The sequence below is a fragment of the Prionailurus bengalensis genome, chromosome C1 (assembly GCF_016509475.1).
Source record: "Prionailurus bengalensis isolate Pbe53 chromosome C1, Fcat_Pben_1.1_paternal_pri, whole genome shotgun sequence".
Lineage (NCBI taxonomy): Eukaryota > Metazoa > Chordata > Mammalia > Carnivora > Felidae > Prionailurus > Prionailurus bengalensis.
Genome location: NC_057345.1, coordinates 119937460 through 120008396, shown reverse-complemented (window position 1 = coordinate 120008396; position 70937 = coordinate 119937460). Strand labels below are relative to the sequence as shown.

General features: G+C 50.6%; 1 protein-coding gene and 2 long non-coding RNA genes across 3 annotated transcripts; 2 read left to right on the top strand and 1 right to left on the bottom strand.

The window, feature by feature from the left end:
- Window positions 1–14494: 14494 nt before the first annotated feature.
- LOC122481270 lies at window positions 14495–21253 on the top strand. Its single transcript, XR_006296801.1, has 2 exons — window positions 14495–15843; window positions 18721–21253. It is a non-coding gene; the product is annotated as an uncharacterized LOC122481270 (long non-coding RNA).
- EN1 (engrailed homeobox 1) lies at window positions 21181–31405 on the bottom strand. The gene is given in 3 exon segments (XM_043576594.1): window positions 21181–22305; window positions 25352–26000; window positions 26003–31405. Coding segments are annotated over 3 exon segments (1185 nt in total). The 5' UTR covers window positions 26222–31405; the 3' UTR covers window positions 21181–21988.
- Window positions 25858–39864, top strand: LOC122481271. The gene is made up of 2 exons (XR_006296802.1): window positions 25858–25940; window positions 35950–39864. It is a non-coding gene; the product is annotated as an uncharacterized LOC122481271 (long non-coding RNA).
- Window positions 39865–70937: the final 31073 nt, after the last annotated feature.

The window sequence follows — 70937 nt, the reverse complement described above, 5'->3', positions numbered from 1 at the left end:
CAAGACTCTGCCCACCAGAGCTGGGCTGCCAGTGCCCCAGTAGTCCGGGGCCAGCTCAGGGCTAAGAAGGAGTTAGGAAAAGGGTGGGCTCTAGGTGAAACCGGGTTGGAGCCTCTGCTCCCCGGGGTTTAGTGGCCCCACATGCCCACCCTATCCTCCTGCACCAGGAGTTTGCACCCAGCAGAACCCAAGACTGTATTATTTCCTGGAAAGGTATGGAAAGCAGCCCCACCTGGGCTCCCAATCATCTCGCCATGAATGTCCCTGCTATGGTCTACCTTTTAGGAGCTCTTGCCGACCCCACAAGTTATAATATTAATAATAATGATGACCATTGCTTACGAAGGACCAACGTATGCTAGGTATCTTACAAATGTTATTGGCTTTTAAATATTTATTAAATAACAGTACCATCACTGTCCCATTTTTCTTAATCAAACACACGTATAACTGCCAGCCAGAGCTCCTGGTCAGCATGAAACAGCATCCATGGGCACAACGAACTCCTATTCCTCCAGCCCAAAGCAGGGAAAGGTCAAGTGTGGTCGGCAAGGGCAGCCTTAGCCAGCAGAGTACAGAGGTCCTTCCAGCCCTCGCCTGAAAACATAGGTCCCTCCTCCCCAGGACCCTCCTGTCAAGGACCTCAAGTAGGCGGTGCTGCTCAGCTAATCTGATCAGTTTATCTTGCAAATGATGGGCTCACATCCAGAGATGACAAAGGTCCTAGTTAAGATCACATCGCCGGTGGCAAAAGCTGGCCACAGTATCCTGTGCTGAAAAGAGCAGCCTAGCTTCCCAGGGATGGTGGTCAAGACTGCCAGACAAGTTACCCCACGCTACACTCCACTGGAGGGGTGAAGCCCCGCCTCAGCCCCTCCACGAAGGCAGGCACGCAAGCACGCACGCCCCTCCCCTCCTGGGGCTTTGACTCTGGGCTCCTCCTCCCGCGCACGCGGCGTAGGGTTCCATCATGCGCTGGCTGGTTTAGAGTGCCCACAAATGCAGTTCAAGATATAACAGCCCTACCCAGAAATTTAGGTATAAGGAAATGTCAAATATCAGATCACCTCCCCCCAAACTGTTTGAGGAGTCCTTGCTTTACCAATGCCACGTGCTCACCCCCCCCCCCCCCGCCACAGGGTGTATTCTACGGCCCTCCTCATTAGCCCTCTTCCAGAGTCCTTGCTTGTAGGAGAAAGGGTGGGGCATCCTGAGGTTGCATAAAATATATACATATTACATAAAAAAAATATAGATATAACATATAGACGTAAGAAACGCTTGGAAACAAACAAAAAAAACCATGCTTGCTGAGGATTAGGTCTTCTGTCATCAGCGAGATATTCTCAGAACTTGCTTCATGGCTAATGAATTTTTATACATCCCTGTTAATCTGCACATCTATATATCATGGGGAGGAAAGTCTTAAAAATGCAAGTAAAGAGTTTGCTACAAGACATAGCACTGCCAGGTTCTCCCATTTCATCTTGCCCTTAAAACCAGGCCATTTGATTTGCATCTGAGGAACCTGCCACCCTACCTTGCTTGAAATTCAAACAAATATTCACTACTTCTCCAGCGACCAGAGGAGCAAGGTCTGGGCTGGCTTGGTGTGGCGAGGTGGGGTGCAGGACGGCAGATGTACTGGCTAAGTTGTTTTGAGAACGGAATTCACACCAACGCGCAACTTTCACATCCAAAGCGTGCTTTGTCCCCTTCCAAGAGACACCCAGGGACTCGTAAGTTTCTTCCAAACATGCTGCCGTGCCTAAAACCCCTAAGAACGCTTCAGGAAGTGTGTTGGAAATCCCCCGTGGTAGAGAAGTTTCTTGCTTCAAGGCAGATCTGAATTTGGGAAAGAGTCGAAAGTCCTTTCGAGCCAAGTCTATGAATAGGTGAGTGACCACACTGGGAAATGCCATTTTGAGCAAAGAGTGAGGTTTGGATATAAAATCACAAGACCGCTTTTATGTGTCTGTGACAGGGCATGTGTATTAATATGTGATTTGTAAACTAAGTCATAAAGGTAGTTCTGAAAGAGAGGCTCTTCACAGATCATGAGTAGTTACAGTATTGAGGGAAGAAGGGCGTGTCCCTGCGAAGTCATTGCTTCAAAGAGGTCAACCGTCATTTAGAAATACACACAAAAGTGTATAAACCCAGGCGTGAGATCATCGCCTTGGAACCCACTTGGTGAAAGAAAGCAGAGATCCCATCAGAGCCTGGAGTGGAATCCACTCTGAGGCCAGGCCCTGGGCTGCACACATGTTTGCATGTCCCCTCGGGTGGCAAGGCTGGGAGGGGGCCAGGCAGCCCCCTCCTGCCGGGCCTGCTGGCCTGTCGGCTCTGTTCTGAATGACACAGCTAATTAAGGTGAGTACTACTGCAGCTCTGGGCTAAAATTTCCGGAGCAGGCTAGCCTTCCTTGTGTCTCAGCTTCCAGATGAATCCATATTTCAGGGGTTAACAGCTCATCTGTAAATAAAATAAAATGTCCTCTGGGCTGCAGCCAGGTAGCCCAGTCCTGCCTTTGGCCTGAATGTGATTAGCACGTTGGGGTGGAGGCAGGGAGAGGGCGAGGGGGGTCAGCAGGAGGAGGGAGCCAATACGAGATTTGTAAGACCTCTGAGAAGTCACTTTGGTGATTGATTTCCAAGACGGGTTACACCAAACACACACACACACACACACACACACACACACACACACACGCACTACCTCCCTAGCTCCCAACTTTTGAAATTAAGAGACAAAAACTAACATACTATGTGAACTACTTACAGCTCAAGGCCCCAGAGCAGAAATACTAGGGCAAGGGCACTGGACAAGCTTTGGACTTGGAAGGGAAGGGCGGAAAGAGGGGAGCGTCGGGGTTTGGCCCAGTTTTTTTTGTCAGATCTCAAAGGTGACAGCGAGCAGGACCCAGCAAGCCGGCAGGGACTGCATCTCTAGACGCAGACAGGCTGGGAGGGAGGCGAGGTGAAACCACAGAGACACCTACTTGAAAACAATCCATCAGAGCTGTTCCTCTGACTAAACCTAGCTATTTTGTTTAAGCAACCCGCTATTTGCATACCCTTAACTGTGATTTTATTTTCTAAGCTCATCTTGTGTGTGAAGCCCCGTGTGTCTGCTTCAAGGGAGACAGGAGCCCTAATGAAACTACCCAAACTGCATCAAATCCAGCCTCGGAAAGAAAGAAGCCTTCCTTCTCTGGAGAATGAACTCAGCTGAAAACCTGTAACTGTTACAATAATCGTAAAAATAGGCAACAGTCTCCACCACTTTCCTGTAACCAGGAAGACACAAAGCCGCTTTAAAAATTTAAGGCGACATCACTTAGGTATAACATACGCTTCTGTAGCAAATAACCAGCAGTCATACTGGGTTATGCTTTGTTTAATTTCCCAAAATACTCTCAGTATGTGTCCAGGTGATATTTTTATGTCTATTTTATACGTCTATCTATTTAGCCTCTTTAATAAGCCTGGGATGATGATGCATATGGGTTACATTAAGAGCTTGAAAAGTTTTCTCACATCCAGCAACACAAGAAATGGCTCCCACTATATCTAACTTGTCTGCTTGTCTGCTCCCTTGTGAGCATTCCAGCCACCTTTCCTTTCTTCGCCCCAATTTCAGCATGTGGTGAAGGCATTAGCCAGGGTCACAACACATTATTTCCCGGTTCCAGTTAGGTGAGGAGAACAGTTGACTGTACTTCTAAAAGTGCAGTTGGCTTTGGAAATTAGCGTTCTTCCTTTCTTCCTCTTTTCTTTTCTTTCTTTCTTTCTTTCTTTCTTTCTTTCTTTCTTCCTTTCTTTTCTTTTTTTTCTTCTCTTTCTTTTCTTTTTTCTTTTCTTTCTTTTTTCTTTTCTTTCTTTTTCTTTTCTTTCTTTTTTCTTTTCTTTCTTCTTTCTTTCTTTCTTTCTTTCTCCCCTGCTTCCCTCCCTCCCTTCCTTCCTCCCTCCTCTCTCTCTTTCTCTCTCTTTCCTTCCTTCTTCCTTGCTCTTTCTTTCTCTCTCATTTTCTTTCTTTCTCAAACAGTCCAGATGTAAGAAGCCTCTCACGTCTTAGCCTGTTGTAGTACTCTTAAGAGCCCAAATCTTTAACAATTGTTCTTCTTACACGTTAGCAAAACAAAACAAACAACAACAAAAAAAAGCACACACACACACACACACAACACAACTCAGCATTGCTATTTCTGATATCATCTTCAAAATATTTCTAACAAATCATTCCTCCATTGGGAGTTGCAAACGAAAAGTTACATAGGACAGGGGTTTTTCTAAAAATCGAAATCTGCACAGGAGTTTCCTGCTTCCATGAAAAGGTTTCTAAAATGTGCACAGAAGATGAACTTCCAATAATTGTCTCCACAGCATTAATGGGTATCTTCTGTGGGGAGAAAATCTGTAACCTCATCAAGGAATAGAATCCAAATAAATTTTCATTGTCCCACTGCACAAAGCTAAGCTTAGGCGAATCCTAATTTGTTATTCATTCTTCTTGTTTAATTCATAATTTGATGCTAAACGTGGTGACACAGCAGTGTCTCACAAATTCGATTGCATCTGTCCTCAGATACATTTCTTACAACTACACAAGGTGTGTGTTTTATACTACAAATGGTTTTAAGCTTACAGATGTGCGGCATAAAGGGAGAGTGAGGAAGTTATTTTTTCTACACACAGGGAGCCAATGCTAATTTCCTTCTAAACTCACTTTTTACTTTGTTTATTCTTTTGTACACTTTTGTTTTCCATTCGGGCTAATTGTGCTTCGCCGTACTTCCCGAACCCTTACGTGGGGCAGAAATTCATCCTGACAAACGTTTTGGGTTTAACACGAGTGCCTGCCTCCACTGGGTAAGTGCCGTAGATATAATAAGGCTTTTGCAAAATATTCCACAACCTGATTTTTAATTTACTGCATCATCAGCTACTTTTATGATAATATTTAATCTACTGAAACAAAACCAGCCTTAGGGGGGAAAAGGCAAAGAAACAACAACAGCAAAGAGAAAGAGAGTTTATTTTTAGCACCCCGTCCTCAAGTAAGGTGGTTGGTAGGAACAGAAAGAACTTCACCTAAGGGCACTAATGCTCTCTCTTTTTCCTTTCTCACTGTCTTTCTTCCTTCTTTCCATTTGTTTTTTCCTCTCCTTTTTTTTTTTTCTCCCAACGGCTGAGCTAATCACGTTAAAGGTTATATTTCACTTAATTCAGTTAACAAGTCTCAATAAGCATTAGACTCCAGGAAAGAAACAGTCCACCCCCCCCCCAAGAAAAAATGTATAGCGTGATGAATTGTGTAAATGTGGTCACCCGTGGCCCAGATGTGCAAAACCCTGAAGTAAAAAGGCGTTTAGCGAGTGCGTCACTTCACGAGGTCAAGTTTGGAAAATCTGGCCCAGGTGCCCCCAGTGCCCGGCCACGATGGTGATAATGTCATTATTCGTAAGTCAGGAACATCGGGAAGAGAGATAATAAAATGCCTCAAAATTCAGCGGGCTGCGTTCACCTAGGCACTCAAGACCTTTTATTCCAGGGCCCCTTGGTTTAGACCCAACTCAGATGAGAGAAATCTGGGGTGTCTATTTCCTATGTCTGTGAAAACAGATTTCCCGGGAACGAAACACCCTAGTAGGAGACCGCTGAGCCTCTTACAGTGCAGATGAAAACACTCAGGCAGAAAAAAAAAAAAAAAAAAAAAACCACACACACACACAAAACTGTGCCCTAAAGATGCAAACCATAATGGAAACAGAGCCAAGCCAACGGCCCCCTCCCCGAAAGGAACTGCTTCCCCATCCTAAGGGGAGCCCTCTGCCAAGCCTCCGCATTTATAAGCACTGGCCCGGATCCGGCCACGCAGAGCCAGGAGAACCGGCCCTTCCTGAGTGGGAAGACATTACTGGAAGTTTCTGCCTGCATATTTGGGAGAAACTGGTCCTTTCCAGGAGCGCTGCGCTGGCGGCTCCTGGTTCGGCAGCGTAGGAAATGTCACTGGAGCGTGAGCCGTGGCAACGGCGTGAGCGTGTACATGCCCGCACGTAGCCTTGCCTCCGCGAGCAGCTGTGGCCGCTTCCAAGTGCAAGGCGAGCTCAGGGTGCAAGAGGCCAACAAACCCGCATCCGAGGGGGCTGCCGGTCGTGGACCGCTGTGAGAGCAAGTTCAGGTTCTGGAAGCGTGTTTCCCTGGAAATGGTGGGGAAGTTTCCTTGAAGCTCCGTAATTAGCTTGTGCGAAAGCTCTCTCCGACTCACCTCCCTACCCTGATTCTTACTATCATGAATTTTGCATCATTCTGCGCACAATAATGCACATAAAATTAAATAAACAATTTAATTAATTTAATTAAAATTAAATATTAAACATATTGTGTATAAGGAACCTGCGCCTTTGATTTAATTGGGCAGGAGTACCCAAAGCAGTTTGGGTAACAGCAGAAAATAATTAAAACCAACAAGTACGTTAGCCTCTGGGTACAAGAAATAGTTGGGAGCCTCCTCTTGAGAAAGGTTTATTTAATTAAAATTAAACTAATCTTTGGAAAACATTTGATAAGCATTTCATAATACAAATCATAATCCAAAAAATGAGGCTCAGCCTGGCTCTCCACAATACAGGAAAAATCATGTTAAATAATTTATCTCCGGCGGTAGCTACTTTTCTCCTTGACATACACACACAAACACACAGGCGCGCGCAGTAATTCAATAGACAACATGTTTGCCAGGTTCGAATTCTAGGTAACATTTGATTCTTCCAGAATCTAGACAAACATTAGCAAAGCGCATTCAGCATCATACGTCCATAGCGAGAACTGAGGAGACTTAGTGCTTGCTTTTAAACCGAGTGTGGATTTTCAGAACCAGCCAGCCCCATAGAAACACATTTTCATGAATTTACTTTAAAGGAAAATGCAAATGTTTTGACAAGTCAATATCCTGGTCAGTGCTAATATAGCCCTCAAACACAGAAAGAGCTGGGTCCTCCCCTGCTCGGCGACATCCTCAGATACATTTAATCCATGAGACATGCAGGTTCGTGCCCCTTACCAGGAGAGCAAAACCATTTATATTTCCACTTGTTTCCTCCAGTTGGTGTGCCTAGATCTGTTACTCAGTTGCAGATCATTAGATAAGACTAGACACAGACCACAAAAGAAAGACAGCGACCAGGCCCACGCGCATGCCTCCCCAGTGACTCTTCCCAGGGCCTGACCTGCCGGGACCCCCAGACATCCATAGTCTTTAGCAAACCAAGGCCTACTTTGACACCTATGGCCTGAGCAGGAATATCATTACAATTTGTTTCGTGGTCCAATTTCAAAGTTCCTGAATGCATGCAGTTTGGCTGACAAGTGCCTATGGGCATAACTCTGAGCCTAACTCATGTAAATTCCAATTGTCTACCTCTCACACATCCCGCACCCCTCAAGGAGGAAAAATCAAAGTTAGACCATGCATTTCCTCAAACGCTTTTCACTTCCATTTCAGTATATATCATAACTTAGTCTACCAGAGGAGTTAAGATAGTTTCTTATATTCTAATAATTCATAACGGATAAAGCAATTAGATGCACCTCAAAGCTCTGCGAGGCATATATAACACTGTATTTTGTTCTGTTGTTACAGCAAAAGATTTTCTGTATGTATCCTGACACCAAGTCATAGTCTTCAGTGGTCATATGTCTCCAAAAACTCACTGTGGACTGTAACATGCCCACAGGTGTCATGCACACTGAAGAATACGGATCAAAGCTTAGTCCTGCCTATACCGAGGTTATTTTGTAGTGTCTTTTTTGCTCTGTAAAGAAATCTCCAGCAATGTAAAGCACGCTATTTCATAAGCAGTAATTCATAATGGCAACTAATAATTATTCCTGTAAATATCAAGCATTCCTCAAAAAATTCAGCTAAGCTTTTAACCGCTTCTCTGTTTGGTTCAACTTTTCTTTGATCAGAAGAACAAAGTACCTTCGGAGACTTCCAGTTGGGCCCAGAGACACAGCGATCCAAAGGGTGGACTGCCTACTGCCAGACGTAAATTCAAAAACAAAAACAAAAACAAAACACAACCAAAAAACTTGGAGATCTGGCAGAGCTAAGAAGGATGCAAGCAAAAGATCCTAGAGCGATCTCCAGTTCAATTAACTCTTTCACATAATTATCGGAAAAGGATGTTTAACCCTCTAGAAAACACCCAACTGAGAGCCTGGTGCGGCCCTGACTTCCTCCGGCCAGGACCACAGCTGCAGAGGGCTTCTCCTCTGCCATCCAGGGTTTGTCAATGGTGTCCTTTATTTGCATGTCAATCCTTTTACATGATTAATATGTATTTATTGACCAGGAGGCCTTCCCAACCTAGGACAAAGGGAGACCGGCAGTCCCCTTTTATAGGGCAGCCATAACTTTCCGAGCAGGACGGACAATTGTGCACGGAAATAATTCTCTTCCAGAGAGAAAGCTCCCACCATTCAGACACACGGAGTGATAGAAAGAAAACAGCCCAAATGGAGTGCCCAAAGCTCAAGGGCACCCCCCCCCCCACTCCTTTCCCCATAAAGTCATTGTCGGCATTTCCTACCACTTCAGCTGGGGGGTAAGGACAGGCACTTGGAGGACAAAAATGACCCCCGGCCCAGGAGTCTGGCTGGCTCCTCCCCCTCATGAAGGCCTCTGCCCCGAGTTACCTGTGGGGAGGGACCTGCCTTCTTCAGAACGTGACTCTAGAAACGGAAGGAAACTGCATCCAACCCGTCCCCTGACTTGGTACCTCATGAATCTTTTATCCACTCAAATACACGTCACATTTCCCAGATTGACATGTGCAGTTTTATTTATTAAATGGCAAACTCCATTTTTTAAAAAAAGAGCAGCCTTAGGCCTACCGTGAAAGATGCCCAGAAATCCTCTCCCCCTGTAATCTCTTCACTCCCTCCCACACAGGAAAATAAAGCAACAACAGATTCGACGGACAAACCGTGGCCTAAACTTCCCTTTTCGCTCTGGCATCTGCCTGTTGGAATGCCAGAGATGAGATTCGAAGTATGTTTAGAAAAACAGTGCAGAGACTGTGATGACCCATTTGTCCTGATGCCAAAGATAAGGAGGCAGATCATCCGAGGAGGCTCTTTCCGTCTTGACCACAGTGGCTCTGGAACTGACTCTGTTTGGTCATTGGCATCCCACCTCTGTGCAAATTAAATTCTTGGCCCCACAGAGAGGCTGGCATCACACTATCTAGGGTTCCCAAGGAAAAATACACAGAACCATCTCTTTCTTTTATAAAGGTCTTTAACTGTAGAAATTAATAAGAAGAAAAAAGGAAGTTTTCCTTTAAGGTGTAGCAGTTCAAGTGCAGCCTCTATGTAGGTACCATAACCTCTCGGAGGAAACACACACACACACACACACACACACACACACGGGCCTAGGATTTGAGTTCCAAACCTGAACACCAATGAGACATGAGTCACCTTTCAGTTCAAAGGCCCCCTCTTGACTCCTCCCCCTGGGGTTCAACATCTTCCAACTTTATGAAACGTATTTGCTAGGGATAAATTCACTTGATTTCAAAAGGGAATTAGTTCTGGAGTGCCAGTCCCTCCCCCCGCTCCCACCTCAATCTGTCCCCTTCCTACACCCTGTGAAACTCCAGGAAGTTGGGGGCACGCGGTACACTTTGGGGGAAGCCCGGCCACAGGCCTGCTCTCCATCCACGGTCTGGTCTGGGCAAGGTGAGGAAAGCAGTTTAAAGAGCCACATTGCTGTTTGTTTGGCTTCGACCAACTCCCATTTCACCGTGTCGTTTACGTGTATAGACTGTGCCTAAAAGAATCCCAGAAAGAGCACCAGAATTCCAAGAATGTAAACTTCCAGGACAAGGCCTGCAATGGTGAGCTCACCGCAAGCTGTTACACACAAAATGGCCCCAGTAAGACGTTTCAAATTTCTGCTTACGCTTTGCCCATTCAGAAATGCGGCGCTTCCAATGCAGAAGGTATTTTCCTGAATGTTACCAAAACTAGCCCTGGGGCCATCTCACTCATGCCCCTCCGGCTTCAGCCACTTCCCTTGACAACGAGCACGCAGTGTCACCCTGCAGCCCAGCCCTAAATGCCCAGTTCCAGACCCAAGGCCACACTTGAGATCGCTCTGTGCCAACGCCATCCCCAGAAAGACCCATCCGAAATGCAGGCACACGTAGCAGCGAAAAGCAAATACAAGGACAAGGAGAAGTATCAAGGAAAAGCACACCTAACCTCTAAATTCTGTAAATCCATGGTATATTCCACTCACCTCAACAGATGCTGTGTGGCTGAACTAGGGAAGCAATCTTTTCTTTTCCTGAAGCTACGGACATAACAAACGAAAGCCAGGTGCACCTTAACCTGACTTTTGTTTTTTTATTCTACGGATCATAAGTTCAGCTAAGTTAACCCACCAAAAAAGGTCCCAGAGGCATTGTCTCTGACGTTGCTAAAGTTAAGAGATGGGCTCCAAACACCTATGCCAAACACCTGGGCATAGCCTTCAGGAGCCCATTCGGCTAATCTGAAAATCTGGGCTACACCACACCACGGGCACCTGGACCGTGAGAAATCCTTCCCGCTGGTGCCCACTTTGTTGCACCCCAGACGCTCAGTTTAGGCCAGGCCAAGTGACTGAATAATTGATCAGGACACAGCAGAAGGTTTTCCTTCTGATGTTTGTCACCATTAGCCTCCAACCTCTGTTCACTAAGGAATACCTCGTGTTTTAAGTTTTCAGTTTACTGACCACCACCTCGGGCATTTTCTGGGGCGGTGGGGCGGGGGGGAGGTGGGCAGGGGGGAAACCAAAACAACCCCAAAAGCCCTCTAGATTTGAAAGAAGGTTTGAATACCCCTCAACACCTCAACTCTCTCTTTGGCCCCCTCCTCATCTAATTTTGCAGGCCATTAATCCAGAATGGGCAGGCAGTAGAGCATTTTGGTATTTGCTTTCGCATTGAAGTGACTGAGTAATTAATGAAAGTTGGCAACTGTTCACGCAAGCCGCAAGCCCACTTTCCTCCTTTCCCGACTCAGTGCTGTGCGTTCACATATACTTCAAGTGGCACCCCCCCCCTCCTGCCCCACCTAGGGAGCCCCACTTTCCTTCACTGCATCAGCAGAAGCTCCCAGGCTCTGTGGGGTGACCTGACTCTCAAAATCCATTTCCAACTGCCCCTCTTTGCCACTGAGGACCTCTATCTGTATCATCCTCTATCAAGGGCAGAAAAGGCACCTACATAGGCCTGACCCCCTTGCAAGCTGGAGACAGCTCACTAACTGTATAATAAGGGAAACTACATTGTTTTCAGCCTGGTCCACTGATACCAGAGGGCAAATCTCACTCTCGCACCTCCAAGGGCTATCTTCTTAAAAAATGAAAAAAAAAAAAAAAAAAAACCACAACAAACACAACAAACAACAAAAACAAAAACAAACAAACAAAACCCACAGGCCCCCTCTGAAACAAAAGCCCCGCTTTTGCTTTCCCTGCAACCTGTGAGCCTTGTAAGGTGAGAGGAAGAGGGGCTGGCCCCTCCCGGTTATCCACACCCCCCCCCAAACAATAGGTTTTGTGTTAGAGGGGCTCCCAGTGGGGGATGGCCGGAATGTGGAGACGCCACTGTGTTGGAGTTAATAACACAGTGTCACAAAGGAATTTAAGCCTGAACTTCGGGAAATTCTCCTTGGAGAAGCTTATACTTTTCCCTCTTCAAACTTTCCTGCTCTGTCTCCAAAGAATAAGGACCCTCTGTCACTTTTCTCTGGAGGCCATTATACTTCCTTCCAACTGTCCATTGTGAAATGACCAAAGGATCCCTGATTACGGAGGACACAACCACCAGGTCGCCAGGTGAGGTTTGTATATCAAAGGTTAAAAAGCTCGAGATCCATTTCTAAAATGACCCACCCTTTCCAGAAGGACTTGCCTTCTGGGGCTGTGCATATGTACCAAAATAAAACCGTGGGCAGAGAGCCTTCACGATGGACAGAGCCACTTGACCAAGCATGGAGAAGGTCACAAAGGCTGGTGTAAGGCTGAAATGTGAATGTGAATGGGGCCAGGAAGTGGCCCAAGGGTCTCCCGGTTCTCTCCTGCAGTGCGCCCCCAAATTCCACTGTCAATAGGAAATGACAGGGAAATGCAGTAGCGAGGGTGACCAGCATCTACTGCTCGGGCATAGATTCAATTCCTCACAGGTCTTCAGGGATAACACCCTGGACTCCCCACCCGGCTTCCCCGGGTCCCAAATCTCTCAGCTCTCAAGTCAAGGGGTCGTGGCCAGGTCTCTATCCCACGCAGCCAGCGGGTGACTGCCGCAAGGGGCCCCAGCAAAGCAGCTCTTCCCTTCCCCAGGTAAGCCCACTGCAGGCGCTTTCCCCGACGCGTCTCACAGCCAAGTGAGCTTGTGAACACGGAGACGGCTGAGGATCCGAGACAAGGAGCTCGCTCGCTCGGTTTTTCCCGGGCCGTGTTTGCCATTTGCGGGAATAAATGAAGCATCGGTAATCTCCATAAAAGAGCTTTCACGCTTCATTCTCTGAAACTAAGTTGGGGCTTAGACGGAAAGGAAAAAAGGGACTTTTAATTTAAAGTAATGATCATCAACACTCTGGCTCTGGAGGGTCTCGAGGGGAGAAGGGGGTTCCCCACCCCACCCGGGGAAGCTGGAGGGAGGGCCGAGCCCCGGCCTGCCTGGTCTGGAATTGCTGGGATTGGTGGGCCAAATCCAAACGGGGGCAGCTCTCCTAGGAGGAAGGCAGCGATACCAACAAAGATACCTGGGGTGACTGAGGGGGTGCGGGAGCCTAGGGAGGAAGGGATCCAGCCTCGTCCTCCCTGAGAAAGGCAAATGAGCAGATTCGATGGAGACCTCCGCTTTGCCTTGGGCCACCACTGGGAGCAGCGGTGTCTTCTTCCCTGGCACTTCTCGCAGGAACGTCAGCCGTCAGCCGTGGTGGTGCCTCTCTGGTTACTTTCACTTGGTGGCTGCTTCTGTTTGGGGCCAAAGTTTGCATGCCGGGGTGCCCAGAACACAGTACCTCCTTTCCCGACCCCGGTGCTCCCAGGTCCTGCTGGGTGGGAGGGCCCCAAAAGTTTTATTCCCCTTGGGGAACTTTGTTTACTTTAGCTGAATACAAGTGACCTCCCTTGGGAGACCGTATACTCCAATCTCCCCCCTCCCTCAACACTCCCCCAGCACCCGGGCGCCTCACTTCCTTGCCATTGGCAAACCAACCAGCACTAGACATGAACCGCCACTGAAATCGGCCCTGCGAAGGCATTTTAGACAACAGATAAAGAACGCAAGGCCTGGTGATAGGGGAACTGAGTCCAGCCGTTGTCTCTGGGGTCTACATCCCCAGTCGCCATGGCTTCCGCCTAATGAGGACACAGCACCGGGAAGGAGCCCAAAGTGAGGAGGCCAGAGGTGAAAGCCTGAGCCCCGTAGGCAGCTGGGAGCAGAGGTGGGAAATCGAGCGAAGGATCGGATCGAAGGATGCTTCCCAGCTAGGCCGAGGCCTGTCTCGCGCCCTCATCGCCCGGCCTCGCCCTTCTGGAAGCTCCAGCGAGGCCTGGGCGGACGCCGCCCAGAGAAGACGCAGAGCGAGGGCAATTTGGCGCCGCTGGTTTTAAAGAAATTCCAAGTAAACAGTGAACCCGAGCGGGAAACCACAGCTGTGCATAGGCAAGCGACTTGGCCAAATTATCTCCAGAAAAGGAGAGGGAAGGTGGGCAAATGTCTGAGCCCTGAAGGTGCTCGCTTTGTTGACGGAGGAGGCAGCAGGGGACTGGGCTGCTACTGCAACTTTTTCTCTGCCCAAAAATGGATCCCGCATGGGGGATTTCGGAGGGCGCTCACCTAGTCCGGGAAAATTCAGCTGGTGGCCCTTCTGGGGCCAGGTCCTCCCCAACCACGCACGGAGGAGGCTGCCGCCGAGCCCTCTGACGCCAGGGCCTTCGGGCGGGCCAAGGGCGCGCAGGGCGCTGAGCCGGCGGGTCGAGCCAGCGAGGGCTTGGACTCCCCGTGGTGTGTGTGCGCGCAAGCGCTCCTCGTCTAACCGTTCAGGACAAGTTGAAGCAACATAAATAAAGTCGGATCTCCCAGCCTTGAGGTCCACCCCTCCTCCTTCCTGGTTTGACCCCAGGCCGGGGCCGCTCGGAGCCACGGCGTGTGCAGCCAAGATTGCAAGCCGCTGCGCGTTACTGCCAGGGGAAGGGTGCCGCCCCCGCCCCCCCCCCCCCCCCGCCACCAGCGGCCACGACTCGGGAGCCATCGAGTCAAGGAGGGGCAGGGGTGACCGGAGAACCCTGAGGGGCAGCCTGGCCGCCTCCAAGGTCAGCGCTGGTCCCCTGCGCCGGCCTGGGGAGGGGGGGGCAGGAAGGTCGGGGACGCGCCAGCCTCCCTAGGAGCAGCGGGGAGCAAACTTGGGAGCTGGGCCCCGGGGAGAGGAGAGGCGGAGGGCGGGGAGCCCAAGGAACCCCGGGCACACCCGCAGCGGAGGCCGAGTCCGAGCGGCCGGAGAGATTGGCCGCAGGAGGATGGCCTCCGCAGCAGAAAACGGAAAGCTTGGAGCAGAGGACGTGGAGGCACTCGGGGGCTGGGAAGCCCATAGAAAATGACAGAAAGAAACGCGAACCCGGCCTAGACGCAAATCGAAACTGCACAAAGAACAGTCACTTGGGAGAACCCGGGGGCGGGGGCGGGGGAGAGATGCGGCCTGAGCGCGAGTCCCTGTCGCCTGCTAGGAGGTCTGGCGCGAGGACCGGGCCGGAGTGGCCCTTCTCTTGGCGTCCCCAACGAGCGGAGAGGCACGAGCCACGGCACGAGCTGGGAGGCAGAAATGGGGTTTCGCGGTGCCCGGAGGGATCGCGAGCCCCAGAGGCGTTCCCCGTCTCCAACGCGCCACTCGACAGAGGGTGCTCGGGCGGTCGGGGCCTGCGGCCTGGGTCGCGCTGACCGGAAGTGCATCTGCGAAGTGTCCTCTGGGCAGGGCGCTGGCCGCCGGGCCGGGCTGGGACAAGGACAAAGTCGGAGTCGCTTCCGCCCACCAGCCTGGGCGCAGGTGGGAGAGGAAGGAGGGAAGCAGACCCCGCTGATTGTGGAGGGCGGGGGCCCTCTGGATGGGGAAAAGACGGAACCCCCAGGAACTCCATCTGAGACCCGGGTGGAGTGCCGTGTGAGAGCAGGAATTCAGCCCTGACTTGACTAACTTGAGGGGAAGTACAGGGTCGGGGGTGGGGGCTGAGAGCCACTCCTTCTTGAGAGTCCAAAAGACAGAGACTAGCCCTGAACCCAAGTCTGTGCCTCTCCCTACCATGTGCCAAGCTCTCTGTATGCTGGAGACTTGATACTGAGCCTGTTGCCAAGGCGAGCCAGCCTGGCAGTTTACGATGCATTATTACAGTGTAAGTTTTAATGTGGTTTGGTGTGACTGTGGCAAGACGACCCTGGACCTCACTTTTCTCATCTGTAAAATGGGGAAGTGCGTGCAGCTGAATTAAGTAAATTATGCCAAAGAGCTAGCAGTGTGCGCTGGCAAGTAAATTATGCTTATGTTATTATCCATTTCAAACTTCTGGAAGTGTCTTCTGAATTGCCTTCATCCTGTCCAATGGACAAGTCCCGCCGGTGGAAGTGAAGGGGAGAGGAGGACAGGGTGAGCTCCGCTGAGGTGGTTTCTGGGACTTGCTTTGTCTTCTTCAGCACATACATTACCTTCAGCTTGGACGGCATTGCAACTATTACAGGTTGCTTCTCCCCAGCCCCCTGGAGGCCGCCAAGCAGCAGCAGAGGTTTGTGGTCCAGTTTCCCGTTGTGTGGGCTTTATCAGATGGCAGAACTGTGGGTCTTTCTGCGGAGTTCGTTGGCCTCCGTCAGGGCTCTAGCCCACTCTCGCAGCGCTTGTGGCCAAATTTTAAATATTCGTGGGCCCCTCTCTTCCTGCGACTCCTTCCGTCTTGCCCCCCAGGGGTCTCCCACCCCTCTGCGCTGGCGCCTGCTGGACACGTCTTCAGACCTCTAGAAGGATGAGTGCACCCCTGAGGAAGCTTCCAAACACCCAATGGTGTGCTTGGCGGGGGGGGGGGGGGGGGGGGGAGCAGGGAGGAATCCGCTGGTGGCTGTTAGTCCCCTAAAGCTTTCTTGAGTTTTACCCCCTCCCCCAGCAGAGTCGAGGAGGGGGATGTTGGTGCCCATCACCTCCCTCTACACAACACTCCTACTGCCTCTTCCCACCCCACCACTCCATCCCACATCATTCCCGCTGCCAACAGCCCATTCTAGAGTGAAAGATCCCAGTTCTCGGTTCAGGGTATGATGTGCATACCTATACACCCACAGTAAATCCTGCTTTTTACAGACTCACCTATACCCGGAGTCTTCCATTACTGAGGCTGAAATCTCCCCAAATGTCCCCAAAGCAACCCACTCCCACATCTGTGGAGAGAATTCCAGAGTCCCATCTCCAGAGTGACACCTCAGCGGGGGAAAGGCTGCATTTAGAAGGAAATTCAAGGGGCAAATATGGCCCAGGGCTTATCAAGCTCTCTGAAAAATCTGCTTTTCGAAACCTCCCTGCCTGAGGCCGGCCATTCCCCCAGGAGATGCACCTGGGAAGGTGCAGGGGACATCGTAAGGATGGAGAGAGTTGTACTAAGTGTGCCTTGTGTCTGAGCCCAGAGCCACCCGGACCCAGCAGCCTCCTGGGCAAGAGAAGGGGCCACCCCACCACTCCCCTGGCTGCCCTGACTCTAGTCTTCCTGGCCCCCACCCAACCAACCCACCCACCTCCACCCCAGTTCTTCCTGGGGGCTTCCACGGAAGGGGCAAGCAGGCACGTCCCAGGCTTGGAAACAACGCCCTGTCCCTGTACAGGCTAGACGGGAAGCCCAAGAGCTGGGGCATGCAGATATGTATTGCACACCGCTATGTGTACTCCTGGACCATGCGTGAATGTGTGCCAGAAGCTTCTACACAGGCAACGTCCCTGTGCTTGTGGGGAACACACCTCTATAGCTCAGCCCATTTAACATTTTTTTGGTATATGTGCACATATTTTACACACATGCGCACATATAGGCATAGATGAATGTACGCACCTGCTCTTTTGTGTGCAGAAGCGTGTGCATGCATGCAGAGCGGCTATCTGTACTTCAACACTGCCCTCTCAGTGGCACACGGGGAAGAACACTGGACTCAGGGGAAAGCTGGGGGGGGGGCGGCGAGGGCCGGTTTCCTCTCCCTTGCTTTTGAAAGAGGTACTTACTCTCTCAGGACTTCCCCCCACCCCTCCTCCACGCTCCCCCAACCCCCAACTTCCCCAACCACCCCACCCCTGCCTGTGCAATGCAACCTTTTTATTCAAGAATCCCTGAGGACCCCCTCCAACAACGGGACTTCATTAAAAGACTGGCCTAAAGCATTTGGGGGAGGAGTGGGGGTTGGCAGGGTCCCCAGCCCTGTCCCTCTCCACAAGTTGCCACAGGAGTGTAACCCTCTCACCTGAGTTCAAAGTGAGAGAAGAACAAGTTCGCTGGTGGGGGTGGGGGGAGGAGGACACTCGGCCACCTCCCCATGGAGAGGTGAGGCAAAGCTAAGGGAGGGCTGCTGCCCGCTGCCCTGCCCTGCCCCTCCCACCCCCTGCGCACGTTGGTGCATACCGGAAGGCAGTTTTTATTGCCAGAGGAATGGGTTTTCTCCAACACAAAAAAGAAAATCTAGGCTAAGCCCTGGAGGGACTGAGGAGCACACCTGAGAACCGCAGTGGACACCTGGACACAGGATAAGGAATTTGAACAGGGCCTCTCCAACCGTGGCCTTGGCCTCTGGCCTCCAGGAGTCAGCCAAGCCTCACCCCTGCCCCTGCAACCAGGCTTTTTACTGAGGGCATTGGATGGGGGGGGGGGGGGAGGGTGGCAGCAAGTTGGGATGGGGAGAGACTAGGACACAGTGACCTCCCTGGTGATTAACACCTCTGGAAGTGCTGTCATAGGTCACAGGGTTGTGGGGGCCAGGTAGGGGGGCAGGCTAGCAGACCACTCCTTCTCTGTGCCCTGGGAAACCCAGCCTAGGGAGCCAGAGAACTGGGCACACATGCACACACTCACAAACACCAGTCACTACTGGCATCCATATACCCCAAACACACACTTCCATCTCCCAAGCTGAGGCACAACTACCCAATACCGTCCCGTACCAATACCCCACCACACACAGGACAACCCACAAACATATAAGCTTGCCTAGACACACAAGGCAGCCCCCCACACCCAAATATCCCCTCCTCCATCCACAGCCTCCCCCTGACCCTACTGAAGGAACAAGACTTTTGAGCAAGAAAACAGAGACCTTTGCCCCCAGAAAGAGCCAGGGATCAATACTGTTTAGACTCGGCTAGTGTGTATTTCCTTCTGGGCTGAGGAAGATTTAAGTTTATGGTTCAATCCGCTCATTTTTTTTTTTTTAAAAAAAAGGTAGAAAATGAGGAAGTTGGGATAGCACACGCCAGTATTTATTTCGATGCAACCTCAGACTTTAATACACAGGCGGCTCACTAAAGCCAGCCCCATAAATCAGAGAAATCAATGCCTGTTTATGATTATTATTACTTTCTTTTTTTAGAGGGGGAACAAGAAAGAGAACTGACCAAAGTCCTCTTCCCCTCTCCTCAGCCCCAATCAGGAAGAAAGGAAAATGAGGACGGAGGAAGGCAAGAAGGTGGGAAAGTCAGGGCCTTGGCCAGGTTCCCGAGGTAAAGTCAGGTGCTAAGAGTAGATATGACACAGAAGAAGACACACAGCCACGGACAAGGCACGGAACAAATATTTAAATTCTCCGAGCTTCAGTTTCCTCCACCGGACAAAGAAAATTCTCTTTGCCCATAATGGTTGGGAGATAAAAGGAGATATGGGCAAGAAATCAAATTACATAATAATGACACATCCATAGACTTCACTAATACGATCCTGGGGAGGGGTAACCACCTCCTCCCTCTCCCCCAAGGTTAAGGGGAAGAGCTCTTAACTTTGACCTCCTGAGAGTGCCGAAATGGAGCCTTAAGGAATAGGATCGTTTCTGGAGTTGTTGCTTGCATTGGCCTCTACCCCAGCCGCTAGATCTGGTGGTCTTGAAGTGGCCTCGGGACCCCCAGGGCCACCATGAAGAAGGATGCAGAAAGGGTAGCCTCGTTTCCAGGCACTCGAAGGAGAAGGTTCTCGACAGAGCAGGGCGCCCCAACACCACTTCTGGATGTGGCTAGATGTTCTGAGCTACCTGGAGGAGAGGGGGAGGACCGTGGGCTCCAAGTCTCTGACCCTCTAACCTGAAGCCTTGGAAAGTTTGAAGATACTAGGCCCCCTTCCCCAACAAGGAAGGCAAAGGATGTACCTCCAACCCCCATAAAACCATGCATCTGGGCCACCCCAGGGAAGGGCCCAGGCCTCTGCTTCAAATTCTTCACTCAAGGATTGACTGAGCACCCATTATGTGCAGAGATGAGTCTCCACACCCCAAGAAGGCGTGAAGGGGGTAAGAGGAAAAAGATTTACTGCAACAAAGTTGGGAGTCCATGGCAATACGACATCTACTCTCCAACTCCAGGCCACTGAACCTCAAGCCCCCAAACCCTCGAGCAAGGACTCAGAGCCGGCTCAGCACTGTCACCTCCCCAGATAGAGGCCCAAATCAGCGGGAAGATTTTCAAGGAAAAAGGCAGAATGACGCCACTATCACTTCTCACAAAATCAATCCTACAAAAACAACAGGAAAGAAACCCAAGGGAAGAACACAGAAACAGAGTTCCCATGCAGACCTAAGCCCCGTAAACATACCTGCAAGCATTCTGGTGTGCAAACACAAACGACCACACGAACACACGCCATGAGCTCACAAACATCCAAGTGTGCATCCAATTACAGAGCAACGAACACTCAGCGAGCACAACAGTCACACATGCAGGGACACACAAGACCAGGTAGGTACCTATATGCACCTGTGTTTGCACATGATCACATACGCACACAAGTTCGCCAGGACACCTACACATCTAGCCACACACAGGTACATGCACACATATTTCAGAAGACAGGAAGGAGGAGGAAAGGAGAATTTATCATTAAAAACACAAATCCTGGACAAAAAGATGATACCTCTTGAGGAGGGGCCTCTGGTTCCTCCCCTTAGTCCCTGAATATAGGGGGCCCAGTGCCTGCCCAGGAGGATAGGCCCCAGGGGGAAGGGGCAAGAGTGCAGACATTTCCCTCTGGGACGTCCAAGTGTCCTAAGGGTCCTGGAGGCTTGTGTCTGCGCCCCCCTCAGTCAGGAAGCAAGCCTTTGTTGGCATTCTGAGAGTGACCCCGCTTAGGTTTGGGGTTTGGACGAGGCAGGCTTGTGCCCACTTGGGAGATGGCTCAAAGTGATCCCAGCAGCAATGTGCTGCTGCTTTGCATAGCGTCCCAGGATCCGGGCCTCTTCTCCCTGGGCTATAGGAGACCGTGAGACCCGGCCCGGAGAGGCTCCTTGTGCCGCCCTGGCCCCGCCGCTTCGCCTACAGAATCGCTTCTCCGAACTAAGAGCGGTGAAGACCAGGCGGCAGAGAGGCTAGGCCCAGAGGCCAGGCTGAAGAGCCGTTGGCCCTGGTGGGCAGCTTAGCTGGAGGCAGCCCCTCACCTCTGCCCCGCCTTGGGAAGGCCTTCTGCTTCCGGAGAGAAAAACGTCAAGCAAAGCCCGCACCAGGCTGGGAGGGGGACGGGAGGGAAGAAAAGGGCAAGGTGCAGGCCAGAGCGAGGAGCGGAGCAGGTCGAACAAGTGGAGGCCAAAGCCAGGTTGGTCCTGGCCCCGAACCGGGAGCGGCCCGACAGCCCCAGCAGTGTTTCCGGAGTCAGGACTGAGGTTTCGCCTTTCTGGCTCCCTTGGACGCCATTGGAGACCAGGCGTGGGCCTCCAGACCCTCCAGACCCTCTAGACCCGGATCCGCCCGGATCTGGGCCACCTCTACCACCGCGCGCTCGTCTGGCCCCCGGGATTCGTTGCGCGCTGGTGGGAAGGCCGGCCGGCCGGTGTGTGCGCGGTGCGCGCGGGAGCCCTGCGCCCGCGCCCTTCCCGAACCCGCAAGGAGGAGGGCCGCCAGCGGCTCGTGAGCACAGTGAACACTTTATTTCAGACTACAGGTTTCTGAACATAATAAAATCTTTGGCTTGTAGCGGCGGTTCAGTCTCGCAGTCTGTGGGGTCGTATTTCTCAACGAGTCTCCGGAAAACGAAAGGGGAGCAGGACAGACAGACCGACAGATGGGGCTTGGGAGGTGGGGGGGAGAGGCGAAGGGCAGACACGCGAGGAAACACACTCTCACGCACACAAAGAAAAGTCCCAGAGAAACGAGGGCCAGCGATGCGGGGCGGGAGGCACCGGAGAAGCAACAACATTCAAAAGAAAAAAGGCAACGAAAACGAAACTGGGCCGGGGGCAGCGAGGCGGAGGTGGGGGATAAAATAATTATAATAATTATAATAATTATAACAATAATAATAAAGGAGATTAATAAAAAGTCCAGCAAATAGAGATCGCTACACATATTTCTTTTCCTTACCTGAAATTAAATATATACAAGGTCGTAAGCGGTTTGGCTAGATAGAGCTTTAAGGAGTTCGCAGTTTCGCCCCTTACACCGTGAATAGAGAATAGATCTTATTTTTCGATAGCACCTGTCCGAGTCTTTCTCCCTTTTTAAAAATGTTTCGTTCAAACGTGACTCTCCATTCTGAGAAACTCTCTCTGTCTCTCTCTCTCTCTCTCTCTCTTCCCTGTTGCTCCCTCCCTCCTGTGCGCGGATTCTTTCTCCCCCGGCGTGGGGCCGGCGAGGCGGCGGCGGCGGTGGCGGTGGCGGTGCCAGGAGGGGGCGCGGGCGCGGCGGCCGGACCGCGCGGCCCCAGCCGGCGGCGGCTACTCGCTCTCGTCTTTGTCCTGGACCGTGGTGGTGGAGTGGTTGTACAGTCCCTGCGCCATGAGGTGCAGCGCCAGGCCGTTCTTGATGCCTGTGGCTTTCTTGATCTTGGCGCGCTTGTTCTGGAACCAGATCTTGATCTGGGACTCGTTGAGGCTGAGCTCCTGGGCCAGGGTCTGCCGCCGCTGCTCCGTGATGTAGCGGTTCGCCTGGAACTCCGCCTTGAGTCTCTGCAGCTGCTCGGCCGTGAACGCCGTCCGCGGCCGCTTGTCCTCCTTCTCGTTCTTCTTCTTCTTCAGCTTCCTAGTGCGCGGACCTGCAGCGGCGGAGAGGGCCGGGTGGGGGTGGGGACGGAGGGCAGAGGGGAGGGGGTAGAGGGCAGAGGAAGCCGTGAGAATTGCTGGGCCGAGCGGGGATCGCGCCCTGCGCTTCCGGGGCGTTTGCGGAGGCCCTGCGGCGCCCCCGGCTCCCTCCCGCCGGCTAGCCCCTAGATCAATCCATCGCCTGGCTGCTGGGGTCGCCGAGTTCCCTTCTGGGGGGCGCCAGACGGGCCGCGGAGGAAAACTGGCCGAGGTTGTCTGTACACCCCACACCCGAATTCGGAACCAGAGAGCCGCGTGCCAGGCTTAAATCCCATAATCCAAGATGGAGACACATTTGGAGCCCCATCCGGTGGATCCCAGACTTGGAGGTCAGGGGCCTGCTGTCTTCACAGCCCTGGAATAAAAAGAGTCTCAAGACTGGACCAGTGAAGACACTAGGGCAGGACTGCCCTGAGGGAATTGCCAGCCTGCAAACTAATCCTCCCTTCCTCCTCAAGGAGCCACCTACACCCAGCACGGACAATAAGACCCCATCTGCTTGTGGCTATTGACCCCAGAAAATAAGGGGATAAGAAGGGGACTTGGAGGCGCTTGCCTAGATCCAAAGTCTTTGGTGTATGTTCTCTCCACGTCTCCTTTCTCTTTGGCCTAACGGAAGCCCTTTCTAGAATCCCAGGGAGACACTGACCACCCCGTTCTCTGAAGAGAGGGAAAAGGCATTCACCCGGTTGCATGTCTTGCCCACATGGCCCTGGCCCCCAGGGTTCTCCGCTTTGCCCCTTGGATGGTGCCAGTGAGAAAGCGAGAACCCTCCCCACTCCTCCACCGGGCTCTCTCTTTTGAACACATAAGCTACAGTTTCAGGATTGAAAAATCCTGGATTAACAAAAACAGACCAGATATGCTTTCCCTGCCCATCTTAAGACATTTGCAAAGAGACTACATCCCTCTTGACCCCATCCATGAGCAAAATATGAACAGAGGGACAGAGACAGAGGGAGAATACTGCCAGAATTTTGTGCTTCGCCCCTACGACGAATATGGGAAGAGGCCCCAGCAAACCTCCCCCCCAAGAAGGTGAAATCTCTCCCCAAATCTGGTCTGGGAAGAGAGCTGCTATGGAGCCCAGCCCTGAGAGAGGAGGGGGAAAGAGGAGGCAGCCTTTAAAGCCTGCACCTCAGTCTATCAGCCTCACACCCAAGTCTTCAGGCACTTACTTGGTGGGCCCTGTCCTGATTATGGGAGCTTACTGAGCCAAGTTAAGTCCCTGTTGGGCCTTTTAATATCTGAAACTGTCTGGAAAGAATGGTCTTCACCGGAGTCTCCAAACCTAGCAACAGAGGGGCAAGTTGGGCTGCTGGCTCCTGGGGCAGGCCAGCGCCTGGGGTCACCAGCTGTCCTATGACAAAAGAGCCCAGGCCTGGCTAACTGCAGCGACTCAGGTCTGGGTTGAGGTTCATCTCCCTGAACTGCCCGTGCAGGAGGAGCCAGTACCCTGCCTCCCCAGGCCCTTAAGAAGGAAAGCGGCCAAGAACAAAGGCAAGGCCCACTCCTAAGCTCTGTGCAGAGAGGACTAAGAGGTAGGGTGGGGAGGGAGGACGGCCTCAGTTTGGATTAGTAATTAGCTGAGCGGGTAGAGAGATTGCCCAGGAAATGTGCACATCTCCAGAAAGGCCCCGCTGCGCGTTGTGCGTCCGGGACGTTGTTAAGAGTGCTGTTGTGTACGTGTGTGCAGAGGCACGGACACTTGTAATAAAATCGTAGCCTCCTGGCCAGCCTGAGCCGCACAGCCTGACAGCTCAATCACTCTATCCATCAGGCGAGTCAATCAAAGCAGCTTTTCGGAGGTTCAGGGAGTCCGACGTGTCAATAACGGGGCTCGAGATGGCGGGGGCTGATAGCGCGCATCGATCCGCGCCCGGCCGGCAACCGTGGGGGAGGCTAGACACCAGCCGGGGTAGAGCGGCGCACGGCTACGCTGTGCCCGGCCTCCTGCCGGACCGGGTGCCCGGAACGCCAATTGTAGGCCAGAACCCCTGCTGCCCTCCTCGCAGTGCCCACCCGCCTCCCTGGTGCTGCCGTCCCGGGAGGCGGGCAGGCCCCAGCCTCCTCTCCCGGGGCCTTGGGTTGTCCCAGCGCGGATCTCCTCGGCCTCGGCTTCTCCTAGCGCAAGGGACAGGCGGAAAAAGGGCCGAAGGAAACCAACCTACGGCTGGCGGAAATCTGCTAACTGGCAGATACGGGGAAGAAAGGAGTGGAAGAAGGAAGGGCCAGAGTCGGGAGGATGTCCGAGCCCGTGGCACGGAGAAGCTGCCCAGGAGGCTGTCAATCATGTCCTGTGCCCCCGCGGCCTGGCCCGAGCCTGACCGGTCTCCTCTCCTCTCCCACTGTCTGTGAGCCCTAGAGAACCAGGAGCCACGGGCTTTCGGCAAGGACCGTTTTGGCAACCGTCTTTCCCTGGATTCTACCCACCCGGGTCAGACTCTCTTGCCTACCCGGCCTGGGGAAGAAGAGACAGCGATCAGAGGCTTTTCTCTCTCTTTCTGTGTGTCCTCAAATCTATCTCGATGTAAAGAAACTCTCCCCAGAAAATACAGAGATGGTGTTTGCGTGTGTAAGAACACAAGGCGATGATTTCTCTGATCAGAGCCTTGCTGGATTTCGGCCTCCTCCGGACCTGGCTGGCGGGATTTCAGACCCAGATCACTAGGCCCACCTTCCCGCCGGCTCTAAACATCTCTCTCCCTGGAAGAAAATCAATGACTGACTGTGTCTTTCCTAAGAATAATAAAGGTAAAACACAAAGAAGGCCCCAGGGGCTCGGACTTCAAAACCAAAGGCTCGAGCTTCTCGTGCCAGGAGCTGTAGCCTCTCCAGTGGTGGCCGCAGAGGCCAGAAGCGCCGGACTGGGGGCACACCCGGCTGGGACTGGGACGGGGGTGAGGAGGAGGAAGCAGGCGTGAGAGGAGAAAGCGCCCGGAGGCCGAGTTTGCTCCCCCCGGCACGGGGACAAGGGGACAGCCGGGGTTGGGTACTCACCGGAGGACGGACGGTCCGAGTAACGCGTGCAGTACACCCAGGCCGGCCAAACGAGGGGCTGCTGCGAGTCAGTTTTGACCACGGGCCCGCCGTTGGCTGAGCCCATAAGCAGGATGGCGGGGTTGCCGTGCTCCGGGTACTTGGCACCCGGCGCACCAGGGCTCCCCACGCCGCCTCCACTGCCGCCGCCGCCGCCGCTGTCCGAAGGCTTGGCCGCCGCTGCCGCCGCCGCCGCTGCCACGGCTGCCGCCGCCGCCGCCGCCGCCGCGGGGTTCCCGGCTTTGGACGCACCCGCACCGCCGCCGGCGGCTGGCGGAGAGCCGTCGGGTGGGCCACAGTTCACGTCCGGGGCGCACAGGAGCGAGGCGGCGCCTGGCGCCCGCGTGCCCAGCGGGTGGACAGGGTCTCTACCTGCGCCGGTCTGGCCTCGGTCACGCTCGACCCGGCCTCCTCCCGCGCCTCCTCCGGCCGCCGCCGCCACCAGGAGCTGCGGCGGCGGCTGCTCTTTTTTGCAGCCGAAGTCCGGCCTCAGGATGTTGTCGATGAAAAAGTTGGTGGTGCGGTGCAGCTGGGCCGCGGGCTGCGGCTGGTGAGCAGGCGCCGCGAGATGCTGCGGCGGCGGCGGCGGCGGCGGGGGCGGGGGGTGCGGGGGAGGTGCGGGTGGTGGGCCAGGGGCGGCAGGCAGGGCGCCGCGGGCGGCGAGGGGGGCGCGGGCTGCGGGGACACCGGCACGCTGTCTCCATCGCTGCCGCTGCTGCCGCTGGCGCCGGGGCTCAGGCTCAGGCTCAGGCTGCCCGGGGCCGCCGCCACCGCCGCCGCGCCGAGGCCCGAGTCGCGCTGACTTTTAGGTTCCGGCTGCTGTTCTTCCATGCTCGGCCGCCCCGCCGCCCCGGCCGCCGCGCCGGCCCCCGCCCCCCCCGCCTCGCTCCCCACCCCACTTTGCCAGCGGCCCGTGGGGGTGCGCGGAGGAAGGAGGCCGGCGAAGCCCCAGCGAAGGCACGGGGCGGGTGCAGGAAAAAAAGCCCAGGCGCCTGGCCTGGATCGCTCGCTCTTATCGAGCAGATAGATCTCGCTGTCTCTCCCTCTCTCTAATTTGTAGACATCCAGATATGGAGACACTTGGCTATTTCTTTTTTTCTTTCTGCAACCAGATTCAATGATTTGTTTTAAATGGGGAGTAAGCCACGGCCAAAAAGGAAAAGGAAAAAAAAAAAAGAAAAAAGAAAAAAGAAAGCAAGAAAAAAGAAAAAAGCTCCAAGAAATTTTTTTTTCTTAAAGGGAAAAAATAGTCTTTAAAGTCTAGCCATCTTCCTAGGCAGGAGTGAGGGGTTTGACTTCCCCGAGTGTCACGCTCAGCTGTGCCCAGAGCGCGAGGCTGGCAGCGCCTTTAATCGCCTTTGCTTTTTTTGCAGCGAGAGCGCGTCTCCGCCAGCGCCGGGGCTGCCTTTTTTTTTTTTTTTTTTTTTTTTTTTTTCTCAAATCTCTGACAGCTCGGATCTTTGCACAAACTCTCTCGCTTAAAAAAAAAATCACCCAGGCACACTTTTTGCCTTCAAACCGGAAGCACGTGAGTCAGGCCGCACGTGTGCGGGGCCAATGGCGAGCCAGGGTTCGCGCTGACACCCGGGCCCCGGCCCAATGGGCGCGCGCGGGACTTTGCGGATAAATAATCCGGGGGCGGCGGCCGCTGGCGGAGAGGGGGCGCCGCGGCCAGGGCCCCGCGCGTCCGGCCCGCCCTCCCCCACCCGCGCTCGAGCCCCTCCCCCTCTTTCAAGCCAGGACCGAGCCAGGACCGAGGAAGGGGCAAAGGAGACCAGGGAGGGGTGGATTTCGGGGTGTAGGCAAATAGAGAAGCAACTCCATAAACAACTTGTTGGAGAAATGCAGGATTATGGGGGCGTGCGCGCCGGGCATAGGGTCAGGAAGCAGGGGCCTCCGCTCTTTTACATCCCTTTGCCTAAGAAATTCAGCCTTTTCTTTTCTTTTTCTGTTATGAAGGGTGAAATGGGGTCGGGGGGTGTGTGTGTGTGTGTGCGTGCGCGCGCGCGTGAAGGGAGAGGGGTGAGACGAAGAGGGTCAAAGATGTGGAATAGACCTAGAGTTGGTTACTTTGAGATAATCAGTTTATTTTTCATAAATCACAAACCCCGGAGGCCAGCCGCGCCTAGCTAGCACCGTCTGTTGGTAGGTTTTGCAGTGCTTGCCGGCCAGCTATTGCGTGTGCTTTCCGGAGTATCCGTACCCACGTCCTACCCTGTCCGGACCTTCGACAACCCCCGGGAGCTGTCCTGGCGCCATTAAGCCAAGCCCAGAGGGCGCGAGAGAGCCCAAGCGCCGGGCGCGCCAGGCGCCTGTTCTTTTCCTGGCGGTCGGAGTGGAAGCCATCCGGGCGTCTTAGAGTTGTCCTGGGCGGGCCCCTGGGCCAAGCAGGTCAGGGTGCCGTTGTGCTCGACGCAGGGCTTTTGGGTTCAGGGCAACCTCCGTGTGAGATTTTCCTGCAAAGTGAAGTCAAACAAATGTGAAAGTGCTGCACCTTAAGTGTTTGCCCTAGCCTGCTGACGATGTGGACAACGAGTTTGCCCCGGTGGCCCAGAGCTCTCTGGAATAACCCCCGACCCCCTGGAGACCCCTGGCTGTATCCCTGCGTGTTCTTCCCAAGCTTTGGGGGACCGCGGAGGCTCATGCCACCCCCACGCTCAGGAAGACTAGTCTCCAGTCCTCTGGTCTCTTTTTTGCTGTTTCCTGGTCGAGGCGCCCTAAAAGCTTTCTGGTGGCCAGGGATGGGGTGGGGGGTGGGGGGTGGGCAGGTGAGGCGCTGGACACCAGCGGGGTTTGTCTGCCCAGCTGTGTTGGAAGGCCAGGCTCAGATTGTGTCCTGAAGCCTGCGGTACCGGAGAGTGGCTAGAAAGACTCCAGCAACTTAAGGCCTTCTCAGGGATGTTATCTTGGAGCTCCGGCGAACCTGTTCTCCCTGACGGCCATCCGCAACAACTGGGACAGCGAAGAAAGGATCTCTGGGGATGTTGTCTTAGAGGACAATGCAAAATAATTCCCTTCTGCCCCCGAAAAGCCACAGAAGGTTAGGAGGAAAATAAAACGAAAATCCCAGCAAGCTGAAAACCCCCGCAGTAGCCGAAGTTTCTCAGAGGGGCTGGTGGAGAGCGGGAGTTCTTGTTGCTGGCTGCATCGGTCAGCCCAGCCGAGGGTCTTCCTCTATGGGGGGGTTCTCAGAGCTCCTGGTTAGACCTGCCCGGTGGCCTGGGGGCTGCCAGGACCATTTTCCAGGGCGCTGCGCTAAGCAGGCCCGCCTTGATCTCCTCAATCCTCCCCAGCTGCCCCCCAACCCCACCTTGGAGTCGACCGGGTCCTCTTCAGTTCTACACCCAAGGGCGCCCCGAAATCTCCCGGTGCCCCATCTTTTCTCCCCGAAATGGGGGTGGGATTTTATTTATATTTAAGTTCGCAAAATTGAAATCTTTATCCCGCAAGCGAGCGTGGGTACTTAATTAAATTCTAATTAGGACACTATCAATATCCTATTTAGCCGCGTAGCTTTTGTGCGCCGCGGTCCCTTTCAGCGCCGTAAATAGGGTCTCGACGCCTTATCTCGCCTGCAGGAGACGCCTCGAGAAGGGCTGCGGAAGATAATTTATAGGTTTTAATTACTCTTCATTCCGCCTGATCAGCTTGGCGTTCATCACAGGCCTGTGAATAAAACCCTGGTCAAAAGCTCTGTCACATCGCGCTGGCAAGACGCTTAATCAAAGTGAGCGGCCCCGCGCGCCGCGCGGCCCGGCTCCTCCACGTAATTTCCAGCCAGCTGATAAAGCCAGCTGAATAATGCGGCGGCCCTTTGGAGACACCATTTACAGAAATGACTTTATTGACGGCTTAACGTCGGTAATTCATTTTACCTTTCATGTAGTGGAGCCCGGATTTGTTACAGTAATGGGATGATAAATGCACCCGCGGCCCACGAGCTCCGGCTGGATTAGGCGGCGCTCCCGCGCGCTGGCTGGTCCCCCCCACCTCCCCCAGGCCAGGCCCGGCGCGCCCCGGATGCTCCGCACCCAGCGCCAGCGCCGTCAGCTCTCCACGACCCCCCGCCCGGACCCACACTCTCCTCTCCCTCCTGAAAATGAGCATACCTTGCTAGCGGGTTGGTGTCCTAGCAAGCCAGGAAGTGAGATGTGTGAATGCTAGGAGTGAGCAAATGTTGGCCAAGATGGGTGTGTAAGGGGTCCAGAGGACTCGGAGTGGGCTCAGGACTGGGCGTGTGGGTAAGGAAGTGCCGGCAGGGTGAGTTGTGAGTATGTGGGTAAAGGGGTCGGGTGTGTATGGAGCCATGTGTGTGCACGTCTGAATACATCCGTGTGCCCGTACGTTTCCCGTCCGCATTTCGCATTTCTGCCTTTGAGAATTAAGGAATTTCTTCCAACTTGATAGATATCCAGGTGGGGATGGCCTGGAGGTAGACTGACTGGAAGCAGGTTGGGGGAATCTAGGAGGAAGAGAATGAAGTCCCTTTCTCCAATGGCCCTCTGCTCCTGGGCCAGAGGTGTGGATGTTTGGGGGCACCCAGTGCCCATTTGCCTTGCCTTGAAGTTCTGAGTTGTGCAGTTTCCCCAAGGCAAGAGGCTCCACAGAAGGCCACTGACCCAGCCACATCTGTGCAATAGATTGTCCCCAAGTTCCGCTTCCACACCCAGCCCACATTCAAGTGGAGGATAAGGAAAAAGAATTTTTATTTTAAATGACGAAGGGTGGGGGGACCCTTATGATTTACTTACCCTCTTGAGGGAAGGAGGGGACCCAAAGAGGCTTTCAATGGTGGGGGAGTGATACAAGCGGGATGGAGAAAGACCCCAACCCTACTGACTCTCTCCCATTCCCGTGTTTCCTCCATTATCTGCATTCTCTGCGGCCAACAGAGACTTCCCCTGAGCAAACGACACCTGGCCAAACACACAGGAAGTGTGTTTGTGTGTTTGGGGGGTGCTAGAGAAGGCTGAGGGTCACACAAGGGGAAGACTGATGAGTGCTTCTCAAGGTGAAGGCTGAGGAATTATACCTTTGTTTCTCCTCTTTCCCATTCTTGCAAAAACCGCTTATCAATTTGCAGTGGCCCAGGGCTGTGGGGGCCAAAGCCCATATTTGTATCTATTTGCTTGTGTATGTGAGAGCCACAAACAGAGTCTATAAAAACCCTGTTTGTGTGTGAGTGTATTTGTGTGCAGGGCAGGAGGCTCGCTCGCGTATGGACACTTCAGTGTGTATACCTCACGTCTGCCCCACCAGCCAGTAGGGCTCAGAGAAACGTGTTTGTGGGGGGGTTTGGGCGCATGCTGTTCAGAAAAGAGAGATCTAACGCCAGCCTGCGCTCCCGCAGAATTTTGGATGTCATTTAGGCAGAGACAAATATCATGGTCCTGCTAGCTTCCACCTCTCTTTTGAGGAAGAGAGTGAGGAGAATTGTGAAGGAAACCCTTGCAGCCTGGCCAGGCGTGTGCGCGACGGGCCGAGAGTGCAAGCGTGTTGCATGCACACGGTGGTAATCGCATTTCGAGTGTAGATCAGATGGCGGTGGGGCCTCGTGGCGCGGGACATGAATGAGTTGTCGCAACACAATAGCGTGCAGCCTTCCTACGGGGACTGGGTGACCAGCGGTTTTGTTGGGAGTGAATGCGAGGAGATTTCTGCTACAAGTACTGCGGTATTATTATGAGCCAGAAGGTCAGACTATACATTGCAGGTCCCCAAAGCCTATAGACCTTGGGAAATGTGGGGCCTCGAGCCACGTCATTGTACCTGACAGTCCTTTCAATAGACTAATTCAATTAGCGCTCTTGGTTTTGGTCTTCATTTGGAGGCGATAATAATGTGGGGGGTGGGTGGGTGCAGGGGGATTCGTTAGGTATTGGTTAGGGATCTTAAGCAATTCTGCCTGAAGCTGGGAATGGGGCTGGGGGAGGCGAGGGGGGAGAGGGAAAAAGCTGAGATGGGTGGGGGGTGCGTGGGAGGCAAACCATGGAAAATAAAATGCTCTGTTGACTCTTGAAATTGGGGCGGCAGCTTTGTTTGTAGACCGTCCGGAAGGCTGGGGGGGGGAACAGGGGGAGCCAGGGAGAATTTATTTTTTGTGTGTGCATGAAATAAGCCAGTAAATGTACAGGTTCTTAGGAATTTCGAAGAAAGAGAGAGAGGGAGAGAAAGAGAGAGGAAGGAAGGAAGGAAGGAAGGAAGGAAGGAAGGAAGGAAAGGAGGGAGGAAGAAAGAAGGAAGAGAAAAGAAAGAAAGGAAGGGAGGGAGGAAGGAAGGAAGGAAGGAAGGAAGGGAGGAAGGAAGGGAAAAGGAAGGAAGGATGGAAGGAAGGAAGGAAGGGAGAGAAGAAGGAAGGGAGAGAAGAAGGAAGGAAGGGAGGGAGGGAGGAAGGAAGGGAGGAAGGTAGGTAGGTTGTCCCCTTTGGGGGTTTCAATATTTGGATCTATATCCCCACCATTCTGCCTACCCACAGGGTTTTCTCCCTTTTATCCCAGGGAGCAGTTCACAGCAGGGACCTTTTTGTTTCAGAAACGGTTTGCTTTTTTGTTTGGTTCCCCCCCGCCCCTTCTAAAGCCTAATCAAGCTGAGAAAATTAAGCCCTTTCTTCACCTGACTGTGGGAAATGGGGGAAACATTTCAGTGATTTCTGTAAATTGCACCGGGTGGTCAGGATTCGGAAAGGGCTCCCCTGGCCCTGGTTTCCTTATCGAGCCCTGCGACAGCCTGCGGGGCCGGGGCCGGGGCCGGGCGTCCGGGACGCCAGCGCGCAAACCCCCGTCTGGTTGCTGCTGGCGGGTTGACGAGCCGGGTGACTGCGCGGGGATGCTGGAGAGCGAGACGCAGGACCCTTCGGCTCCGACTACCGGGAAAGCCTTCCCCTTCCCTCTCTGTATCCCCAAACCACTCTGGAGCTGGTACCACACAGCTAGCCAGGCCCCTGCAGCCGAAGATTTTAGAGCTCACGGTTCCCGAAAGGAAGGCAACCACACACACTCTACATATTTTTCTTCACTTTAATCAGACATCCTGCTTTTCTCCTTACACCGAATTCCACCCAGACACCAGAACAGAAACGCTAACATTGTATCCTCCCCCACGAAAGTAATAAAACCCGGAGTAAATTCAGCGTCTACGCTGGAAATTTTCTGCTCTCCTTTATTTTGCTTTTTGCCCTCTCTCACCCCTCCCCCTCCCTAGGAGGTGTCCTGAGTCCAGGCACCCCTTGTGGCCGAAGGAGCCCCTGGCCCACCCCAGTCCCCACCTGTCCAAGTGGCGGCTCCCACCTCGATCCTGCTCGGCGCGGGTCGGAGTCCACACCGACTGGCCTCGAGCGTGTGTACTCTGGTGGGTACCAGTGTGGGAGCGAGTGAGGAGGGGCCAGCGCGGCTTCTGGGTTCTCCTCCCCCCTCGGCTCAGTCCAGGTTCCCCGGGAGGTCCAGACCCAACTTCAAAGTTGGGGACAAAAAAAAAAAAAAAAAAAAACCTCGAGAAAAGAAGAAAAACCACAGCATCCAAGTCCTTTGCACAGGAATGCCCCTGCAGCTCCAAACCGTGTTCTTTCTGCTGGCCCCAGAGTTAACTGTCTTCCTCCTTCCCTTGACTCCCTTAGGGGTGAGAGGTTGTCCCTGGGATCATCTCCCATCGACCCGGGGAAAGGAAGCAGAAGTCCGCGCACCCAGCTCTCGCCGCTCTGGCTCCTGTCCCGCGCCTTCCCACCTCCCTGCCGGCGGGCTCAGGAGCGCCAGCCAGGCCGCGCCCCTCTTTCGTCCTTTCGGACGCAGCCTCCCGACCCTCCTCCCCGGGAGGGTGCGGGACAAGCCCCCGGCTCCGTTCGAGGTCGGCACCGCAGGGGGCCGGCGGGGAGATGAGGGTGGGAAAAGTTTAGTCCGGAAGAGGAGCGGGCGGGGAAGGGAAGTCTCAGGAGCCTGGAGTGGAGAGGCAAAAGGGGCGAGAACCTGGAGTCTGCCCCCCCGACTCCACCCCACCTCCTTCTTTCCCAGACGGGATCGCGTGCGGGTGAGGTGGGAGGGGAGGGGTCGCTGCACCCCCAAGGTCTTCCCCGGCCACCTTCCCCGTCCGCTTGCTCCTGCAGAAACCCGGGTAAGGGACGAGTGTGCGCCGCGCGCTTGCGTGTTTGTACGTGACTCTGTGTGTGCGAGGCTCCAGGTGAGCGCGTGTGTGTGTCCGCGTGTGCATGGGAGGATTGTGTGCATTCTCTGTGTCTCTCTAGTCTCAACGTGCTTGCGCTACGTTCGGGTGTGCAAGTGTTGTGTGTGCATGGGTGTACGTGCCTGTGCGTGTCCCTGCCTAGGGTGTCCTAGAGTGTGCGTTTTTGTGCGAGCTGGAAATGGGAGAGCAACTACCTTTACCGAGGCTTTGGAAGTGCGGCGTGTTAAGTGCGCTGATCCCAAACCAACTGCCCACCTCCCACCCCCATCGTACCCCACACCCTCTCCCCACCCCACAGCCCCACCCCCCGTCGGGGAGCTATGCAAAGGCAGAGGAGACAGTTGTTTAAATGTAGAATAAACTAGCCACTGTGTTTTTTCTTCCCTTCCAAGACCCGCCTGTGCAGCTCCGAAGCCCTGCAGAGGGGGGTTGATTGGGGAGGTGGGGGGGGGGGGCGGAGGTGGGCAATACGTGGCAAGGTCAAGATCAAATGGACCTCAGGGAGCGCATGGCCCAAAAGCCCATTCCACAGATGACACAACTGGAGACCTGGAGAAGGGAAGGGACTAGCTCAGGGTCCCACAGAGGCTGTCACTTGTCCTAGGACCGGCCAAACCTGGCTCAGAGCCACAGGCGTCTGAGTTCTGTCCTGTGGCCTAAGTCCCAGACAAGAGCGCAGGGATGAGGTGAGGGTTGGTGGTCTTCTGCTGATGGCCAACCCACTCCATTCACCTCCAAGTAAGGTTCGCTGTCTCCCCAGTACTTGTGTGTGTGTCTTTGGGGGTGGGGGAGGGGGATGAGAGCCCAAGGCAGGATCTCTTGGGGCTAGGAATGCAGTGGGACATGAGGTGGAGACACAATCCCTCCTCTCCTAGGGTCTCACTCCACCCCCCAAGGAGTTAGCAGCTTCCTCTTCTCCCCCACTCACCGGCGGAACTTTCCAGGCATGAATGGTACTGTTAGAGATGGGGGGGTTGGCTGGCCTCACTTCCTGCGGGGATAGGGTGGGATGGTAGAAAACCGACCCCAAAGCCATTCCAGGCACGTCCCTCCCCTCCCGAGCCAAAGACGCCCGCCCCAAAATTGTTATGCAAAGGAGCCAAGTGTGTGATCTTCCGGTGATCAAAGCCGCAAAGCCAAATATTAGAGAAGAAGTCAATAATGGATGAGCAGATTAAGAAACCCATCTCGCGGACAATTATCGTCGCAATTGAAAAAGCTCTCTCTTCCTCTAATTCTCCCCCCCTCTCCCTCCCCCTATATAAAACTAAAAATTAGGTGAAAGATGGGAGTTGGGGAGGGTGAATAGGAAAGGCTGCAGCCGAGCTTGCGTGAATGAGCGCGTACATGGATGGCTTTGTTGAGGGGAGATAACGCCCCCTAGGGGTGACCCCAGTGGGTCCCCGTGTTTTCTCTGGTCAAGCGGCAGAGCCTTGCCCTCTGCACCCAAGGTTCATTGACCCCTTAGAGCGTGAAGTTTCTCTGAGCCGCACGGCTAGAATCAGAGTTTCTAGAGATTTTCTTTTCAAAACGTTGGGCACCCAGCCTGAGCTCCCCCGCTACACCCCTTGCTTTCCCCTTTCTCGGGAGAGGGACCCTAAAGCCGGAGGTTAGGGCAAGGAGCAGGGTCAGAGGGGCGCAGGCGAATTCCCGGCCGGTTTTCCTGTGAGGAACGCGCCACCTGTCGGTGCTATCGCAGAGCTGCACCCGTGTGGTGCTCAAGGGTCCACCAGGCTGTGGGGGAGAGGTTTGTGATTGAATTCCCTGGACCCCGAGAGGAAGAAATCTGGCCTCTGTCCTGTCAGCCAACGCCTGACTGAGGAGAGACAACAGGATTCCAGGAAGGGGTCCTTGTTGGGATCCCCTCGCCTCACGAGAGCCTAAACTGGAGAGAAAACCCCAGGAAGTGCTATTTCTGATTCAGAAAAGCAGAAAATACCTGAGACATAATGCGGGTGGGGTGGGGGGCTCTGCATTGGGCGTCAGGGCCTGGGTTCCTTCGTCCCCTCTGTCTGTCCCCTCTGTCTGTGCTATGTGCCCTTGAACAGGTCCCTATTTCTCTCTGAGCCTCTTTATTCCTAAACTGAAGGAATTAGATTAGATTGATCCCCTCTCAACTCTGACCTTCAGTCTGACATTGAATCTGAGCTATGTCTGTAGGACACCTGTGTCTTACCTTCTTCCTAGTTCTAGCTCTTAATAGATCCTGGACCTTTATATGCACTTATAGCCTAATCTCATGTACATATTCAATGTATAGCTGCTTTGATTATATTACTGTTTTCTCAATTATCCAAGGATTTCATTTGACAGGGGTCAGGATGTTTCTTGGCCCAAATTATCTTCATAAGTGCCCTTTTCCTAACTTCTTTTTTTTTTTTTTCAAGAATCAACAAAACAAGAAAACTGTGTTGACTTTGCAGTGTGAACACATGGGGGATCCGAGTCATGGGGCCAGTGAGAACATGACAGCTGTTCATGTGGAAGGCCACCAGAAGACCCAGGCCCCAGATTTCGCCCAGTGTCAAAGAAAGGACGAAAGAAGAACCGAGGCTGGAGAGAACGTTGTAGCCACGGACACTCTGAGCACCGGCCCCCGGGAGTGGACTGACTCCTAACCAGAGGGTTCCTGATGGACGGTGTCCAGAGAGCAGAAAAGGCAAGCGTCCAGACAATGTAGGATAGCTCAAACCTCAAACGACTTGCCCTTGAATTCTCCATGAAATTAATAAAGCGCGGAAACCGGGAGGTGGGGGCGATATTTTCCTCAAGTTACCGGGAGATCGCGTGTAACCTCAGCTTGGAGTTGCAGGTTCGCGCAGCTGGAGGGAAGCGCGGGTTCCCTGCGGTGGGTCCTTTCCGCAAGGCCTGGCACCCAAGCTTAGGGCAGCAGGGCCGAGTTAGGCGGATCAGGCAGCCCCAAACGGCGCACGCCTGACGGAACAGCTGCTGGCCCGCTGTCCTGGCCTTCAGTTCCCAGAGGGGCCAGGAAGGCCCTCTCCTCAGCCTCCTCCCGCGGCTGGGCGGAGGCGGTGCATCCCTCCCCCAGGGAATAGGAAACTTCCCTTGGGGCAAGCCGAGAAACTGCCATTTTGAACCCGGGACCCTTTGCTTTCCGAACGGAGGGGACATTTCTAGTCGTTCCGTGGGGGAATCCAAGAATCGTTCTGGGACCATCGGGCCCCCTCGGAGGCGGTGAATTTCAGCGTCTTGACCACCGGCGCCCATGTGGAATTCAGGCTTAAGGTTAATGTTCCAATTTAGAGATGGGAAAATTGAGGTCGGAGCTCCAGTCATTTGTTCTGTGAACGGCAGTCTGAATGTAAACCGAGGCCTAAAGGGTTAGTTGGTGGCCTGGCCCTGATTGTGGCTGGGAATTTTTGGCCAGCTTCCGGGAGGTCCGGTCCCACTCGTGACCAGGGGAGCGGCGGTTCTGGTCCTCTGTGCCGGGAGACTCGCAGGGCTTGTGACACCAGCGCTTTCCCAGCCCCTCAGCCCTGACCCATGGGCTTCCGAACTTTGTCCCTTCCAGCCTGCGTGTAGCAGTCCTGGGGTCAAGCGCCTTCCCACTAAGCCAGGTCGGCCTGGGAAACTGGGAGCCCCAGGCCTGGGCCTAGAGCGGCCGGCAAACTGGGACCTGTGGCCAGTCCGGGGCGGGGCGGGGGGGGGGGGGAGCTGTGGGCTGAGCTGGGTGGGCTAGGGACACTGTTGCAGGAGGGACCAGGAAGCATCCGGGACTCTGTATGTATCCTGTCTCGGCCTGGACTCTCCCACGCGGGCCACGGAATCGGATTCTGGAATCAAGGTCAAGACGCCCCAGGCAGTTGCTTTGCCCAGAGCTGACCGACAGGCGGGAACCTTCCAGAGACAGCCACAAAGTGGCCTGCGCTGGGCCGGTGAATGCCAGCTCCGATTTGCACTGCTCAGACCAACTTCGGTGGTGGGACTGACAAAGGCGAAGGAACGGATTTATTTTAAACCTCTCACATTTCACTCAGATGTTTCGGGTTTACAAAGGGGAGAGCAGTAGGGAGAGAGACACACACAGGTAGAGAGATGAGGGGAGGGAGGGAGAGGGGAAAAGGTTAGGGATGGAGACAGCGAGGGAGAGAGAGAAGAGGGTGGGAGAGAGAGCGAGAGAGCGAGCCCTTCGTCCAAAAGGCAAGGGAAGGATGTTAGAGAGTAGATAGCCTGTGTACATCGGGTACTTGCTCTGGGCTCGGCTCTTGGCCCTGTATTCGGGTTAGCTCATTGCATCTTTACTGTAACCTGTTGAGGTATGTAATTATCACCCTCTCCAGCTTACATAGGAGGAAACTGAGGCACAGATGGTGGTAAACCAGCCCAAGGGCTTGTCCTTAGCAAGCGGGGAAATGAATCTAATCTGTCCCCAGCCCTAGAAGAGCCAGGTGGGGACCAGTCGGTTCAGGGGCCTCTCAAAGCCGCCCCGCGGGCCCCGAGGAGGGGAGGGATTCTTATTTCCGAAGCACAGACGCGAGGCTTCAGCGCTCCTAAGCCCTCAAGTCGGCCCCGCTCCCGCCAGCCGCGCGCGGTTGGCTGCGGGGGTCGGTCCGGGGATCCCTCAGCCCGCGCCTTCCACGCTGGCTCCGGGCCCGGACACGACCCTGGAATCCCAAAGCCTCGGCCCGCTCTGGGGAGACGACCTTCGGTTTCCGTCGCACGGAAGGGGCCCGCCCGAGAGCCGTGCGGAGGCCGCAGCCTCTCCTTGCTGGTATCGTCCGTGTTCATTCTACTGGCATCCAAGCGCAGTGACCGTGGAAAGCGCGGAGTATCGGAATATCGGACTCGGCCTTGGTGGCCTACACCGTGCGACAGGGGCAGAAATGGCTGATCTGGGAAGGCCCGCCGGCCCCAGCTCCCGGGGTGAGGCATCTTCACCGCCCGGCCTTCCAGGCTCAGTGGCGGGTCTGCTAAGGTGATCGCCGAAGCCAAGACTTTTTCAGACTTGCTTCCGGGCAGCGGGCGAGGACCTTGACTGGGATGCGCTTGGAGCTCGGGTCCCACGGAGACGACAAGTCTCCAGGGCTTCCCCCAGAACCGCTCTTCAACTATCCCTGCGGGGATAATGGGGTTCCCAGGGGCGAAGGCGCATGGCGAAAGGGCCGTGGCGAAAACTTGGGATCACCCAGCGTTTCCTAACAATGCTGGGCGGTCATCCTTCGAGATCGCTTCACTCCCGGGCCCCGCGGTCCGTCCAAGGGTAACCAGGTCTCATGGAGCACCCTCTAAAAGGAGGGGAGTTGGGGGTGGGGGAGGAAAGGACGTGCAGCCTGCCGGAGGGATGGGGGGGACTTAGGACCAGCATTGCCAGGAGACATATCTTGACCCCAAGTCACCGGCAGGCCAACGGGAAACTTCACCGGCCCCCCAGAACCTGCAGCGGGTCCTGCCTAGAAGGGGCTCCGATTGGTTCCCCCGGGGGTTTCCCCGCCCCCCCGCAGAGAGAATGCAGGTGCCTGACTTGCTTTAGGAAAGCACAGGTGTGCGGAGAAGAGGGACTGGCATTGCCCTAGGGTGGTGGGAACCACCACTAGCCGCCTGAGATTTCTGTCCTCCTGCAGTCGGCCTTGACTGCATCCCTCCCCTTTCTCTTTGCTGGAGCTTTCGCCTTTAACCAGGGGAGCAGAACGGGAGGCCTGTACCAAAAAGGTCTCATTGTCTCTGAAGTAGAACCTATGGTTTCTCAAGGCCCTGCTGGGGCTCTCCGGGGGAGGAGAGCAACCCCCAGGGCCAGCAGAAGGCAGCCCCCCTTGGCCTGCACCACTCCTCCGTTTTAACAGACTGAATTAGAATTAGGATTTGTCAAATACTTAAAAGCTTCCTATCAGAGCTGCCTTTGGTTTGGGAATCACCACCCTGGGATTTTATAGTTACTTTAATGGAATGGTTTGGAAGAAGACTAAGGGTGTCAGCAGTTTTGAATAAGAGTGAACTTGAACTTGAACTTGACACAGCCCCCCCCCTTTTTTTTAAGTGTCTGGACCTTGGGTCAAAATACATCAAGGAAGAGATTCCACCCCCACCACACTCAGGGAACTTACAAGTACCTTGAGAGTGGGGCCCTGGGGATTGGGGGTGCAGAATTTGCCGGGAGTAGGGGAGGTTATCTTGGCTGGGTCACCAGAGAGAGTGGAAGCCAAGTGACTGTGCGGGCATCCCCTCTTCCCCATCAACCTTTGCATTTCTCTCTTCCCCCTGTCAGTCTCCCAGCTATCAAGTGTGGACTCGATAGGAATGTTGCAAGGAAAAACTAATTAAACGGCAGCACAATGCTTTGAAAATATTAAGTGTCATGTAAATGCCTAATGCTAATAATAATCTTGATGGTGGTAATTATGTGCCAGGAAGCACATCCCAGACAGCCCAGCACTGAGCCCAACTGTGCATGTCAAGGAGGATCCCAGGGAACGCCCATCCTTTGTGTTGTGGAGCCCCAGCTCCGAATGGCCTGGTGGAAGAAGGGAGCTCCAGGTCACGCCCCCAGCACCTGGGAAGCAAACCTAGGCTAACCCCAGCGGGAGTCCTGAAGTTACTGCTCTCTGTGCCGGAAAGCCCCCTTCGTTGCCCTTAACGTGGGAAATTTGAGATTTCCAGGGACTGACTGTACCCAGGAGGCTCTGACAGGCTCCACTGTACCTACGTCCACGGCCAGGTCTGACCTCTGTGAGCTGAATGCCTTCGGTTTTCCAGAGCTTCGTTACGACGTCGCTGCTGAGCCTCTAGGTGGATTTAAAGAGAAGAGTGTTCTCTTGGGGACGCACATGCCTCGCTCTCTTCTTTCCCTGAACTCTGGCTGGGAGGGGCATGGGGTGCTTGGATCTTCCCTTCGACATTTTTCTAGTTTGATGAAACACCAGGCCTTCCCAGGATTTACAGTTTCCTTATAAGGCAATTTTGCCAGCACCCATCCCTCACCCCCATTTTCTCCCAACGGAAGCTTCCCTGCTACCACTACCGCTGGCCTGGAGCTTTGGGGCCCTGAGGTCTGCCAAAACCCAGTGGGGGCTTTGAGGGCAGCAAATTAGAGTGAGTCACTATGGAGGCTTTTGGGAATTTCCACCCCAGAAATCACTGGGCCTTTTGGGGGTTTTGTATAATCACCTAGATACTTTAATGACACTCCTGGCCCTTGAACTTGCCCTCGTTTCATTTCTGAGTGACTGGAAGAATAGTTACAAATTTGGGTTCATCCAGCTGCCTTTTTTGGCCTTCTTCAATTTGTTTTGAGGCTCAGTTTTTTACCGCTACGTGATGACATATGCCTTCCCATTTGGGAAGTATATAGCTGACTTTGAAAATTTATTATTCAAGAGAAGCAAATTCTTATCTACATCTATACACAAAACGCTTTGTTCTGTTTCGGTTGGGCTTCCGTAACTCAAAAACCCCTTGCTTTTAGAAGTAAGCCTGTTTACGTATCCTATAGAAACAGGTGGTTTCCCAGGTAATTTCTTTTTAAGAAGCCACTCAAATCGGAATGGTTATCAACCGTGGCAGTGTTAGGGTTTGGGGTTTAGGCCATGTGAGATTCAGTCAAACTTGGAGGAGGTTTATGAGATCAGACACCGACCACACACACACACACACACACACACACACACACATGCACAGTCAAAAACTCTGAAGTTTACATTTCACTCCTTCCTGTCCAAGTACAGATTTTGCTTTTTGTTTCATCTTCATAATGAGAACCCTGGTGCCACATGGCCCGGCCTCCTCGTGTATGTTCCATTTGGGAAGTGGTGGAAGCATGTGACATGCGAGCTCACAGCAGCAGTGGGAGGCAGGCAGACTGACCTCAAGCCCATGCCCTGTCTACTATGCCCTTCTCCCTGCCGCTGCTTTGGATAAGGAGGAAACTCTGCCTGCAAAACCCCTCCCCCTTCCCAAATGGGACCTTAGGAATTGACAATTCCTGCAATTCAAAACTAGGAGCCCCCCAGTCACTTCCCCAGCCTCTCCCGCAACCTCGAAGGCGTGCAGGCACTTTCCAGGCTAGACTGTACTATACTTCCAGGACATGGGACGGTGAATCTGGCTCATTTTCTGGTTTGGAGCTGCACCCCTGATAATCACTTCACCTCAGGGGGAAGCTGCGGTCTGGGAACCTCTGGGGGGAAAGTGGGGAGTTAATAGGCCTACCATCACTTTTGTAACTTTTTAACGAGTTTGTTTTGTTGTTACTGGTATCCTCACCCGGGATTCCTGCTGCATCATGAAGAATCTGTTTCCAAATCAGATAAGTCACGGACTGAGACACACTGGATGTTGCAGATAAGTTTTTACAACAGCTGTGGAGTGAGCCTGTATGTTTTCACGAAGATACTGTTCTCAGGCTAACATCCCCTCCTCCAGGAATTTCAGAGCAAATAGCTTTGGTTCACTCTTTTAGCATTTTGGTTCCCCCTTGGTTGGTGGTAGGGGAGTGGGGGTGGAGCTGAGGAGATTGGGGGGCAGGTTCTAGACTCTAGGGAAGAAGCAAAGAGAGGATGGGGCTCCGGAACAGAGGACCGTAGCCAGAAACCCCAGGCTCCAGCCCCGGATGCCGCCCTGAGCAGGGCAGCTGGGCCAGCTGTATTTGGTGTTTGTCGCCACCGCTCCGAATCTTTATTTGACATCTGTAATTCTGTGCTGGGTGATGTGCTTGTCCGGAGCTGCGGGTACCCCATGCATTTTGTCTAATAATTTTTGTTCATTTCTTTTAAAAACACTCTGGTCTGACCAGGCTCTTCAGGAAATGGGGCTTCTGTTCTGGGGTGGCAAGCCTTTCTCCTCCACCTCCTCCGTGGGCTGTCAGCACAATGCCAGACATTGATAAACAATCCCTCCAGAAATTCAGATGTTTCCACACTGTAGGCTGCTTGGCTCTGAGATCTGAAATGTTCGGCATTTTCTCCAGATAATAAGCATGTTAGCAGGTCCCACAATAGCCTGGGAGATTGGGTTCACCCCCACCACCCCCGCCATAGTAGTCTATAGAGTAGAGTGGGTCAAAAGTCTATAGAAACCACCAAACTCAAACGCTCCCCCAAACCTTGGGGGTGGGGTGGGGGGGAGGGAGCGGACGCGGATGGTGTGGCCACGGCTCCCGGAGGCAATCCCATTTCTGTCCAATGGACGCTGGATGGGAAGGCTGGCAAACTCAGCATTCTCCGTGTGGAGTCAGGGCAGCTGGTGGGGGTGGAGAGATGGGAGAAGGTTACGGGGCTCTGAACTCTCTTTGCTATGACGATCTCCAGTGAGCCAGAGAAACTGTTCCTCTGTAATCTTACTCTTTCCCATGGAGGGAGGACTTTGCAGCCCACATCCTACTGTAAACTCATATCCTGAGTCTCTGAAAACAGCGAAGAATGTGTCACATGTAGGGTTTAACAGATATGAAGCTTAGAAGAAGCTGATGGCGGAATTTCAGGCATTATCCAGCAGGTGGCAAAGAATCCGGGAGTCCAGCCTGTCTCAGTGCTGGCTGATAAATCATCCCTGCACTTGGGATGAATTCGCCTTGGTCCCGGTATCCCTTCATTGCATGTAAACTGCTTCTCAGAGCTGCTGCATGTAACTTTGTCTCTGCTCTGCCCAGGATAGTGGCCACTGAGACCTTGAAATGTGGCTGGTCCGAACTGAGATGCACTTTCAATGTAAAACACACCCCAGATTTCAAAGACTAAGCACGACAAAAAGAAGGTAAAGTATCTCATTAACTTCTTAAATACTGATTATATGTTGACAAAATAATATGTTGAATATTGGGTTCCATACAATATTTTATTATAATTCAGTTCATCTGTCTCTTTTTATTTTCTTTTAATGTGCCTCCTGAAACATTTAAAATTGTATACTCAGTTCAAAATCAGGACTCACTCACATTTTATTTTTATCAGGACAGAGCTGGTCTAGGTAATCCCTTTCCTTCTGAAACTACTTTGAGGACTTGCTCATTGGTTTCTTTTGTTAGTCACATGAATGGAGGCAGCTCAGAGCTTCGATAACATCCTTTCTGCTAGATAAGAACTGAAGGGCGGAAGAGGTTGGGAGCCTTAGCGGAGTCATCTCCAAATACTGGCTTCTGGTGACATCGTGTGGTCACTTCTGGGTACTACACCAGTCACAGGCTGCGTGCCAAGTCCCCAGTCCCCTCCTGTAGTGACCCTCCATGAATTAGCCAAATTAGCCAATAAATACTGGGGGGGGGGGGGGGGGGACGCCTGGGTGGCTCAGTCAGTTAAAAGCATCTGACTCTTGATTTTGGCTCAAGTCATGATCTCACAGTGGTGAGATAAAGACCTGCGTGGGGCTCCTCAGTGACAGTGCAGAGCCTGCCTGGGATTCTCCCTCCCTCTCTCTGTCCCCTCCACGCTCATGCGCTTGCTCTCGCTCACAAAATAAATAAACAAGTTTTAGAAAGATAAATAAAATAGGGTCACCTGGGTGGCTCAGTCGGTAAAGCCTCCGACTTTGGCTCAGGTCATGATCTCACGGTGTGTGGTTCGAGCCCCGCGTCCGGCTCTATGCTGACAGCTTAGAGCCTGGAGTCTGCTTCGGATTCTGTGTCTCCCTCTCTCTCTGCCCCTCCCCTGCTCGCTTACTCACTCTCTCTCTCTCTCTCAAAGATGAATAAACATTTAAAAACTTTTAAATAAATAAATAAGTGTGTGATACCACGATGATAGATACATGATATTATATACTTATCAAATCCCACAGAACATCATAGTACAAAGAATGAACCTTAATATATACATACTTTTTTAAAAACCATTTTAAACCATTTAAGAGGGACAGCCGATCCTCTGAAGGCATGCACATGGTGAGAAGAGAATTTAACTGTACTGCGAATAAATAAACCATGGACTTTAGCTTGTAACAATGTATGAGTATGTAACAAACATACCAGACTAATGTCAGATGTTGACAATAGGCGAAAGGAGGTGAGGGGGCACATGGGTACTCTTTGTACTGTTTTTATTTTTAATTTTTATTTATTTATTTTGAGAGAGAGAGAGAGCACAAAGGTGGGAGGGCCAGAGAGAGAGGGAGAGAGGGAGAGAGGGAATCCCAAGCAGGATCTGCACTGACAGCACGGAGCCCCATGTGGGGCACGAGCTGAAATCAAGAGTCGGGCGCTCAACCAACTGAGCCACTTGGGTGCCCCATGTATTCTTGACAGGTAACTTGTCAAATTTTACCAAAAGGAGTCCTCCTGGGAACTTACTGGGACTGCCCTGAATGCGAAGACTGGTTTGGGAAGAAGCACGTTCGCAATACTGAGTTTTCCTATCATATGATATGTCTCCTGATATCTTTATTTCACAGAAGAGAAAACCAATGAGGTTCAGAGAGGTTAGGTGACTTTCTCCAGGTCACCCAGCTGGTTCCGTGGGAAAGCCACCATTTTCACCCAGGGCCATTGTTACCCAGAAGCCCTTGCTCTAGCCTACACCACTCATTAGTATCTGGGAGGCCTTGCTCCTGGACATTTATCTCCGGTAGAAGGATGCTTTGATTGCCCTTGGTGGCATGGGCCTGAGGGGGGGGAGGGTCTCAAGACTCGCTGACCAGCCACCAAAATGAACATGTGGACATCTCCCAGGAGAGGAGAGCTCATACTGAAGAGAGAGTCTCTATGCCCTTGGTTGATCCATGGCCCAAAAGGGAATGGGTCTCGTTTTTAAATTCAGCCCAAGATCTGTGTGGGAGGAGCTGAAGTTGTGGACTGAAGGGAAGAAGGCTGGGGAAGAGGAGCGGGATTCAGATGAGTCAAACCCCACATGTCAGAAGGTTTCAGTTGGGGTCCCAGCTCTGCCACTTTCTAGCTCTGTGACCTTGGGCAAGTCACTTAACTTTTCTGAGGCGCCGCTGTCTCACCTCTAAGGAGGAATACTTACTGTTTCTCCCTGATACCCTCCCCTGTGGGGATTAAATTAGATAATGCATGTAACAGTTTTGACCTCGCACTCACCGGGCATCTTCCAGTGATACTGTGATTAGCGAGTGAGCTCTGATCGCCCCACCCTCCTCCCCTGCCTCCAGGCTCGGGGGAAGCTGAAACTCACAGCCCATCCACTTTAGATAAAAGACTTTCATGGACAGAAGGAACCGCATGAGGAGGGTTCCTGAAGACAGCAAGCTTGCACATCCACCAGTGAACTCAGAGTGACCCGACAGCAGCAGCGAGCCCCCCCCCCCCCCCCCCGCACCCCACCTCCCACCCCTCGCTGAGTGTTGCAAAACGAAGTTTGCACCACGCCTCCTGCAGCTCTGCAGCTGGCAGCACTTTTTAACAGGTTCTCGGGGAGGCAAATAGGTCTTTGCAAGGCTCCAGGGGCTCGAAGCAGTGGTTGGGAAATCTGATCCCATGAACAGATAAGAGGTAGTTATAATTAGCACATTCAATGTGAATACAGTGATGGTGCACACAGTAATCTCAACCATCAAGATAATTCTCAAACAAGTGTTCGCTCCTAAGGAGCCTCACTGTGTTCATCGTACACACTCCCAATTTCCCTGTTTTCACAGACAGCCGTTAAAAGCCCCAACCCAGCTTGTCCTGTATGTCTGCCAAGCCTGAAAGCAAAGAAGCAGGATGAACTGGCATTTAGTATTTTTAAGGTATGTCTTTATATTTTGTTTCAAGTGAGGCATAACTTAAATTCAGCAAGTTTACAAACCTGGCGCTTCGATCTTACTAAATTTTTACCTCTGTATACACCTGTGCGACCACCACCCAGGGCTCATTATTCAACATTATTTGCCGCCCCCAGAATACTCCCACATGCCTCTCCCAGTCACGTCCCCACTGAGAGGCAGCCACTAGTCTGACTTCAGTCACCGCAGATTAGTTTTTGCCTGGTCCTGAACTTCCTATAAATTGAATTATAGCACATGTGCTTTTTTTGCCCATGGTCTCTTTAGCTCAACGTCACCTCTGTGAGAGTCATTGGGGATATAACATGCTGCTGTCGTTTGCTTCTTACAACTACTGTGTAAAGGCACGTTGCATGATAATGCCACACATCATTTTACTACTGGTGGACAGAGGGGTTGTTTCCAGTCTGGGGCTATTACAAATAAGACTGCTGTGAGCATCATTGAGCATGTCTTTTAATGCATCTATGTTTGTATGAACCCAGAAGTCAAATTTCTGCGTTACAATTTTTTCTTCTTTCCTTCCTTCCTTCCTCCCTCCCTCCCTCTTTCTTTCTTTCTTTCTTTCTTTCTTCTTTCTTCCTTTTTCTTTCTTTTTCTTTCTTTCTTTCTTTCTTTCTTTCTTTCTTTCCCTTCCTTCCTTCCCTCCCTCCTTTCCTTCCTTCCTTCCTTCCTTCCTTCCTTCCTTCCTTCCTTCCTCCTTTCCCCCTGCTCCCTTCCTTCCTTCCTTCCTTCCTTCCTTCCTTGCTTGCTTTCCATCATTCCCAAAGTTTCTTCGTGCTCCTTTGCGATCACTTTCTCATCCTCAGCCCCCAGAAACCACTCATCTCATTTCTGTCACTACAGTTCTGCCTTTTCTGGAATTTCTGATAAATGGAAACAGACATTCTATAGTCTTTTGTGTCTCATTTCTTTCACTGAGCAGAACTATTTTGAGGCTCATCTGTGTTATTGCATAGGTGAGTGGTTCATCTCTTTTCATTTGGGGGTGATCCATATTTCGCTACGATGTACCACATTTTATTTCCCCACTTACCTCTTGAGAGACATTAGGGATTTTTTTTTTTCTATCTGGGGGCTCTTGTTAATACAGCCACTATCAGGGTTCCTGGGTGGCTCAGTTGGTTAAGCATTCGACTCTTGATTTTGGCTCAGATCATGATCTCACGGTTTCGTGAGTTTGAGCCCCACCTCGTGCTCTGTGCTGACAGTGCAAAGCCTGCTTGGGATTCTCTCTCTGCCTCTCCCCAATGTGTGCACGGGTGCTCTCTCTCTCTCTAAGAATAAATAAACTTAAAACAATAAAGCAACTATCAATATTTGCTACAGTTCTTTGCATACAAGTGTGTTTTTATTTCTTTGGGGTAAATACCTACAAGTAGGGTTCTTGGGTCACATGGTAAGTATAATGTAACTTTATAAGCTATTGCCGAACTGTTTTCTAAAGGGGTTGTACCATTTTGCTTTCCCACTAGCAACGTATGAAAGTTCCAGTTCTTCCACCTACATCTGGTATTGTCAATATTTAAATTTTAGCCAACTATGGGGCGCCTGGGTGGCTCAGTCGGTTGAACGTCCGACTTCGGCTCAGGTCACGATCTCGCGGTCCGTGAGTTCGAGCCCCGCGTCGGGCTCTGGGCTGATGGCTCAGAGCCTGGAGCCTGGTTCCGATTCTGTGTCTCCCTCTCTCTCTGACCCTCCCCCGTTCATGCTCTGTCTCTGTCTCAAAAATAAATAAACATTTAAAAAAATTAAAATAAATAAATAAATAAATAAATAAATAAATAAAAAATAAATTTTAGCCAACTGTAGAAATGTGTAATGGTATCTCATTTTGGTTTTAAAATTAGCTTGTCTTGTACTTATGGGCCATTAAGTGTGGTTCATATCTCTTATTCTTTTAAAAATTGAATTGTTGGGGTGCCTCGGTGTTTCGGTAGGTTAGGCATCCAACTGTTGATTTCGGCTCAGGTCATGATCTAAGGGTCATAGGATCGAGCCCTGTGTCTGGCTCCATGCTGAGCATGGAGACGGCTTAAGATTCTCTCCCTTTCCCTCAGCCCTTCTCTGTCTTTCTGGTGCTCTCTTTTTCTAAAATAAGAAATAGTAATAAAATAAAATAAAATAAAATAAAATAAAATAAAATAAAATAAAATAAAATAATAAAATAAAATAAATAAAATAAAAATTGAGTTGTCTTCTCCTTAAGTTGTAAGAATTCTTCATGTATTCAGTACAGAAGCTTTTTCCAGGTATAAATTTTGGGAATATGTTCTTCCAGGCTGTGGCTTATCTTTTTGTTTTCTTCATAGTGTCTTTGAAGAGCACAGATTTTTTTATTCTGGTCAAATCCAAGGTAGTACTCTTTTTCTTTTATAGCTTATGTGTTTTGTGTTTTATCCAAGAAATTCTTGCCTACCTCAAGACCACAGAGTTTACGCCCATATTTTCTTCTGTAATTATCATAGTTTTAGCTACATTGCATTTAGGTCTATGATCCATTACATGGTAAGTCCTATTCATGGCACGAGATAAGGGTTCGAAAATGCTTTTTTGCATATGGATTTCCAGATGGTCCAGCACACGTGTTGAAGAGTTTATCCTTCTCCCATTGAGTTCCCTTGGCATCTTTGCCAAAAAATTACATACGTATCTGTGCAATAGGGTTGTTGTGAGAGTTGAGTGAAACTTTGAAAGTGCTAGGCATCTATACCTGGCACGTAGTAATTGCACAATAAATATGGTCACATTTGTAATCATTCATCATTATTCATTTATCATTTATCATTTATCATTTATCATTATTTCTGTTAGCCTTCCAGCAAAAATCAAGGTAATACTACACATCTTGCAGAGTTTTGTGAGAATCTGGGTGAGGAGTCATGTAAACAGAACTTCCTACCAATGTCTTCAGGTAGAAAGTTCTCAGGAAATAGTGTCCTTCCTCTTCTCTGCATGACAGCACCTGGAAGAAGACACTGTTTATTTATTTATTTATTTTTTTAAATTTTTTTTAACGTTTATTTATTTTTGAGACAGAGAGAGACAGAGCATGAACGGGGAAGGGTCAGAGAGAGGGAGACACAGAATCTGAAACAGGCTCCAGGCTCTGAGCTGTCAGCACAGAGCCCCACGCGGGGCTCGAACTCACGGACCGCGAGATCATGACCTGAGCCGAAGTCGGCCGCTTAACCGACTGAGCCACCCAGGCACCCCAACACTCTTTAAACAACAACTGTTATCGTGTGTAAAGCTGTAACCTCTCCTAGGACAGACAACCCGCGAAAAGATGTTATAAAATTGCCAATGCTAATATTTCATATGAAACAGCAGGGACTTGTTTTCTACCTTTTACATTGAGCAAGATATATATATATATTTTTAAATGGGAAACCCAATATTGCTGAGGATGAGGGAAAATAAGTACTCTTTTTACATTGTTGTTAATACTGAAAATTAGCCCAGATTTTCTGCAGGGCAGTCTGGCAATATGAAACCGAACCTGTTAAAACACGCACGCATTGTGACCCAGCAATCCACTTTTTAGGAATTTCAGCCCAAGAAAATAATGAAGATTATGGGCTGAGAATGGTGTGCAAAGCTGCTTGCCGTAATAATGTATATAATCAGAAAAATGTGTAACTATCTCAGAGCCTGACACGTAGTTAAATAAATCACAGTACATTCATGCAGTAATATACTAGACCCTTTCTTTAAAATGACGGAGTAGAATGTTTTACAAGGTATTGAATGAAAAGAACAGATTGCATACCAAAATTCATTTTTTCGTTTAGCAAATATTTGTTGCGTAGGTTGGGCACTGGTGCTAAACGGAGAACTAGACAGATATGGTCTCTGTCTTTACGAGGCTTCCAGAAAGACAAAATGCATTTATTACAGGGTGCTAAGTGCTGGGATAGGTGAGGGGAAGGGTGCTAAAAAAACATGTACAGGGGTGCCAGGATCAGATTTGACCTGCGTTTGCTGTTTATATGGAGTAGGGGGAGACCCACAGCGAGCAAGATCTTAGCAGACCCTGAAGCCCAGGCAGCGGCTAAGAAGAGGCAGATGTGGGGTTGGGGTCAGGAAATGGAAGAAGGCTCCGGGGCAAAGGGAGCCATGTTACCACCCAATCCAGGAGACTATCGATAGCTTTTAAGCTAACGAGTAAACTGATCAGGTTCACAGTGGAGAAGGACTTCTCTCCCAGTATGGCGGGTGGGATGGAGGGGACCATGCTGGAAAGTAGGGAGAGCAGTTAGAGACCGTTGGGTAATTCAGGGACAATGATGGCCTCATGTAGGGGACAGGGTGTAGTGTTGGAAAGAGTAGGTGGATTAAAGAGATATTTACTGAGGGTATTAGACAGGACTCAATGTTTGACTGGAGATAGGCAGACAGAGGAGGCAGAGGAAGACATCAACCAGGTTTCTGGCTTGACCCCCCCCGGATCAAGAGTGAACCACCCAGGAGGTGGGGAACACAAGGGAAGGAAACTGGGTGGGGAGGAGGGAAAAGTTGTTGGTTTCCGCTTCGGCTGCAAGAACTTCGAGTCCTTCTGTCTACACTCAGTAGACAGTTGAGCATCAAAACTGAAAGCAGAGATTCAAGAGTGGCTCGCCTCCTCCAAAGGTGGCAATCAGACACAAGAGAGTGAGTGCAAACCCCTAGGCCAATATAACCCATTAGTGGATTATAAAATCAATTTAGTGGAATAAGCCCAGCATTAAAAAAAAAATAATAATAATAAGAGAATAAAAATGTCAGAGCGTATTCACAAGTAAGGGCAAGAGTTGTTTCATGAACTTTTGTTTTAGATTATGCACGAATAAAATTCTGCCAGAGGTGCTAAGTGGATCAAAAAAATTTCATCAATTTTTTTAAAAAGTCTGTTTATTTATTTTGAGAGAGAGACAGAGCAAGCAGGGGAGGGGCAGAGAGAGGGAGAGAGAGAATTCCAAACAGTCAATACAGAGCCCAGCTCGGGACTCGAATTCGTGAACTGTGGGATCACGACCTGAGCGGACATCAAAAGTCAGATGCTGAACTGACCGAGCCACCCAGGTGCCCCATGGATCAAAATAATGATTTAATGCAATGACATGACAGGTAAGGTCACACTGTCGGGAGGTCAATGAAATGATGGAGATGAGATTACGCAGTAGGCTAGAGGGGAGGTCCGGGCCCCCAGCAGCAGGATCGAAATATACCCTGTGCCTAGCTGCAGCTTGCCTCCGCTGGATGAGTGCGAATATGCACAGAAGCTATTCCACTGCGTGTATTTAAATCAATATTTGTGCCCCCTAATAGGTTACAGCGGGGAGGTTCTGTTGGGAAAAAAAAGTTCACAGCTGAGCTCCCAAAGGCACTCATCAACTAGTAAACAGGTTTAAACATATGGGAAGGCACCTGACTTCCGGATTGCACGTGAGCTCATTTTTCCCTGCGAAGATTTTCTTTTAAAGATAGTGGAAGTGAAGTTGGTTTGATGGAGGCACAATCCCCCGGTGGGCGTTCCCTTGTCCCTGGAGTCAGGAAACATTATTCTCATTCCAGGTGACCCTTTGATGTCAACTTTCTGAAATTAACTCTTAGAGTGCAATTATGTATGGCAATAGAAATCAATTACAGCAATATAAACCTTTAAGTTCTTGGAACCCAAAGAGGTAAACTGGGATGAACTGGGTAGAGACTGACCATGTCAGGAAGCCTGGGAAGGAAGTTTGAAGTAGAATGATGGGGTCCAATGGGAACCACGTAGATGGTGAAGGAACCTGGTGTTGGAGTCCTTGCCGTCTGCCCGGTAGCTGGGGGATGCACATTTCTCAGTGAGCCTCTGTTCCCAGGCTCATTAAAGAGAAACATAAAGCCTTCCTCTACAGATCCTGCCTTTGCACTGAGAGTGTCGAAATGAGATGCAACATGGACAAGGACTTTGTGAACTGTAAGTTACGTATAAATTCTTGACAGTGTTACTTGCATTAACAGCCCTTGGATAGACTCTTTTTTTTTTAATTTTTATTGTTTTATTGTCTTTGATTTTAGAGAGAAAGAGCATATGCAGGGGAGAGGAAGAGCGAGGGGGTGGGGGGAGGGAGAGAGAGAGAGAGAGAGAGAGAGAGAGAGAATCCCAAGTAGGGATGAACAAGCAGTGTGGAGCCCAACCCTGGGCTTGATCTCACAAGCCTGGGATCATGACCTGAGCTGAAATCAAGATTCAGACACTGAACTGACTGAGCCAATCAGGCACCCTTGAATCAACTATTTTATTTTATTTTTTTAAATGTTTATTTACTTTTCGAGAGAGAGAGAAGCAGATCTTGAGCGGGAGAGAGCAGAGAGAGAGAGAGGGAGGGAGGGAGGGAGACACAGAATCTGAAGCAGGCTCCAGGCTCTACACTGTCAGCACAGGGCCAGACGTGGGGCTCAAATTCACGGAGTGTGAGATCATGACCTGAGCCGAAGTCGGACGCTTAACCAACTGAGCCACCCAGGTGCCCTGACTCACCTATTTTAAAAACAGGGGTAAAACAGGCTCCCAGGATTCTTTTGGCTATACCATAAACTCCCTTGTTCACTCCAGTGGACACGGTCAGTGGAGTGGTTTAGGAAGGTATACACAGCGGAGAATCCACCTTGCTTCCGTGGTTACTGTCGTACAGACAGCAACAGGAGGCAGCAAGCGTTCAGACGCAGCAGACTGGTGTTCAAATCCCAGCTCTACCACTGGCCCGCTCCTTTCTGGGTGCAAATATGAAATGAACAGCAGCACCCTGTTCAAAGGATTGTTTGAAGATCTGATGCAATAACCATGGGAACGTGGCATACGTTCACTCATAATCCTCTCTGAGGGAGCCCTTCCAAGATCGGCAGTGGTGAAGGACCTCCATGGTGGGATCCTCAGAGGCTGGATCTGCATTCTCAGACCCCTGCATCTCAGAACTGCCTCCTCTTTTTTGCCACACATTCCTAAACTTTAGTGTGCAAATGTTCTTTGGTAACAAAGTTAAAAATTAAGTCTCTGGACTGGTCCCCCAGGCGATTGAGACGCACCTGTAAGACCCCCATCAGTGACCGGTGGTCAGTCCAGGGCACTGGCCACCCTTTGAGGCTCTTGCGGGAGCACGGACTCTGGTTCTACTCTGAGTGCCGTCATTTAAGGTCAGGGTTAATGGGAAGGACTTACGCAGACAAAGGAACATGCTGGTTGCCCATGCGGCCGGCTGCTCGGGGAAGTGTGGCTCTTGGAGCCAAGAGGTCCCCTGCAGGCTCCCCACCCAACCTTGTGCCCGGGTCCACTCCAGGAGGCCACGTCCACACTTCCTGCCCTCACGTACACCCGGAATCACTGTAAGCTAGGAAGAAACAGCCCTCACATCTTCAGGAACAAGGGAAACCACACCTTTTTTTCTCTGTTTCAGACAGAAACACCAGGTTGGCTCTTAGGGTTTCACTGAGGTTTCTGATGGCCCTCACTCACCTCTGGGGGTGACTCCATGCCTGAAGTCCTACTGGCCATCTCCTGCTGCAGCCTTTCCTGTGGGCTACCATTTCTGCAGGGGCAGGGCCTTGACCTGGCCAAATGCTGTTTTTATTTCAAACCCATGTTTTGGATCAATACAGAGGCAATTTTCTAGAAAAGCTTTCCTCCCACTTGGATAAGATCAAGAACAACAATTGTAGAGACAATATTATTGTTGTCATAACCATTCTCGTAATTACCACTTTCCCACAATCCCTTCTTTGTGATCATGAGTCCATAAAGGACTCGGGAAACCATGCTTTTGCACAACTTGCTTGGCCGTAAATCTTTCCTCAATGAACGCGAAATCATTTCTCTGCCTTGGTTTGAATACTCACCCGCTCAGGGTGTTTGATTACGGGGTGCTGCCCAGACCTGCTGGGAAAGCCGGGAAAGACAGTATGTATCCCACACACCTTCCTAACCCACTCCCCAAATTCTGAATTTCCAAAGGCGGCTGGCTCCCAGGATCTTGGATAAGGGATCAGGGTCTCAGGACAAGAACGGTTGTGGATGCTGTTGCTGTTATTTAGGATTGGTGGGGGTGTGCCCCTCTGGCCCCCTGCTGGCCCCCTCCCCCCACTGCTGCCCTGAGGATTGTTGGTCCTGACACCACTGTTACTTGTGCTGGATGGGCTGCGCTGGCTGCACTGGCTCCCTCTAGGGCAGACCATTGCCATCACCGTAACCGGGACCAATTCCCCAGGCAGGAACCCCTAGAGCTGTGCCAGCTTTCCCAGCCCACGCGCACGTGATAGCGTCTCCCGCCGGGTTGCAAGGTGTACCGTGGCTCCAAGCCCCAGGCAGAGCCAGGGAGACGCCAGGGTGGCTATTGGCACCCGGCAGTGATGAGTCGCAAGGAGATTATCTACGGTCCCCTCATCAGAGGTGCCTTCCGCCAGAACTGGGAACCGGCTGATGCCAGCGATGTCCCCTCACCCCATGGGCCCCAGCGTGTCAAGCAGGCTGAGAAGGCGGAGCACCAGGGTCTCTCCTGAAGGAGTCTCTGGATGGAAGCAGGGGCTGCTGGGACCCTGGCAGACCCCAGTGGCTCCCGAGATGCCCGTGGTCCCCAGAAGGATAAAGCCACGCCCATTTTATCCTCCACTGTGTCCCAGGCTCCTAGCACAGCACCCAGCATTCAGGAAGGCCTCATGGCTTATTAGTTCAATGAATTGATAAATCCAAATGGCACTGAATCCATCAGATGGCAGAAAGGAAGGAAGTCAGAGACCCTGGGTGGGTCAGTAGTAGCCGTGGGAGCTTTAATGTGGTGCCTACTGTGTACAGAGCCCTGCTAAGTGTCAGGCCCTGTCTAGTTCTAGACTTTATGACACCATGCAAAGGAGAGATTCTTTTCTTTCTTTCTTTCTTTTTCTTTCTTTCTTTCTTTCTTTCTTTTTTTCTCTTTCTTCTCTTTCTTCTTTCTTTCTTTCTCTCTTTCTCTTTCTTATCTTTCTTTTTTCTTTCTTTCTTTCTTTCTCTCTCTCTTTCTTTCTTCTCTTTCTTTCTTCTTTCTTTCTTTCTCTCTCTTTCTCTTTCTTCTCTTTCTTTCTTCTCTCTTTCTTTCTTTCTTCTTTCCTTCTTTCTTTCCTTCTCTCTCTTTCTTTCTTTCTTTCTTTTTTTAAGTTTATTTTTATTTACTTTTGAGAGCACATAAGAGAGAGCATGAGTCTGGGAGGCGCAGAGAAACAGACACACACACACACACACACAGAGAGAGAGAGAGAGAGAGAGAGAGAGAGAATTCCAAGCAGGCTCTTCATTGTCAGCACAGAGTCCGATGCAGGGCTCGATCTCATGAACCTTGAGATCATGACCTGAGTGGAGATCAAGAGTCAGATGCTTAACTGACTGAACCACCCGGGCGCCCCAGGAGAGATTTTTACTCCTTGTTTTATAGATGATGATGAGTTGAGGTGCATAGATGTGAAGAGCCTCTCTAAAGGTCACCCAGTGAATGCATGATGGAGGTGCCTTCAAATCTCAAGTCTGCCCAGCTCTAAAGTCAGCCACTTCTGTCCTGCTCTGCTGCTTGAGAGCGACCATTTGTCCCGCACCTCACAGTGGGGCTGGGCCAAGCCCCATTGTCCACCGTTCTTCATTTTCAGAGTAGAAGCAACTGCTGAGGCCTTGAGGAGAGACTCCAAGAGCTTCCTCTTGGAGTAAGAAGTCGGGAGGCAAGGCTGGAGGAGAACAGGAAGGTAGACGGGGGAGTTGCTCTTTCTCCTGGGCTTGGGTTCCCACCCCACAGTTCACCCTGCATTTCAAGCGCCCTTGCCCCTTCTTGAAAGTCTGAATCACAGCTTCTCTACAAGCTTGAGGCTTTCTCTCACCCGCGTTTCCCATGGCCCAACTCTGCCCCCCGCCACCTGTGTCCACACACATGAGCATCACCGTCCTTACAAGGCTGGGAAAGCACCAAGCTCGGCCTTGTTTCCAGCTGAACCCCAAGAAGCCATGTGTGTTACCCCTTCCCCCTGTGGGAGTCACCTCTGAGAGCCAGGTTCTGTGTGATTCCCACCTTTAAAGGGAGGTGGATTTAGCGCCTCACTTCTAGGGAATAGAAGCCTCCATGTTTGACCTTATCGCTCATGTATAGGAATCACCTCACCTTGGGGTCCTGGAGCAGTTACCTTAGAGGTCTCACGGAAAACCATGAACCCGCTCCCAACACAAAGAGACATTATACTCAGCCCTTTTTTGAGAAGTTTGTGAACCCCTTTCTAAAGCCCCATCTTGGAGACCACCATTTATGGTCTCCAGGTAAAGGGTCAGTTTCCTGAGATATTAATATCACTTTTATTTATTTTTATTTTTTTTATTATTTTTTTTATATTTATTTATTTCTGAGACAGAGACAGAGCATGAGCAGGGGAGGGACAGAGAGAGAGGGAGACACAGAATCAGAAGCAGGCTCCAGGCTCCAAGCTGTCAGCACAGAGCCCGACGCGGGGCTCGAACCCACAAACCGTGAGATCATGACCTGAGCCGAAGTCGGTCGTTCAACCGACTGAGCCACCCAGGCGCCCCAATTAATATCTCTTTCAAATAGCATTGAGGGGCGCCTGGGTGACTCCGTCGGTTGAGCGTCCGATTCTGATGTTGGCTCAGGTCATGATCCCAGGATTCATGGGATCAAACCCTGCATTGGGCTCCGTGCAGAGTGGGGAGCCTGCTTAAGATTCTCTCTCTCTGCTCGCACTCCCTGCTCGCACTCTCTCTGTCTCTCCTTCTAAAATAAACATTTTTAAATAAATAAATAAATAAACAGCACTGAGAGTTGACCATCCCCCAAGTGTCATGGAAGTCCCACTACTGGTAACAGCTGGACCAGAGTTTGAATGTGGCCCCTCTGGCCCTAGGCTCTCTGTTTTTCATTTGTTTGCTTCTTAGGCAATTTGTGGCAGTGTCTGTTGCTTGTTCTGCTTTGTTTCAGGTGTATTCCACATGACACGAAATGCACGGATCTTAGGGCATACAGTTTGGTAAGTTCTGGCAAATGCATGGACGTGTAACTCACACTCGGATCAGGATAGACAATGTCTCTTCTATCCCAGGAAGTCCCCTCATGTTTCCTTCCTACTGCCCCAACCCACATGGGGATAATCACGATCCTGAATTACTTTGGCTGCTTCCTGACCCTCACGGAAGTAGACTCATTAATACATGGACCTTTGGGTCTGTCTGCTTTCACCCAGCGTAATTTCTGTGCGACTCGTCCATACTGTACCTATCTGAAATGTGTTCCCTTTCATGGCGGACTGGAGAAACGTAGTGTATGAACACACTATAGTTTGTTTATTCTTTCTCCTTTGACAGATACATGGACTTTTTTCCTTTTGGACTCTTATGAATAAAGAGGCTACAAATATTTTTGTCAAGTCTTCCACGGACGCACATGGACTTGTCGTTCTTGGGTAAAGACCTAGGCATAACATTGCTCAGCCGAAGGTTAGGCGTGTGTTTACACTTGTTAAAAATGCCCATACAGCTTCCTAAAGTCGTTGTGTCGTGTTCTCTTTTGTTTAACCTTCCGTATGTTTTAAACCGTCTCAAGTACTTTTGGGGAGTAAGTTGTTTTTCAATGGATGAATGGATGGATGGATGAATGAATGAACAACCCAAACCACTCACCCTCCAACCTGACATGAGGCCGAATGGAGCCTCCCCAGCTCATTGGCCGCATCCCACTGTCTTTCCCTAACTCATGGCGGTTCTATTTGTGCCGCAAATCACACCAAGCATTCCCACCAGGCTGCCCACGTTAGCCCCTCCCGCGTCTTCAACCACATTCCTATCACAGATGCGTTGGCAGAAAATCCAGCCATGCCCAACCCCAAAGAAACAAAATTCCGTTCACTAGGGAGGCAGGAGGCAGATGCCCATGGGTGGTAGAATGAAATAATTAGAGAAGATATGAGTGGAGAGGGTCTTAGATCCCTAGAAAAAGAAGAATAAATAGGGGTAGATCCAGACGTGTCAAATTTACTCTGTTTTCCGTGTGGAAAAAGCCAGTGGCTGCATGCCCAGCAGACTCTGGGCCTGGCACTCTGAAACCAGCAAGATCACACCAGTGTCACCAGCACCTTTGGGCAAATGAGAAGAGATGCCCTTTCTTTGGCTGGAGCTGGATCTCGGGCCCGCCTGCCCTCCAGCAAGTGCCCCTCCACGTGAAGGGGACCACTTACCAACTGTCAGTGGTGGTCCTGGGCGAGGTGCCTGGCCTGACTGATGTGTACTCTAGGTGGCAATCCCAAGAAGGAGCCACAAGGGTCACCTGCTGACATGGGTGATCTATGCAGACAGCCCCACCAAAGACGTGGACTATGTCTGGGATGCGTTTCTCTGACCGAGGTGCCTGGTCTGGGTCCCGCCTCCTCCTAGCCAATGGAAACACCATCGTTCCTGGCAAGGATTTAGGAAGGGAAGCTCGCCGGCCATCTTGCTAACACCATGCATGCAAGAAGGGTTCAGAACGCCCATATTTGCTTTTGTGTGTTTGTTTTACATTCAAAAACAGAGTAAGATGGGCTCTGATAGCAAATATCAAATATTTGGAAAACTACTTCTAATGAGCACAGACTCTGGAGGTGGGATGGTTGGTCCCAACATTTCACACTGGTGTGACCGACTGTTTCTTTAACTTCACTGAACCCTGACTCTCTTGTCTTTAAGTAAGGATGATATGTACTTGCTACAGTTGAGGTAAAGATGAAACAAGATACTGGATGTGAAACACCAGGCCCATCAGGAGTGAATTGTTAATAGACAAGACTGTCTATTGTCTTGTCTATTGCCAGACTGAATGGCTGTGTCCTCCTTTGATCTAGATGCTTGCATAGAACAGTCTTGATAAGTTACAAATGAAGAGAAGGCAACTGAACCGATGGTGCTTTTAGAAGACTCTTGAAAGACACAGCATGGGCCAAATGACCCCTTTCCTTCAAGAGGCTTCAGCCCAGCATCCCCGGGAGCTGTGCTGAGCTCTTTGTCTCTTCAATAGGGTGACACTCAAATAATGATGTTGGCCAGCACTGCCCCTAATTGAGTTTTAATTACAGCACTTCCAGGAAGAATGAAGTTAAACCTCTGTTCTCCTTGCATAATTACATTTAGGTTAGCATATCTGGAGAATTCTTATCCCACGCATGTACCGCTTCTCCTTGTCTGAAGAGGGATTTCAAAATTGGACATTGTTGTTTAATGGATGAAGTTTAAGAATGACACATGGGCTTTGCTCCTCTTTAATTACGAATGGTTAATTGTAGACAGAACCTAATTAGATTGCCGCCGGAGGGAGATGTGGGTAGAGATGAGACGGATCTCTTCATTAGGTATGGTTCTAAGGAAAGAGGGGGCAATAGGAATCCTGTGGAACTCGGGAGGCTTCCAGGAAGGGCCTGGTCTTCATGGAAGGGGGTTGCCTTGAGGAGCCTGTTGGGTGCTTTTGGGCACCTCTGTGCCAAACACCGTGCTGGCTCTGAAAGCAACCGTAGGAAAGCAAGAGGCACGGTCCTTTACTTTGAAGTGCCTCTAGCTGCTTGAGAAGTCAAGGTAAGCATGCCCAAGGCAGAGGAAAAGGAAAACTTCATCAAAGCCTACACCACGGTGAAACGGGGCACCTGGGTGGCTTAGTCGGTTAAGTGTCTGACTCTTGGTTTCAGCTCAGGTCATGATCTCACAGTTCATGACTTCAAGTCCCTAGTCAAGGCTCTGTGCTGACAGTGCAGAGACTGCTTGGGATTCTCTCTCTGCCTCTCTCTCTCTTTCTCTCTCTCTCTTAAAATAAATTAAAAAAAATTTTTTTTAAGCCGACATCATGACGTACTGATGACAAGTTCCAAATGGTATGGCTGAGAAGTCAGCTCATACAGAAGACTTGTGGAGTCCAAGGCTTGTGGAGTCCAAATTCAGGTCTACCAAGTAGAAGCTCCAGGGTCTTGGCCAACTTACATAACCTATCTGTGGCCCAATTCTCATCTGTAAAATGGCACCCACTGCACAGAGTTACAGTGAGGAATGAAGGCAGGAAAATGCAGACCATGAGGCTTGGCATTTATTTCGTGCTGATACACACACACACACACACACACACACACACATGGAGGCTGTTCTTAGGACTGCAGCCTCTCCTGTTTCTGGAGGTTATGAGATAAACTCACCTAATTCTCATGGGAACAGATTTTGTTTTCCTTTGAGGTTTAGAGGAAAGACCTACTGAAAGACAGAAGATGGGCCGAATGACCCCATTCCTTGAAGAGGCTTCAGCCCAGCATCCCCGTGAACAGTACTGAACTGTTTCTCTCTTCGATAGAGTGACACTCTAATCACTTCACTTCAATAGAGTGATAATCAAATAATGATGCCCTGCACCTAAGACCTGCAAAGGGGGTCAGCTTCACAACACCCGTGCGTGTGTATGGCGGATGGGGGACCCCAATGGCAAAGCTTTATGGAGGCGTGCTCTAGAGAACCGGGACCTGGGGCTGATTTATCTCAGCTTACCAGACCTCGCACACTCTGGGTACCCGGGGACCACTGCTGATCTACTTGGACAGAGTCGCCACTGCCCTCCTTGCCATTTTGCTAAGAACTGGAATGTCTGCTAAATGCACGGCGAGTTGGTTGAGTATCCCAGTGGTTTTCAACCAGGGATGATTCTTCCCGTCTCCCCCAGGGAACATGTGGCAACATCTGGAAACATTTTGGGTTGACGTGACTGGGAACCGGGCAGGGGTTCCTACTGGCCTCTAGCGGGCAAAGGCCAGCGATGCTGCTGAACTACCTACAGTGCACGGGACAGCCGCCCACGACAACCCCCCGATGACAACAAATCATCCAGCCCGAAATGTCCGTAGAGGTGAGGTTGAGAAACCCTGGAGTAACCAGGGCAGCAAAGCCTGGCAGATCAGTCTCGGAATCCATGTCAGAGTGTGGCCTGAGGGATGAACCTCGCAGATACCTGCTCCCTCGCGGCCCCCCTGAGCCTCCATCACCAGGTGTCCTGCGCCTGGAGTCCCTGCCTGTGGTTCTTCTCTTATAAATGGCCTCAGGGTAGCGGCCCACCTGGTTAGCCATCAAACTGGCCAGGGAATGTGTTCTATAGCATGACCACCAGATGGCGACCTTGGGATGCTTTTTCCCAGGTAGATTTGCACTTGAGTCAACAGGCCTACCCTGAGGGTGGCTGGTGCTGCTGGTTGGTTGTTCTAAGCACCTGGTAGGCTTCAGGAAGAGGGAAATTTGCACAGAAGGAGGCACGAATTGGAGAAAGGGTTCAATATCCCCTTTTTGCTTAGCAAGTCTGGGGCACCTACAGCCCTGACGCCACTTCAACCTCCCTGTTGGCAGTGATTATTCTGAATAGTTACTGTGCCCCATCGTTATAAGAATACATCCCGTCATCCTGATCTGAAAGACAGGTGGATGGAGAATGGGTGGTCGGAAATGGGGAGGTGGGCAGGCGGAGAGCTGGGTGATGGGGGTGGCGTGTCCCTCAGGCCACAACTTGTGCCCGATGCTTTGCACACCTTACCTCCTTTGACCATACCTGCCCTGCTGGGCCATTTTAGAGAGACGATGAGTAACCAGCCAAAGTCACTCTGTGGATACAGGTCCAGTCCTCTCCATGACCCCGGGGAGCCTCTGCCATCAATGGGGGAGAGTTCCTCATCTGTAAACTGGGGTGGGGGGTGTGTATTGACTGCTGGCTACACTGGGAGTGACCATGTAATGAAGGAGGGGAGAGTAAGGAGGGGCACTACATGGACCGTAGCTGGGCCAACAGGTGCACACAAGAGCACCCTGGCTAAGTCACCTTTCCTCTTTAACACACCAGCTTCGGAATCCTAAGCAGGACTTTGGTGTTTGTTTGTTCGTTTGTTTGTTTTTTCTCAGCTTTTTTTTTCTTCCAGCTTTCGTGACTTTGTGAGATCATCCAGTGCAGCCATAATTGAAGATCTAGGGGAAGGAGGGTAAGAAAACTGGAAAGGCTGGACCTTGGAGTACTGCCCGGGACCAGGGTGGGGGATGGTGCGCCTTACCTGTGATTCCAGGCAGGTGGACATTCTGTGCATCTAGGGGAGACTATGAACTAAAGAAGAGGAGTACCTGTTTCGTAGTTTTTACCTAGACAGCCACAGGTGTTACTTTGCTGTGTGTGTGTGTGTGTGTGTGTGTGGTGTGTGTGCACCACCTCAACGACGGTGCTCCTGTGCCCTTATCAGTTTATCGCGTCACGTCTCTCAATCCATCCTTGTTTGCCCGGCTTGTGATACTGGAACTGAATCTCGCAAACGGTTCTCCCTTGCCAACTGGCACGATGCTACGCTTTGCCGGTAGAGGGCGCTGGAGGTACGCTGCAGGAGGAAAGGGCTTCTCTTCCCGGTTCCGGAGGCTTGGCTTCCTTCTTGCTCCTACCTGCACGGAGCACCCGTGGAGCCTTCTCCACCCTTGTGTGTGGCTTTCCGGGGAGTTTGGCAGGCATCTCATCGAGTTCAAGAACAACCCCTGAGGGTAGATTGCCAGGAGTTTCCTGGTGAGTCTCACCGGTGCCCCCAGCTTGCTTTCCAGAAAGTTCAACAGCATTCCCTTCAGCACCTTCCAGGAAAGTTTTGTTGTCGTCCCGGGGGTCCGTTTCCTGCGTGGCTGTCTCCACCGGTGTCAACCTCAGCAAACTGTACCATCCAGTGGGCCTCAACCCCATCCTCTCCAACAAGCTCTGAATCTCAGCCTTTGGGGGGTGGGGGGGAGAGGAGGGTGCTCCCAAGTTTGTTTTTCCTAGGGTACTCGGCAGGCAGGCCTGCTCCCTAGGTCTGCCATTCTGGATTCTTTAGAATTCTTCTACCCTTAGCAGCCAATGCCCAATTACTACATTCCTCTCTTACTAATGAACATTTCTCTTTTTTTTGCTTAACTTTCCCTGTTTAAAATCCCGTGTTTTTGGTCCCTTGTCCCAACCAGGGAAAGTTTTTTTCTCTTTCACTATCTATCTGCTCATGGTAGCCTTTGTGAGTTAGCCCTGTGCATCAATGGCTTGTTTACAAAAACACATCAGGAAATAAGTGCTTTCATCCCAACAAAGGCGGGAGACCTGAATAAATGTGCTAAATGGTTTCAGATACGTGGCCCTGAGACGGCAGAGAGCCTCCAAAAAGCAGTTCTCCCTGTGCTTTCAAGTTCCCAGTACGTACAACGACGTTGCTTACACCCCTTGGCAATAAGAAGCAGACAAGTCCTCTCTCTTTTTAGGCCTCGGGATCTCCTTTGGTAACAGAGAACGTTAACAAGAATGATAGCAAAACTTTGTTAACAGAGAATGTTATCAAGAATGTAAACCAAGATTTGTTAACGGGAATGGAAACCTATCCACATGTGGCACTCTGTGTCCTATTCTTGGACACAGATGATTATTTTTCCTGTCTTCAAGGAATTTGTGATAAAAAAAAAAAACACAAAACAGTAGCTTTGGGGCACCTGGGTGGCTCAGCCATTTAAGCGATTGACTTCAGCTCAGGTCATGATCTCTTGGTTTGTGAGTTCGAGCCCCGCGTGGGGCTCTGTGCCAACAGCTCGGAGCCTGCAGCTTGCTTCGGATTCTGTGTCTCCCTCTCTCTCTGCTCCCTCCCCCACTTGCGCTCTGTCTCTCTGTCTCGCAAAAATAAACATTAAAAAAATAATAATAAACTAGTAGCCTAAATATGTTCAAAATGACTCGGGACAGATTCTGGCAGGATGTTGTATAAGTGTAGTTCTAAAATTTCTGTCAGTGACTCACTAATGCATATATGCTGATCAGAATAACAATATTTAAAATGCTCAGGCCCTCTCTATCACAAAACTGAGTGAAAAGATATGCCCACAAACCCCAAAGTATGAGTAGGTGGAGACAAGTCGCAAGCAGCTACAAGCCCTGTTTGATCAACATCTATTCAGAATGAGACACAGGGTCTCTGGTGGCCCTGAGAACAGGACCCCACAATCACCACAGGCACTCACTGGAGAACACAGAGGGCTGATCTGAGGTTAGCAGCTGAAATTGGAAAGGAGTTCACAGAATCCAGTTTATGGGTAGGCACAGAGAGACCTCAGTAAGGCCTGAACATACTGGAATAGTGTGGGCCCTGTGAACTTACCAGAAGCAAATAAGGTATGGCTTCCAGGAAAAAGCCCTCCCCTGAGGAGAAGCTACTGAGGGTGGAATTCAAATTGAGCAAGACGGGGACAGCAGAGGCAAAGGAAACAAAAGATCTAAGGGGAAGGAGGTAGAGGAGGCAAAATAGAAACTACATTTCTTATCCCTTCATAAAAATAGCACAAAAAGGAAGCCATAGTTGTGATGAGCTGGCCCACTCACACTCTTGAAAGTATAAGAAAATGTCGTTTTGGGGCACCTGGGTGGCTCAGTTGGTTAAGCGTCTGACTTCAGCTCAGGTCAAAATCTCACAGTTCATGGGTTCAAGCCCCACATCAGGCTCTGTGCTGACAGCTCAGAACCTGGAGCCTGCTTCGGATTCTGTGTCTCCCTCTCTCTCTGCCCGTCCCCTGCTTGTGCTCTCATACTCTCTCTCTCTGTCTCTCTCTCAAAAAAAAAAATAAGAAAGAAAGAAAGAAGGAAAGGAAAGGAAAGAAAGAAAGAAAGAAAGAGAAAGAAAGAAAACGTCATTTCCCTTAGAAATGAGCCACAGGAAAGGGGTGCCAAAGAAACTTACAAAGTAATTATAAGAAGAAAAAATAAGAATAAAATAATGCCCCCCCCAGAAATGATGACAGCTGTCTAAAAAAGATACCACAAACCATGCAAACTATACCCTAATATTCCAAATGAGCTAAAATAATTTTTTTGCATTTGTTTTTTTTAATGTTTATTTTTGAGACAGAGAGAGAGAGACAGAGCACAAGTGGGGAAGGGGCAGAGAGAGAGGGAGACACAGAATCCGAAGCAGGCTCCAGGCTCCAAGCTGTCAGCACAGAGCCCAACGTGGGGCTCGATCTCACAGACCGTGAGATCATGACCTGAGCCGAAGTTGGACGCTCAACTGACTGAGCCACCCAGGTGCCCCAAGCATCTGTTTTTTTATATGAAATTTATTGTCAAATTGGTTCCCAGACAGCACCCAGTGCTCATCCAACAGGTGCCCTCCTCAATGCCCATCACCCACTTTCCCCTCCCCCCCCCATCAACCCTCAGTTTGTTCTCAGTATAAAATAATTTTTTTAATGAGAGAAAAGACCACATAAAAATGAAGCAGGAAAGCTCAGAAATGAGGTTGTTAGAGATAAGGAAGAATTGAAAAAGAGAGGTTAGCTTTCAGAAAAGAATTTGAAAAACATGAAATAAATTATAAATGAAAACTGAGGGACACTTGGGTAGCTCATTTGGTTAATCATCTGACTCTTGATTTCAGTTCCGGTCATGAACCGTGAGATCAGGTCCCGTGCCAGGCTCCACCCTAACCATGGAGCCTACTAAGGATTCTCTCTCTCTTCCCTCTGCCTCTTTCTACCCAAAATAAATAAACATTTTTAAAAAAAATAAACGAAAACTGAATTAAAGTGAACACTAGAGTGGCAAATGAGAGTGGATAGTGCCTTAGGACAAGAAGATGGAAAGTAGCCAGTTTGAAACATAAAGAAGAAAACGAGAAAAAAAAAGTGTTTAGAGTAGTCAAGAAAAAAAAAAAAGATAGATACAGAAGATATGAAAAGAAAATCCAACCTCTTGTTAGAGGAGTTCACAAAGAAGACGAAAGCCATGGAACAGAATACTGTAGTCCATATAAAAAAAAAATTCTTGAAATTAAGAAAACAAAAACACTTGAAATCATACATTGAAAGGCCACTGCACAAACCTAGGAAAAATGACCCCAAATGGTGACACCGAGACATGGTCCAGTAAAACTACTGAATTAAAAATAATAATAATGATAATCCATTGGGAGTCCAGACAAAAAGATAATGCCTTACATAAGGGAAAGAAAATCAGATTGTCATTGGACTTTTCAACATCAATACTGTAGATTTCTATATTCAACCAAATAAAAGTAAAAGACCAGAACCCACTGTTCTTATCACGGAGCAACGGGGATAATATTGTTCCCATGGTCCATGTTTCAGGAATGTATTAGAAAGCAATGTTAAACAGCTAAAACATTTAGTTGCCTGGGCGACATCAGTGCAAAGATGGATGGTAAGTATTAATATATATGTACATGAAACTATATGTGTGCTGGATCGAGAGTAAATGATGCTTATGAGGGAGGCAGTGCAGTACGTAATGACTATCACCTCTCACAATATAAATACAATACAACTATTCAAAGAGGATGGGAAGAACATGGGAACAATGAAATAAACTTGCTAATTGTCTTAGAGTCATTGAGAGTACAAAGATATCACTGTCCTCCAGGTCAGTGCTGGATGATAGAGAAAAGAAAGGGGAGAAAACTGAACAAGCCAATTTCAATATTGTTTATAGGAAGTAACCAATATACAGGAAGTGATTAAAAAAAAGGACGGGGGGACTGGCAGTATTATCTGAAGATATTAGTCAAACATAGTAACCTGCAGAACAAAACTGCCAACCCTCCTAAAAAAAAAAAAAAAAAGAAATACTGACAAAAGAGAGCAAATAAAAAAGACCACATAGTAAACCACGCTTATGAAACTCACACTCAATGAAACAGAGCTGAGGCCATAAGATTTCAGAGTGTCTAATAAAACAAAACCCAATGCAGTGCTTTATTAAAAAGCGACGCTTAAAACAGAGAGATTCAGAAAGGTTAAAAGCAAAAGTTTGGACAAACATACAACAGGCGACTGTTGTATTGACAATTGCAAACAAAAGAAAATAAGAATTGCAATTTGATACATAACAAAGTAGAATTCCTACCTCAACGCATCAGAAGAAACCCAGGACTACTTCCTGTGTTAAAGTCTACAATTCACAATGTTGATGAATGTCTGAATGTCTACATGGCCAATTACACACTGACAATGTTCAGAAAGCACAAGCTATCAGAGATAAAAGGAAACGTAGACATCCATGCAATACCAGGGGGGATTTTAATACATTACCCTCAGTGTAAGAAATACCAAATGGACAAAAATTGGTAAGGATGTAGCAGACATATACAAATGATCAATAAGTCTAAAGATGTGTAACAAACTTGGAAGGAAGCCTGACAATAGGGAATACACGTGTAACTTTCACAGTAACGGACCATGTCTTTGGCCTTCAAAGGAGACCTCCATATATCTGAAGACACAGAAATCATATTAAAAAAAAATTCTTCCATCATAATGCAATAAAACTAGAAATTTATAATGAGTCAAAGGTTTTTATACCTGGAAGTTTAAAGCAAAAAACAAGTTACCCTTAAATAAACACATTTTGAGTAAAAAGAGAATTACAAAACAAAATTACAGAATGTCTTAAGAATAACTATAATGAGGGGCGCCTGGGTGGCTCAATCGATTGAGCCTCCGACTTTCCTTCAGGTCATGATCTCAGGTTCGTGGGTTTGAGTCCCACCTCAAGCTCTGTGCTGACAGCTCAGAGCCTGGAACGTGCTTTAGATTGTCTTCCTCTCCCTGCTGCCCCTCCCCCACTTGTGCTCTTTCTCCCTCTCTTTCAAAAGTAAATAAATAAACATTTGTGAAAAATAATAATGAAAATATTCTATGTCAGATTCTCTACAGAGTCTGTAGGATAGATAATTAGATTAGAAATGTCTATAAAATTCAGGTAAAGCAGTTATCACAAGGAAATTAACACCATTACATATCTCTACTGATTGAAACAAAAACATGAAAATAAATTGAAGACTGAAAAAAAAAACCAGAAAAGTGGGAAAAAATAAACCAAAGAAAGTAAAAGAAAGAATTACTGTATTTATCTTTTTAAAACAGACATTGGGGCTCCTGGGTGGTTCTGTTGTTTGAACATCCGACTCTTGATTTTGGCTCAGATGATCTCATGGTTTGTGAGTTCGAGCCCCACGTCAGGCTCCACATTGACGTTGCAGAGCCTGCTTGGGATTCTCTCTCCCTCTCTCTCTCTGTCCTTCCCCTGCTCATGCTCTCTCTTGAAATAAATAAACATAAATAAACATTTTTTAAAAAGAAATTATTGTTAGAAGACAATAATAACAGAAACGGTGTCATTTTAGAGATGTAAACTGAACTGTTTCCGGATGGAGGGGTACGAGGTCTGTCCTGGCCTGGAAAGTGAGTACGGAAATAAATGGAAGGTGGGCTGTGTGCGTGAGATGCTACATGGGGATCCTTTACACTATTCCCTCACATTTACACATGCTTGGCGATTTGTATTACAAAAGCTAAAAAAAATTTTAATGAACTTGGCTTAAAGGAGCCTACGAATAACAAGTCTATACAACATCAGCAGATAATCATAGGGTTGAGTGTGTGAAGAAGGACTGGAGACAAAGACACGTGTATTTAGACAAGAGAACCAAGGAGAGTATGATTCTCCCCTAGGATCATCGGGTCAAGGTCATATTGTCCACTCACCTGCCTCTGCGCTGGCAGACCCTCAGTGATGATCCACTTCCTTGCACCTGTCCAGCAAAAAGGACTGTCATTGGGACTGCGTGTGGTGGAAGGCACACAAGTGGAGGCTTCCCTGCTCTGGACCAGGAAAAGCACAGGTTCTGGGTCAGAATTGGCTCCGTGCCCATGCCAGCCAAAACTCCGTGGTGACCTTGACCTTGAGGGAACGTCTGCCTGCCTTCCCCAATCTGCAAAATTACGACACTGGAGTCCTTGACGGCTGAGGTTCTCTCCAGCCCTCACGTCCTACAATAGGACAAATAGCAAAGGCTTTCTCCTTGCTCCTGTAGACTTTTCTGGAAGCCCAATTTCGGGAAGCCTCTGCTTTCCGCAGTAGGGCTGTCACCTAGCGGGTGCTTGCGGGATGCTTAGTACCAAATCTTGGCTGACCGCGCGTCATAATGATGGGTCTGAAGCAACAAGAAAGCATTGGTCTCTGTTTAAGAAGAGGCTGTATTTTAGAAAACTTACATTAACTGAGTAAAACGAAGGAAGTCTTGATATCCGGAAGGAGAGGCCTCAGTCATCTGAAAAGTCCCCCAGTATGGAACCTCCCACCCCTCAGTCTCCGATGACACAGAATAAATGGGAACCCCTCTCTGGGGGCGAGCCAGACCCAGCTGATAATCTTTTGCCCGTTTCACTTTGATATCCTCAATGGCAGTGTCACTTAAGCCCATGCAAAGTGTGAGAAAGGGAGAATTTCACGTCCGAATGTCAGCTTAAAGCAAAACATTGCGGAACAGGGGCGGTCTGTATTCAAGAAATAATACCACGCTAATGAACGACACCACGGAATGTGGCAACTCTGATTTCTAATGGAAGCTGTGAGAGGGGCTCATTAGAGATTCAAGGCTTGTGGCTCACTTTAATTAAAATTTGAGCTAAGAGAGCTTGGAGAAACCAGCTCAATGCATGAGATTTAGGAGGGGGGGGGGAGAGAAGGGCAGGATATTGACATGAATAAAAGAGACCTTAATTGAAGGATTAATGATGACAATAACAATAAAAATCGCTTCCTGTTCACTTTGTGTCTGCAGTCAGACAAAGCGCTTCATGAGTCAGTGCCAGGCTGAGGCTGCCCTTGGAGACCCGGAGGGAGTGAGATGCTGGGACCGTGCGGGAAATACCTGTTCATCATTGGATGTTTTGCAGAACTGAATGTCTGAGGGCTGATTTGACTAAATCATCTCCTCCAGTTCTGCCTCATGAGTATGGACACAACCTGCCTCCTTTAAGAAGACAGTCCTTCTGGAAGCAAGCCTTAATGGTGATGAAAATGCCCCTAGCCCCAAATGAAGCTGTAAAGTAACTGTGAGAAGGCCCAATAAAATCCCCCTTTCCCCTTGATGGCTACTTGAATTTTTTTTTGGGGGGGGGCGGGGATGGGGAGGCAGATGGAAAATCAAGTGCTTTCAAGATAATTTTTTGATCTACATTGCTTTTGCTCAAGGCGGTGCAGTGTCTGCGAGGTGGTCAGTCAGCGATGCCTGAGCACAACAGAAATGATGGGTAGTCCAGCCGCCTTGTCCTCAGTGGATTCCTCTGCTGCCCACTGTCGTCTCCTGTAGGTCTTGGAACTGAGTGCATTACAGGGAGGCCTGAGAAACAAACACACGCAGCACCTTTATTATTCACCCGGAACACGTCCTGATAATATCTTATACTTGCGTGGTTCTTTCTCTGTACCGTCTTTTCTTTGCTCGGTGGGGAGGATTTGTAGGAGCTCAGATGAAGAGCAGAATTTGCCCTGGTTTCAAAATATTCATGATGGCTCGTATCTTCTTGAGCTCCCTAAATTACGATTCTGTTTAAGATGAACTTGGTGCAGACTCCAGTTAAGATGATAAGTAAACTTTCACAAGCATTTAAACCTACGCAATTAATTATGAATATCTTATACAACTATATCTGTAAGCAAACTCCGCGGTGCTGGGCTTCATTTAGACCACCAATCCCTCTGCACACAGCAAGCTGGCAACATTCGCCGGCCGGAAGTGGCTCGAGCGGGCTTTCCTCGCTCCTTGTGCCTGCTGTCACTTGCAGATTTGGCCCAGCTGTCCAAGTGGGTGGACCCTCCGAGCTGCGTGATGCCCCCACACTGAATCCCTTTGG